Source organism: Onychomys torridus, chromosome 3 (genome assembly GCF_903995425.1).
Source record: "Onychomys torridus chromosome 3, mOncTor1.1, whole genome shotgun sequence".
In the NCBI taxonomy this organism is placed as follows: Eukaryota; Metazoa; Chordata; class Mammalia; order Rodentia; family Cricetidae; genus Onychomys; species Onychomys torridus.
The window spans coordinates 141,033,878-141,085,162 of NC_050445.1; the positions used below are offsets into that span (position 1 = coordinate 141,033,878).

Genomic DNA, 51,285 nt, shown 5'->3' on the forward strand with positions numbered 1-51,285 from the left:
AAGAAACTAAACATTCACGTTTTCATTCATATTAGTATTCATTCATTCTTTCTGTTCATGTCTGGGTCTCTCTTTACTGTCTGCGGGGGTGGGTGGGGGCGGGACTAGGCTAACATTCATGGTCTCCTGCCCCTCTCCCTTAGCCCCCTCTCTCTCTATTCCCGGGAATGAACTAGGGTTTCATACATGGCAGGCAAGGGCTTTGTCACTGAACGACAGGCCCAGCCCCTTTTCTGTTTTTTCCTTTTGAGGCAGTCTCATTGAGTTACCCAGGCTGGCCTTGGAACTCTGCAGTGTACCCCAGGGAGACCTTGAACTTTCAATCTCCCTGCCTCAGCCAACCAAGTAGCTTTGATTGACCGCTTGTGCTACCGGGCCTGGATTGTATACTTTTTAAAGCTCTGCCGGCTGCAAGGAGGTTGTGGCTTGTCTCGTTGCCTAGAGACTGGAATTGGGATGGATTTTGACGGGGGTCAAATGTGAGTGAGGGTACTGACACCAAGACAATCTACTAATGTAGACTGAAGATCGGGAACACGACCTTGCTAACAGGTTTCTGGGTTTGAACTTCATTCCCCCATTGGTACTGAGTTTTCTTGAGTGCCTACCTGGACCTTTACATATTTCCCAACTTTACAAGAAACTGTAGAGATGAGGGCTCCCTGTATGCGTAGGCATCTATCAGCTCTGGACAGATGGTATTGTAGGCCGGGATGTGCACAGAAGTAACTAAACAGAGGGCTTTTTCTTCAGGAACTTTGTATCGGACATTGATAAGGGACTCCTGAGTCAATCGGTCCTTCTTCATTTCTACCTCAAAATTATTGGGACTGCACTTTAGCCTTTAGTTTAGAAAAACCTTGGTTTACAATCCGAAGGACCCGCCATCACAGGTGATTATTTGGAGGTCATTAATAGGAAGGACAGTTCTGGTCACATGGTCCATCCCACTTCACTTTTTCTAAGGGAAGAGTCCAAAGTTGGGAGGATTGAGAGAACTTCCCCAAGGCCAAGGTGACAGAACTGTGAAGACACCGAGGCTCGCTCACCCTTTCTAATGTATAAATTAAAAGCACAAATTGACGTGGCTTTAGAACCTACAACCTAACAGGGACTGTGTTCCTTGCAAGGATGGGGACCAGGGGACAGTGCAGACTGGAGGCCTAGAGGGTTCCAAACCCCAGCTGCGTAAACCTGAACATTTCCTGCTGGGACTGAGTGAAGTCCTTAGTGACAGCAAGAAGTGACCAAGGGTCAGTGGGATCTCTAAAGTTGGAGATGCCACAGCCTGACGAGAAATACAGTAAGGGCTGGAGAGATGGCTCTGTGATTCAGAGTTCGTACCTACTGCTACTTTCCGGAGTTCAGTTCCCACACAGACACAGGATTTTAAAAATCAAGTCTTAGAAGAAGAGATAAAGTCATTATAAAGTAGTGACCAACACAAAAAGAAACTCACTGATCCAAAAATGTTGCCTCTGAGATCCATACAAAGGAACCTTCTAGTCATGGCTCCTGTTATGACCACGAGGCCGGCATCCTCTGATCTAATCATTAAGGCACCTGCAAGAAAAACTCTCAGGTCAAAATATGCAGTTACCCCTTCCTTGAAACATTTTCTGAAAATACATCCCCAAGACACCTCTCTGTTGGGGATGGCATCACACAACTCTCCATGTCTAATTGTTCCTCTCACTTCCCGTGACTCCCAACCCCGACATCAACACTCATGTGCCTCCTGCTTTATTCTCCTTCATGCATGGGGATCTCCCAACAGGCCCACATGTATGCAGCACACCAATTTCCCTGCATCTGGATGCTGCTTCTCTCTTCGCCTGGCTAATATCTTTCAGTGTTTCTACTGCTTACTTCAAGGCCCCAAGGAGGCTGCTCAGACTGGACTTCTAATCCCTCTTCAGAAAGGTCTGTGCCTAGCATGTGGTAGAGCATCATGGGACGGTTTGGTGCCTGAAGCCTCTTTTCTACCCTACATAGGCTCAGAACAAAGACCTTTAAGGGGAGTGAACAGGCAAAGGTCAGGTATCCCCTAATGCCAAAGCCTGGTACATGCTGAAGCGGGCACAATGTGGACAGAGGGCATGTAAGCAGACCTGAGCCCAGGAAGGTGACAGCAGAAGAGGACAATTCATTTAATTCAAGTGTCTCAAAGTTTGGCTGCAGGTTAGCATTCAGGAAAACTGCCAAGTGGGGAGAGGTACCACACGTGTTCTTCAAAAATTGTGTCTGGTTATGTGTCTCGAGTATATAGCTGATTTTATGCAAACTCAGACATGCATAAGAAATACAGAAAAATTTCTGTCCTGAGGGCTTTTTGGTCCAATCAAGGGGGTCGAGGTGAAGAATTACATTTAGTGAGTGGTTTTTTTTTCTCCTTTTCCTTCCTTCCTTCCTTCCTTCCTTCTCTCTCTGTCTCTGTCTCTGTCTCTGTCTCTGTCTCTGTCTCTCTCTGAGTGGGTGCCCTCTTAGGCACTCTATATATTTTAAATTCTCAAAACAACTATTATATTGTTAAAATAAACATCATTATCATATTGGTAGTTGCTGGAGCATCTTGAAGAGACAAAGCAGGATTCTAACTCAGGTCCGTGACATCTTCCTGCCCTGCAGCTGTAGCCTCCAACAGAAAGAGTGATAAAATGCCACTAGGACATCAAATTTCTGTGCCCATGAGGGGTGCTGGTCCCAACCTGGCTCCTTAAGAAACTTGTAGCCACGGGGATTTTGCTGCTGCAGCCCCAGTATCAGATACAGTCTGTGGAGTGCGCACAGCACGGCAGTCCCTGCCTGCTTTCTAGGGTTACCACCGATCTAAGGGGATAATGGTTGCAAAAATGACTTGACAGGTGACCGCTTCCTCACCCTGACACCTTGCCAGCCTGTCTGATGATGGCTGGAGGCTTTGCAGGTAGTGAGCACAGAATCCATGCCCTCACTCTAGGGCCGGCCCTAACAGAAAACACACTGCAGAGTAAGTGAGTGGCTATGGGGTGGGGGGGGGGGGGGGGGGGGGACACACGGGACGGACACCTTTGAGTGAAACCAACTGAAGCTAGCAGAAAAGTTTGCTTGGCCAAGTACATGCTAAGCCACACACCAAAAGAAAAGAATGGGCTACTCAAGCAAGGGTGGTAAGCAACTCTTCCATTTCCAAAAGGGAGCACAAGGGGGGGGCGGGGGGGGAAGCTGGCCTTGTTCATATTAGAAAAAGCTCACCAACCCTGGAGAGGCCCCAATAGCCTTCTGAATTCAGGGGAGCTTGGGCATCTTTGAGGCAGAGCATTCCATCTTGTTAAGACCAATGACCCAAACAAACAGGAGTTGGACACTCCACCACTATTAACCAAGAACTTAATAAAGCAAAACTTTAACATGAGCCAGTTTTGCCTCATTTTGTCATCGTAAAGGTGTAATGAGATGTTCTGACCCCTAGGGGCACCACATGCATGTGGGGCATAGGCGTACATGCAAACAAGACTGTGTACATATGAAATAAAATAGACAAATGGGATCACAATAGAACCAAGCTCTGCTGTAAATATGTAATTAATTGAGGGAAGATTATACTACTAATATGTAAAGATAAGAACAAGATAAAGAAATGCACATGATAACTAAGTAGTGCTTTAGGTTCCATGTCACTTCCCTTCCCCAAAGGCAAAGCTTACACAAGATAAAAATCCCACACAAAAACTAAAGTCAGGTCAATTCATTTTACTGGTCCTCAGCCACATTCATCACATCCACCAGCCCCTTGTCTGTCAGCACCCAGGGAAAGAGGCCTGCCATTCAGACTGCTTTCAAAGCAGGCTGGTCTCACACATCCTCCCTACAGCCGGCCCAGATTGTTCCAGCCTGACTTCTTAGCCTCTGCAGAGAAGCTGCCTTTCAGCAAGGGGATTCTATGATTAGGAATGTTCCATATGAATTCTCTAATTATGAGCAAATTTCCAATCTCTAAAACCTCTAGCATCTTACTTCCTCCCCTGGAGTTCTGGAGGATGCTTGGTATTTGGAGAGAGCCTCTCTCCTCCTCACGTCTCCTGTCAATGTAGCCCTTGGACAGGTATAAGCTGCTGGCTTTGCATGTGACTGTATGTGGCTGCTAAGTTTAAGGTCAAAGCAGAGAGAATGTCATGCATGCAGCAAGGCCAAATCCAGAAACTGGGTTCACCTATTACAACAGCAAAGACATCACAGTCCCCATAGAAAGTTCTTTAGTGAAATGCAAATGCAAATCCTCCTGATGCTCTACATGGCACTGAACCCAGTTGTCTCTTCTGCACACCCTTCCAGTAACTTTTTAGACTTGGGTTTTTACTTCATGTGTATGGCTGTTTTGTCTGCATGGATGTCTGTGCACCACATTTGTGCAATGCCATCAGAGGTCAGAAGAGGGCATTGGATCTCCTGCAACTGGAGCTATGGACCACCGGAAACCACTACTTGGTGCTGTACTGAACCTGGGTCCTCTGCAAGAGCAGCAAGTGCTCTTAGCTGCTGAGCCACCTCTCCAGTCCTACTTAAGAATGCTTTTTACATGCCCGCTGAAATAAAAATAAGTAAGTAAGTAAGTAAGTAAGTAAGTAAATAAATAAATAAATAAATAAATAAAATAGATGTGTTTTCCAATACCCATCTCTCTCATCTCTCTATTTTCTATGTTTTATCCCTTTTGCTGGAAAGGGCTCTCATTTGAATATTTTTAACTGATTGACTGTTATGGCTTGTGGTCCAATTTTCCATAGACTCCATCTTTAAGAATATTCCAGGTGTCTCACAGCACCAGGGAGTTCACAACCAGTTCAGTTTGTTAGCAACTAAACACATTTCAGCTTCTCAGAGGGCCACCGACTCACACAGGGAGCCTCGGAAGCATGCCCAGCATACCTGTTGGGTAGATGCATTCAGTCAGACTTGCCAAGACAACGTATCCTGGTGTCCTGTCTTTAACACATGTTTTGAGACAGAATCTCACTGTGTAGCCCTGACTAGCATGTAGATCACTATGTACACCAGGCTGGCTTTGTATTGTATTAAGGGTGTGCCCGACTCTTGAGAATTTTTACAAAGCCAGATACCAGGATTTGGAGAGTTGAAAAGATTTATTCTAAATCTTGGGATCTGAGAATCTCCCCCACTGTCTGTCCCCCCCATGTCCCCATTAAATATCATCATCTGTGGTTCAGTCTGGGTTATTTTCCTCTTTGAGTCCATCTTTTATCCATTGTCCCTCCAATTCTTGGACAGAAGGAAAGAAAACTGTCTCTTATTATTAGAAATGGCTTATGGTAGTGATTATTCAGGTTGAGAAAAACCTGTAGGTACACACACACACACACACACACAGAGAGAGAGAGAGAGAGAGAGAGAGAGAGAGAGAGAGAGAGAGAGAGAGAGAGATGCACACACGAGGCTGGAAATTTAGGTTCTCCCTCTTATCTAGCCCAAGCCTCCCCAGCACTCCTGGAGGTCAACAACAGGGCGTATCCCCTCTTCCCAACCTGGAGCCAGTACTCACTGTAGATGGTCTGATGGGGTGTGCCATCTACGCGGCCATCCTTGTGGATCTGGAGGTGATAACTGTTCCTGGCTGTAGCCGTGTACAGATGGGTCAAGCTGCCCCAGTTGGAGCCAAGCAGCGGGGAGGTGTCCAGGTAGGCTCTAACAGTGCCCCAGCTGCAGGCGCTCCACAGAGCACCCACCAGGAGTCTGAGGCAGGTCCCCAGCATTGCACTGCTCTGAGTGGCTAATGCTGAGCTTGAAATCTGATACTCCCAGACAGGCCGGGACCTTGCTGGCCTTCCTCTCTTCCTAGGAAGAAACTGAAAACTGGAGGTGGGGAGCCAGAGCTAAATTCCCTCCTTTTTGCCCTGGGACTTTTAAAGGGTAGTGGTATGACATCAAACAGGAAAAACAATGCTGCCACATCCTCTGTGTTGTAATCACCCATTCGAAGAAAAAGCCCAGACTTCTTAGGCTTGCGGAAGGCACGTCGGTTCCAGGCACACACATACACGCACGCACACACCCCTCAGCTTCAAGCCAGTGCTCCCAAAAGTGAAGAAAGCGTGGGCAAAAGTTATCTATGACCGTGGGTCATCCGTTGACCTGTCCCACTTCCATCAGGAAATGTGAAGGCAGCCAACAGCCTTTAAAAAAAAATAGCAACACATCAGTCACCCGCCTCCTCAGCACTGCTCTCCTTCAGTGGTCTCATTTTGGTTTGCTTGGGCCTTTTACCTCCAAGTATGTGTCCAGAGCTACTCCTGGCTGCTGCATTAGGCAGGTGTCCTGATTGATACAGAGATATGTGACACCACCAGACTAAAGAGACCCTCCACACACATCTCAGGAAGGCTGTGTGAGGTAGAGGCAAGAGCTCAGCACCCACCCACCCCATTCCCATTTGCAAAGACTTCAAGACAAGAAGAAAGGAAACAAGGTCTTGAGGTCAGCAAAAATGGCACAGTCTGGCTTCTCAGTTTCCCTCGTTTGGGTGAATGCAAGGAACCAAACCGGCAATTATGGCTTTGCCGATAGGAAGGAGACTCATTCAGAGGATTGGAACAACACCGCTGGCTGAGCAGAGGGGTCAGAGGGCAGGAAGCATCCAGGAGCTGCAGGACAAGGCATCTCCACAGCCAGTGTCTGCACACTGGGACCTTGTTGTGTGAGCGGCTGGATGCCTGAGTGCAGAAACTGCTCTCCGCACACCCTCTGTGGAGGTGCATCTGATGGGGGGCTGTGAGGGAGAGGTTGCTAGGACTAACACATACAGTCCATTGGAGGGCAGGCTGCTGTAACAAACACCACAAAGACATGACCACAAGGGGAGTGCTGCTCACTCAGTGTCTCAGTTTACTGAGTCCCTACCGTGGATAGGTATACCACAAGCCATCAAAGTTGATGTAAGAGAGAGCAACATGGGGGAGCAGGTAAAGACAGGTAGTCATTGTGTAAAGCACTGGTTGAGGCCAGCGGAGATGCCGGTCCCACTTCTAGTTGGGTCCAGGCTTGAGTAGTTTACAGAGCATTTTCTTGTCGGCTAGCTCTCTGAACTTCACTGCAACTTTGTAAGACATGCACACCAGACTATTAGCATGTCTTATATATGTATTTATTATTAATTTCCTTATTTACCAAGACAGAGTCTCGGTACGCAGCTCTGGCTGGCCTCAAACTCACAGAGATCTGCCTGCTTCTATCTTCTGATTGCTAGGATTAAAGACATGCTCACCATAGCTGGCCCTAATTTTTTTTTTTTTAATGTGTAAATGGGTGTGTTGCCGTGTGTGTGTGTGTGCTCATGTGTGTATGTGTGTGCAGCAGCACCCTCAGGGGTGTTCCTTAGGAGCTGGCTACCTGATTGTTTTGAGACAGGGTCTCTGATGGCGACCTAGTATGTGCCAACTACGCTAAGGCCCCCTGATCCTCCTGCTTCTCCTCCTCCAGCAGTGAGATTACAAGCTTGTAAGTGGGTCCTAGGCATCAAGTGAAGGTCCTCATGCTTATGTGCTTTGCCAACAGCGCTATCTTCCCAGCTTTAGTATTTTAATGTTATACATGAAGAAACCAAGAGCTGGGATGTGTCTTTCCGAAGTCACAAAGTAATACCTGGCAAAGTTAGAACAAGGTCTACCAATGCCCCAGATGCTTCTCCAGGAAGAACCACCACTTATGCTCACTGAGAGACCACCAGCCCACTTAATCTCCTGCTTGTTTTTCACTGTACTGGCTCATTTAGTAACCCTGTCAGGAGGCAGCGATTACCTTTATATACATAAGGAAACCAAAGGGAAGGGGCAAAGTCACGTGACCAAATACAGACGGCCAATGCACAAAATGAGCAGTGATGAGCAGGCTGGATCTCCTGAGCAGGCTGGACTCTGGATCTCCTGAGCAAGCTGGAATCTGGATCTCCTGAGCAGGCTGGAATCTGGATCTCCTGAGCAGGCTGGAATCTGGATCTCCTGAGCCCTTTGGACGATGCATTAAACTCCCATAGCCCATAGGGCCAGAGTTATGTGACCTACCCTTGGTGAGAAAGAACAGGTTGGAAGAGATGACTTTTTCTCTAGTAAACCAAGCTTCCTCCCAGGATACGTCTTTAGGGAATATGTGCGTGTCACCCCAAGGTTGATAAAAGTTGCCTGACGTTTATGTCTGAGTCTTTTTTAATAATGACCACAAGAGAGAGTGGAGGCACACATCTGTGTTCCCAGTGTTTTGGAAACAGAGGCAGGAGAATCAGGAGTTGAAGGTCATTGTCAGCTATGTAGAAGTTGGAGGCCAGCCTGGGCTACACGAGATCCTGTCTCAAAAGCCTAGTAAGTGCCTCCAGCTCCTGGCGCTGTCAGACTGGGGTTATTCTTAGAGTTGGTTTCACTCTGCAGTGGGCAGCTGCTGGTGCAGGGACTCACAACTGGTCGACGTGCTGAGAACAAGAGACTGGGTGCTCAGTGCTAACCTGGACATCTATATGAACACCCACACCCACGAAGGCACAGAGACCATCACAGAAGAGAAGGTGGAAAGAACTCAAGAGCTGGAGGGTGGGGAGGAGTGCTGTGAAATGCTGTCTTCTAGACCAGACACAGCTATAACACTCACAAACTCATAGTAACAATGGCTGCCTGTACAAGGTCAAACCAACCAAACCCCCAGCATAGAAGGGATAGATTTCCAGGCCTGCCCCCTTACTGAGGAGCTGTTGGCAGGAAATTGTTGCTGGAGGAAGGAAAGTCATTCTTTTTTTTTGGAGGATGTGGTCACTGATAGGTTTCCCATGTCCAGTGAATGTTCCTACATCTATGCACATAAGGGCAACACTAACTGCACTTGAAGAGTTGTCAAGGGAAAAGATATGCTATTAAGTTGAGAGGTGTTGAGAGAGATAAAGGGAGCTTGAGGGGGATGGTGGAGTAAATATGATCATAACTCATTACATACATGCATGAGATCATCAAAAATAAAGAAAAAATTTAAAAAGAAAACTTCAACAAACATAATAGTAGTAGAAAAATTGTTCATAAATATAGTAGAACGCCTTAGCTAACTAATTCTCTTTCAGACAGAAATGCCAATTTCTCAGAAACATTTGCTGTTTGGCAATCCCATGTTTCCTTTTCCAATTAAGAATGGTAAAGGTCTGTGAAGTTCCTGTGAGCCAGTTCATGGCTACTGAGAGTCTTCTCTGGGAAGAGAGATGAGAAGAGGGAGTCAGGAATAAAGAACAGAACACATATTCTTTAGGGCTTTCGATACTATTGAGAAAGGCTCTGCTCACTCCCAGACTCTGCAGGAGTGCCAAATTAGCAGGATGTGGAAGAAATGCTAAGGGCATTCACACAGGCAAGGCCATCAGAGGAATAGTGCAGTGGTCTAGCTTAGAAGGAAGGGGAGAGTTGAATAAGCTTTGCAGGAGTGACAGAGAAGGCTGTCACCCACCATCGCTGACTGAGTTCCTGGAGAGACCATGGGAACAGAGCTCCTGGTTTTTTTCACTTGTCTTATGAGGGAGTGGTGTCCACAGACTTTCCTGCAGAGAGGCTCTGGACACTTACCAGCAGGGTTCTGAAGGCAGGAGCCTTGTTTAATCTAGCCGACCCTGAACAAGAGGAGTGTCACCAGCTCTTTCTGGGCCCTGCTCCCGCAAGCTGGACTCCAGACCAAGGTCCTTTAGACAGTGCCCTCCAGGGTCCTTACAGCAGCCCCTCTCCTAAAGCTGGAGCCAAGTTCAGCACTTTCTTAAGAGGGAAGTGAGGGACTGGGCTAAGCAGTACCCCTTTAACCTAGCGGCGGCCTTCACCCCCTCGTGCTCCCCTTCCCTTCCAGCATCACTTCAGCCCGGAGAACTGCAGGTTCCGGCAGAGGACTCTGGAGAACGGCTACGACATCTACCTGTCGCCGCAGCATCACTACCTGGTGAGCCTGGGCCGCGCCAAGGGCCCCTTCCAGCCCGGCACCAACCCGCCGCCCTTCTCGCAGTTCCTGGCGCGCAGGAACGAGGTCCCGCTGCTGCGCTTCCACACCGCGCGGCCACGGCGCCACACGCGCAGCGCCGAGGACCCTCCCGAGCGCGACCCCCTGAACGTGCTCAAGCCGCGGCCCCGTGCCACGCCCGTGCCCGTCTCCTGCTCCCGGGAGCTGCCGAGCGCCGAGGAAGGTGGGCCCCGCGGCCAGTGACCCACTGGGCGTACTGCGCAGAGGCCGCGGGGACGCGCGCGGGGGCGCCGGGGGCGCGGACCGCTGCCGCCCCTTTCCCAGGTTCGCCTAGGCCACCAGCCCGGGCGGCCTCAGCCTCCATCCTCTAATCGGCTCAGGCCACGTGCAAGGTTGGAAGGCTTCTCTCCCTTCCTTTTGGGCCTGAGAGTCACCTGCGAAAGTCCCAGCCCGGGCACTACCGTTTGGAATGAGACCCAACAGAGGGAGGTTGGAGAGATGGCTCAGAGGTTAAGAGCCTGTGCTGCTCACGCAGAGGACAGTTCTCAGCACCCACAACTACCTGTAATTCTATCTTCGGGGAAATCTGATGCGTCTAGCCTGTTTGGGCACCTGCACTCACATGCACATACCAAACACACATACACGTAATTTATAACGTTAATCTGTTTTAAAGACCCTAACAGTAAACTAGACACCTGGCTTTTATTTATTTATTTTTTTTAGCTAACAGTTATACTAGACACTTGGTTTTTATTAGCCTGTCTCTTGCCTAGCATTCTTGTCGATCAATTAGCATTAAGAAACAGTGGTTCAGAGTTCACACCTTGATCACAGGGAAGAGGCCATTTCTACAGCTTTTTGTTATTGTTCTGGGACCCACATGGGTTTTTGAGTTTGAGCGCCTTAACGGCTTCACTAGGCAAGTCGAAGAAAACACTGATTTCTTCTTTCTGGAAGAGCTTTCAAAAAAGATTGGCAGGAGGCCGACAAACAGATGCAAACCCGCGGTGAACTGAAACATGTTCCACGAAGCTCAGTCTTCCTGGAGATTGAGCACCCTTTGCCAGATTCGCAGAACTAGTGCTGACCCCGCTCCATTCCCAGCTCTCTGTGATAGGACTTCCTTTTCTGCTGCCCTGGCTTAGCAAAGTCCACCTTGCTAGGGAGGTTTGCAAAATGCAAATGCACGAACTCTTTCTGAAGACGCATTTTAGTGAAAGCCTCCGCCAGCGGCTTGAGTTGTGATGTATTCCAGGTGAATTGTGAAAACGTGCCAGGAAAGGAAGAGTCCTTGAGACTTGGGGCTGCTCTAGGTTAGGTTTTCTGTGGACTGGGTGAGAGGGGATGGGGATGTCTTTTTTTTTTTTCTTAAGTGAAATGGGGTCCAATGGGTCTAGCTAGCAGGAGAAGTCTCCAGCAGGAGCTAACCCAGAAATGGAGGCTACTCTTGGGAACTCTTAGGGCAATAAATGAAGATACTTTTCAGTCATCCCAGAAACCCCAGGGCTGTCCTGGGGCGACACCATGAACAATAAGAAAGCAGGCTTTGAGGCTCTGCTCTCTTCTGAGCCTTAGCTGGTGATAGACTTCAACAAAGGGCCCCCCTTCCTCCCTCTATTTAAATGAGCACCTGAAAAGTAGAATCCTGGCAAAGCCCATTCACACAACTTCGTGGTTTCCACTGTCTTCATGTACACAGACTTAGAAATGAATCCATTGTTTTTTTGCTTATCAGAGGAACATCAGGTAATGTGAAGGACTGGATCCGACTCTGAAATACTAAAACCATCGTCCATAGCAGTAGATAGCATACACCCCAAACCTTTTCTCTGCTGGCCTTCATTTCCTGTTGGGAATATGGGTCTGTACAGTAGCCACCAGAGGCAATTACGTGGAAAAACCCTGAAAGAACTGAGTACCAAACTGGTTGTAAGCTCACACACTCAGCAGCAAGCACTGTGGGGCTTTCTTTTTCACAGAGCCAAGGTAACCCTGTACTTTCTTAGGGCCCTTCACACGTGGCAATATTTATTTATTTATTTGGAAGATTTTTGCCTATCACTCTATATTTATAGTTATTTATAAAATGTAATGCCCACTTCTTTCCTCCTGTTTTAAATAAAAATAACATTTCTTTCAGCTTCCGTTTCTGAAGCCCTCTGTATGACTGCATCCGTGTATGTTGAGATGGAAAATAAAAGGGAGACATTTGGAAGATCTGGAGAGAACACAATGGGGAAAGGCAAAAGATTTTCAGAGTCAAAATTTCTTCCATTTACAAGCATATTCAACAATTTTAATGGATCAAAAATGATGAAATTATATCAATATTGGGTTTCTGATGAACCAAGTGATTCCTTGGAAGATTTTTAGTTTGAAAAAGACACACTGGACCGGGCGGTGGTGGCACATGCCTTTAATCCCAGCACTCGGGAGGCAGAGCCAGGCGGATCTTTGTGAGTTCAAGGCCAGCCTGGTCTCCAAAGCGAGTTCCAGGAAAAAAAAAAAAAAGACACACTGGTATAACCACCCTGAAATCTCATTAACCAGATACTGTATCATATCATATCAGTTTTCCATCACTATTAACTAATATGTAGCATGATCAGTTTACAAAGATAAAAGGCTGGAACCATACTTGGGAAGTTCTAGTCCACAACCCAGAGGACCACTGCCTTTATGTCTATGGTAGACAAGTCAGCACATTGTTGTGGGAGCCCGTGGCAAAGCAAAACCACTTACTTTCAGGCTGGTAAGGGAAAAGAGGCCGAGGCCTGGGGAGTCTGCACATCCCCAGTTACCTAAGGACATCTCATGAAGCTCTGCCCCTTAAATGGCGCCACCTTTCACTAGCACCAGGCCTTCAACACCTGGGGGGAGGGGTTATGTTTAAGCTATAAAATAAACCCCAAGCATATATTCTTAACACAGACAGCTACTGTCCTGTGAGGTGTGACAGTGGGACTGCTGGGCAACACTTCTCCTGGGGAAACGTGAACAAATGTCTATCCACTCCAGTTAGGGAAAGGGAGTTGACAACAGTTCAAAGTCCAGCTTGGTGAACCCATGAGTTTCTTGGGGTTCCTCATAGGAGTAGAAATAACTTAGACAGCTTGTCACCAAAGCCAGCATGGGTGAGGACTCAGGAAAGCTGGAGATCCTCGGTTTGGAGAATGCCTCTTCCAAGCATCTCAGCTGCTCTGGTTTTTGAGCCTGGGGACTTGTTAGAGTGACCTGCTTGGAGATCCTTAATGAGCACAGAGGATGCAGCATCTCATTCAAGTGCCATCCTTACAGTGATGGGCTGTTTTTATGCAATACTTGCATGAAACAGGGAAGGTTGCCGGAGTCTGCTATAGTTTAGATTTCAACATCTCTTGAAGCCCTAGCTGGAGGTGGCAAGACTTTAGGAGGTTTTAGGTCACTGGAGTGGTGTCTTTGAAGGGATGGTGGACTCCAGGGCCTTGCTTTCATGTTTGACTTCTTAGCTTGAGGACAGAAGTTCCACTCTGCCCATTTCCTGCCATGAACTGTTGCCTCACTATAGCCCCAAACTATAGGGCTACCCGGCCATGGATTAAATAGATGAGCCCAAAGGAAGCTTTTTTCTTTCTAAGTTGATTGGTTCGGGTATTCTGTCACATTAACAAAAAACCAGCAGAGTCCTATCCGTTTTTCAGACTGATGAGTGTCCCATCTGTCCTCAATTAAACCTGGGGAGACTCACCTAGGAAGACCCTTCACTTAAGCTATGACTTACATTAACAATGTGGAGAGACACAACAGAGGCATTTAACTTACAGATTTCATCATGTGTACATGTAAATATGCATATGTGCAAATGTACATAATACAAAATATATTAGCCTCTTCTAAAACAAAGACCAAAATATTTTGGACTAACTTGAAAATTACACTTACATTTTAAAATGCACAGGGGGCTGGAGAGATGGCTCAGCAACTAAGAGCACTTGTTCTTAACTGTGCTGGGTTGTTTCCAACACCCACAAGGTGACTAACAACATCCTTAACTCCAGTTCCTGGGGGAGGGGGAGATCTGGAGCCCCCTTCTGGCCTCTGTGAGAACTAGGAACACACACAATACATATACATACATGCAGGCAGACACAGTACATACAAGCATGCAGGCAAACACTCACACACATAAAATAAATCTTTGAAAAAACAAGAGGGGGTGGAAGGCCGCACAGCAGTTAAGAGCACGCACTGCTCTTCTAGAAGACCCAGGTTTGGCTCCCAGCACCCAAATGGTGATTCACAGTTGTCCTTAGCTCCGTTCCAGGGGACATCTTCTAACTTCCACGGACACCAGACATGCACATGGTAGGCATACACACATGAAAGCAAAACACTCACAACAAACTTTTTTTTTTTTTTTTAAAGAAAAAATGCACAGCCAACTCGAAGATTTGTGTGTAACAGGGTCATCAAGTTACTTCTGTAACTCATTGGGACAGTCGAGAAAACCAAGCAGAAACTATAAAGCAGAGGGTCACCATTGAGGGGAATTGTCCATACATGTGTGAGGAAAAAACAAAGTGCGTGGGCTTCTCAGCAGCTGGAGGAATTTATTAGCATGCAACCCTGGTTTTCAGTTGTCGGGTTACTAAAACTAAGGAAGACAGCATCAAGTGTTGGCAAAATGCTGTAATCAAGTGCACTGAACGCTGACAGTGGGATGGGCGAGTAACATGGGTTCAGGGTGTCATTTGGGTCAGACAGGATCTGGAACCCCAAGACCCTGCACAAGAATGATACAGTGAGACTTCCTGGGCAGTGTGGGGGTGCACACCTCTAATTCCAGCATTGGGGAAGGTGAGACAGAAGCATCCTGAGTTTGAGACCAACCTGACATACATCATGAGACTGTCTCACCGGCCCCCTGCAAGACTTCCCTGTGACACTGTGCCTACAGAATACTGAACAGACCTAAACATCCATGATAAACAAAAGGTGTGTTATTTATTCAATAGAATAGTGGTTACAATTAAATAGATCCATACATTCCCAAATAAATAGTGTCCCAAACAATATGGGTCAAATGAAGAATACAGACAATTGGGTATTTGTGTACATTTGAAAGGCATCAGAACAATACTGCTACCTCATTCACACCGAGTAAAGTGGAAAGAGCCAGAGAACTTTGATGTGGTAGCCTGTGCCTGGGCAGCACTGGTGCAGGCTAGGAGGTCTCTACTCACTGACATTGGGCTTCTCTTTCTTAAAGGGCAGGGTCCCACCCACCTGTGTGTTCTTCTTTTCCCAGTGCTGAGGATGGAACCTAGGCCCACTGAGTAACACATGGCACTTCCGAATCCCTTGGGTTTTTATACCACTTTCCTCTAGTGCTCAAATTCATGCCAGGCCCAACACGGGCAGAAAACCTGGGTAGTGCTGGGCACACCCAGGAATGGTGTGAACACTGAACTTGATTGCAAAGCAGATGCCAAAGGGAATGGGAAGGCAGCCTTCACTGGACACTCAGCACCTCTCCTGTGACGTGAGAAGCCACGCAGCCATCTACCCGGTAACTCAAAATTGACATGTAGAACACTTCATTCAGACACAGACTTCTTTACACACACAATGGTAAGACTTTGGTAATAAACTGGATGGAGGATGTGTAGGTTAACTTCCTACTTTTTGCCTGATTTTTCTATAAACCTGAAATTGCTAAAAAAAAAAAAAAAAAAAAAAAAAAAAAAAAAAAAGGAAGAAAAAGAAAAGAATCCTTGTAACAAAACTATATAGCTGAATAGGACTAGATCTTGAGGAACTGGAGGTGGCTAGGACACAGTTCAGCAAGTATCAAGATATGTAATCCATCTCTGGTAGCCTGGGGGTGGGGTGGGGGTGGGGATAAGGACGACCTTGGAAAATAATCCCGTTTTTTAGGTTCTCGGTGTCTTCTCATCTGATTTCAGATCAGAATAACATTTTGATACTGCTTTGGGGTAGCTTATCCACTGTGTATTTTTTCTGTCGATTTTTATAGGTTTTTTTTTTTTAATTATTCCTTTTAGCATGTTCAAGATGTAACACGTTATCTTCTAGACTTAGGGGTGGGAAAATACAGACTGGTAAGATGAAGTTATTTCTGTAACTGTTGGGGGAGCACCAGGGACTCAGGTCAGTCTTGTGTGATCCTGCAGATGCCCAGCCCACCACACTTGCTGTCAGAACTGTTCCCTGAACCACATACCTGACACTGGAGGCTTGAGGCCAAAAACAACAACAGAAATCTCCCCAGGAGTGGGTATAGAACCAAACCCCACAGCCTTGGGCTTGACGTAAGTCTCTTGAGGCAATTCTTGCCCCAAATGCTAAGATGACTTTAAAGCTGAAGTTCTTTGTCCACCAATAGGGTGACATTTTCCTGTACCCTCCTCAATTACTCCTTGAGTTTCTTGGAACAGGGCCACACTCTGGACTCAGGATGTTAGGAATGCTTTTGTTCAGGGTACACACGAATTTGGAGTCCCAAATAAACCCTTAGTTTTTGGTCACCAGTATCTATGGTGTCGGCGCCAGCTCGACAAAGTGTCCAGACGGGGGAGGATCTGGTGCTTTACAATCAGGTTGTGGCAAGCCTTGACTTGCGCATTCCTTTGCAGGTGAACTTTGTTTTTCCTAAGCATCTCATGTTTGATACCTACTGTTCATTAAGCACTCAATCCCACTACCTGTTTCTGGTCAGACTCCTCTACAGCAGGGTTCAGAATTACATTTCCCCACCTAATTCCTCTCCCTGATATTATGACTTGAGCCTTGAATTTTCAGCAGCTAATCATTTCCTCAGATAAGCAAAATCCCTTTCCTAGAGCGCCATCTGGCGGAAAGGAGGCCACTTCATCTGTTCTTTCTGGACACCATTTTTCAGCACCTCTTCTGGGTACTAGTCTGGGTTTACTTTCTTTAGATCATCCCTCAACCGGAAAGTCTGCCCATGCCGAGTGGATGCGAAGCAAGGGATAATTTAAGCTATCTTTTTTTTTTCCTGGTTTGCCTGGAAAGTTGCTTTTGTCTTCTGTCCAGAGGCTCCCTAGTGTGTTCCAATCAAGTGGTGTGTGTGTGTGTGTGTGTGTGTGGTTTTTTTTTTTTTTTTTTTTTTTTTATTGTCTTTATTTGTGTGTGTGTGCTGGTGCTCACAGAGGCCAGGATGGGGCATTGACATCCAGGTGCTGGAGTTATAGGCAATTGTGAGAGCTGCCTGATATGAGTAAAGAGATGGGAACTGGGGTCCTCTGGGAAGACAGGAAGTACTCTTAACCACTTAACCACAAAGTCCTTTATCTTTATTTTGGGCCTTTAAAAATAAAATTTTTAAAAAAAAAGAGCTGATTTCTATGAAAGATGCTTTAGTGTTTTATCATGTCATGTTACACACACTGAAGACAGAAGTGCCAGTTTAAAGGACTCTGGACTCCAACACAGTCTCTGCAAATACACAGTGAATTATACAAACCATTCTTTCCTGCCAGCACTTGATACGCTCCTGAAAAAGCATACAGTTATCTTCAAAAGCCATCATCTAGACATAAAAAAGATCAATGAAATAAAGACTGGGAAGAAGGTTACTAACCCCTAATGTGCAATGCTGAATGTCCCCATGTATGAATAATTAAGAAACATAATGGAACCGAGTGGCAAAAGCACTGCAGAAAATGGCGAGAACACTCAGAAAAACCAACCAGGGTGATTTTGGGTGGATTCGGGTCACTACCATCTGATACAGCCAGGGCCCCAGTGGGGCTTTACCACAAGGGTTCTTAACTGCTTCTACGACAGCAGGAGCAGAGGACGGACACAAACGCAACAGTCCAAGGCTCCCTGCAGAGGCTTCAGAGTACAAGTTAATGCTGTTCCGTCACGCCGTTTAGATGCTCATGGAAGTTCATGCAAATACACTGAATTGCTGGTTCGCATCCTTCCTCACAGTCTACGAAAAAGACACTAATCCCAGTATTGGGAGTGACTGACGAGAGTTCCAATTTGCCTAGTGCTGCTGGCAACGAGCATTTGAGGTCACTCAGAAGGTATCCAAAGAGGCTTCTCATGTAAGCTCCATGGCTCACAACTAAGATGCTGGCTACTAAACCAGGGGCGCTACCATCAGGACACAACTCCAGACTGCCACGTTTTCCTACAGGGAATACCTCCGCCAAACAGCTCTCCAGACGGCTGCCTGGAGCTCCGGGGAAGATGCTTTCTCTTTGGCCTGTCTCGCCCAGGATTAGCTGACAAATACAATTAAAGAAATCCTTTGCACGCGTTTTCACCTACAAGGAAAGAAGTAAAAGAAGAAATAAAGCAAAGTTAATGATGTCCTTAACACAGAAGCCTGAAATACAGCTTGCCACTAAAAACCTAAGGTTTCTATGGGACTCGCAAAAAAGAAAAAAAAAAAGCACTAGTTGCTGAAGACATTAAGAAAAAGAGAAGAGGGCAATGCCTCAGTGGGCAAAGTGCTTGCCACACAGCATGGAGACCAGAACTCCGGGGTCCAGAGGCAGAGCCTGATTCACTGGTGCCCCCACTGCATACACCACCACCTCACGCTAAGTTTTTCTTAGCACCGTTTAAGAGACTGTCTCTATCAGCAGTGATGGCTGCTGGCTCACAGCGGCTCACACAGACAGGGGGACTTGGAAAGGGGGGCTGGGGACAGTTGTCTTCAAAGCTTGCAAACCACTTGGCTATCAGTCACAAACAGCTCGGGTACAAAATCAGTCGGAATTCAGTGACTAGGTCACTGGCAAGTTCACTGACGTGCCAGTGATGCGGCAGCCTAGATGTGGGCTACATACCTGCTCTAATGTCTCTCCTCCGGGTGGAGTAAACATGGGACACTCTTCGCCAGCGGCTTTGGCCATGGCCCGCATCTCACTTAGCGGCTTGCCTTCTACGACCCCATACTTCTACAATAGTCCAGTTAGATAAAGGTGCTGCTTAGATATAACAGTAAAGGCCTGTGAAAATTTAAAACTGTCCAGGAAGAAGCTCAGCTTCCCTCACTTATTTATGATCCCATCTCCTCTGATTTGCTAGTGGGACTGCATCTAGCAGAGGCCCATGCCCTAGAACACAGTAGAATTCTCAAGCTGGGGTACTCTGTCCAAGTGTCTGTGGGGAAGAACTTCTCAAGGCTAGCCCAAGCAGATGGTGGGGCTTTACCAGACAAAATGTGTGCAGGGCAACCCAAGGACCTGCCTACCCACCAGAGTCACACCTGACCACGTTTTTCAGCACCAGTTCTCAGGCACAGAGCAGGACTTTCTTCTGCCAGAACTTGGTATGGATATTGAACCACAGAGAAAGTACATAAGCTGAGAGAGGTAGGTCTTTTAGAATGCTCTCACCATTCTGTTCTGTTTCTACCCAGGATCAGAAGGATCCAGAGCTGAGAGGGATGTTAGTGAGCTTGGAGTCAGTATTGTAGGGCATAAAAAAATACCAACACTCCACGAGACCTGGGTTCAGATCTCAGATTGGAAATCTCCATGTGCCTTGCCCTAAATTTATATCTCCGCGTTACGAAGACTCATTTCTGGTATACAAACTGGGTAGGGGAGAGAGGGAGAACACTGTGCCCGTAAACCTCCCCAGTGTGATCTTCTGTAACTCAGGACACTCACCTCACATAGTTCAATAAGGTGCTCTACGCAATATGCAGCATGACATGACAGCTGGGCAGACGCCCGCTCCCCTACCACCTTCTCCTCGTTCCTCCCCCCGAGAATTAAACCCAGGGCCTCAAACATTCTAGCCAAGTACTCTACCAATGACCTATTATCTCTAGATCTTGGCTTGTTTTTTGGAGATAGGGTCTATGTAGCTCAGGCTGGCCTCAAGTGCATCATCCTCCTGCCTTCACTTTCCAAGTGATGGGATTACAGATGTGTGTTACCATGCCTAGATACACAGATCCTTAACATATATTAGTTGACTCTAAATTCCCATGAAAGAGCTAGAGAGGTAGCTCAGAGGTGAAGAGCACTGGCTGCTCTTCCAGAGGACCCTGGTTCAATTCCCAGCACCCACATGGCAGCTCACAACTCTAGTCCCAGGAGATCCAACATCCTTTTCTAGTCTCCTTGAAAATCAGGCATGCCTGTGTACACAGATATATACATGCAGGTAAAACATCCATACACAAAATATATTAATTAAAAATAATTTAAATTAATTTTTAAAAAATTAATTAAAAATAACTTCCCCAGGGTTGGGGATTTAGCTCAGTGGTAGAGCGCTTGCCTAGCAAGCACAAGGCCCTGGGTTCAGTCCTTAGCTCCGGCAGAAAAAAAAACAACTTCCCAAGAGGACAGCATCTGTGCTGTAGCTCACTGAAATCTGCAGAAGGTGAAACAAGTTACCCTTTCTCGAAGCCTGGAGTCATACTTCACAGTCATGTCTTTGCAAAATCTGCTTTGCTCCAAAATGCCATGTATGGTCTGAAAACCAAAAGAAAAATGTTTCTTTTTTTCTTCTTCTTTTAATAAGAATGGGTCACCGTGAAGTTTCAAAAGCATGCTGTTTAGGTTTTATAAATTACAAGCTATAGTTTTCTTGTGCAAAAATTGTTTCTCTGGCTGCCTAGAGCACCTGCCTAGAACACACTGACACCTGGGTTTTGTGGCTTCTCTTCACATCTGACTCTGGTATTTACTGCTATGTACATCTAGTCCACAGGGCCAATTCAGACTATCACCTGTTTTTATAAATAAAGATTTATTAGAACCCAACCATACGACCATTTCCTGATATACCCTGTGCAACTGTATTGCATATGCAGTTGGGGTCTGAACAGAAATAAACAGCTGTCACAGACACCACAGGGATTGTCAAACCTAGAATCCTTATTACCTGGCTCCTTACAGAAAAGATATGTCCAACTTCATCGTGGCATTTGTGTGTGTTTGTGTGTGTGTGTGATATGCATGCGTGTATACACATTTGGGCTAGTGTGCTCCTGGAGGCCGTGAGTTGACCTGGAGTATGCTCCTGTGCTCCTGGATCACTCTCCACTTTACTTACGGAGTCGGTCTCTTGCTAACACCCCCCCCCCCCCCCCGCCCCGAGTTCACCAGTTCTGACCTAGCTAGTTAGCCAGCTTGCTCCAGCGTTCTCCGTCTCCCAGTTGCTGGGATTGCTGGTGGATGCTGCACATACCCATCGTTTACCTGGCAAGCCTTTGACCCACTGAGCCATCTTCTCACTCCCCACTCCGGTTCGAACTCTCCGTGAAGCTGTCACGGATCCTTTAAGTTCCAGTCTTACTCTGTCAGTTTTCCTGTTTGCACCCATGCCTGTTTATTTGTGCCCAGTTCTCCGCTCTGTCTCTCGGTTCTCTTTCCCCAAGGCACAAGGGAACATTTGATGTTCTATAGCTGATGATGGTCATGGTAACCCAGGCTTGATATCTGAGCACTTAGGGGAGCCGAGGCAGGGGAATGGCAAGTTCAAGGCCAGCCTGGGCTACACAACAATACACTGTTTCAAAACATAAAAATAATGAAGCCTGTATCTGCTAACTCCTGAGGCTGGCTGTGCTGCGTTATTTTGCTCGATTTTGTTCTTTTCCTTTTTTATGTCTTTGATGGACATGAGATAACAGCAATCATTTAAGACCTCCCTCATATGCCTTGTGGTTTTAGTATTTCATTCGTTTTGTGTGAGTGTGTACGGGCATGTGTGCATTGTGGCATGCATGTGGAGGTCAGAGCACAACTTGAAAGAGTCAGTGTGTTCCTTCTGTCTCACGTGGGTCCCAGGAATTGAACTTGAGTCGTCAGCCTTGGTAGCAGGCACCTTTACCCACTGAGCCCTCTCACCTGGCTTTGGAAGCGGGTTTTTGAAGCTCCCTGTCGTTGAGCTTCTGGCCTAGACACTTAGCCTGAACTCACCTGCTTAGTCCTCGTGAGATCACTGGAGAAAGCGTGCGTAAACTGCACGTTGTTCAGAAACCGACCAGTGGTGGCTGCTTGCCTAAACCCGGTCTCGGAAAGGGGCTCGTCTACTCCTTGGCCTGTGGTGGGACAGAACCACAAAACATAGCTAAGTGAAGTCACAGGGAAGAGACAGAAGCTATGGTGATCACTGTGACACAATGTCATTTCCTTGGGTACCAGACCACCCGACTTCTTAGAAAGCAGATTCTAAACACCATGACATGGAGCCATAACTTGACAAAGATGCGCCTACTCATGTTTCCCCAAGGCTGCTGGTGTCACGGGAATTCCCTTGTATTGGGACATCCGGGTACTGAGCCATTCGGGTACTGAGCCACCTGGGCTCCTCCCTCTTTCATGTCTGTCCATTTCTCCACCGGATGTGCTGCACCCAAGCAGGCTGTGCTCCTGCGGGCTGCGTCAGGTGACGGTGTTGCTCCCCGTGTCTAAAGGCTCAGCACTGACATTACTTCTCTTCCTCCTTCCTTCTCTTTGTCTCACCCCTGGGAGGAAATGGTGGAAAACCAGACAGGATGCCTCACACCTACCACCTCAGCATGTGTGAGGCTGAGGCAGGAGGATTGCAGTGAATTAGAGGCTTCCTGGCCTACATAGTAAGCTGCAGGCCAGCCTGGACTACAGGGTAATACTGTCTCAAAAAAGAAAAGCTAAAATAGAATTTAAACAATTTTCAAATTGAAGTCCCACGAAGCTGGGGAAGAAAAGCAGGTGGTGAAGGGCCGTCCTACAGGGAACTGAAGGGCACACGCTGCTCATCGCTGGCCTCCAGGGAGGAGGCTAACAGAGTCTCAGGTCAGGAGAAAAATCAAACACAAACATCCCTTCAAAGAAAATCACTCTCAATAAGGGGTAACAAGCTCTCACTCACTTAAAGCAAACGAAAGGTCAATACAAAGATTCAACATGCTCTCTCTCTCTCTCTCTCTCTCTCTCTCTCACACACACACACACACACACACACACACACACACACACACACCACACACACCACACACACACACACACACACACACACACACACACACACACACACACACACCCCTCATGAATGAAGGCTAGGCGGAACACCCTCTTAAGGGATTTAAAACCACCAAGACTTCAGATGTTAAAATCAGCAGTAGAGATTAGAAAGACAGATTCAGAATAACTGACAAAAAACAATGTAACAGTCTTCTAAAGAATCAAATCTTTCCTTTTTTTAAAGGAGGAAAATCCCTCCCTGGGCAGCAATTTGGCAGAAGGGAGGTGTGAGGACACAAACACAGACATAGAGCTGAAGACATGATTCAGAAGGTAACCCGGGCCCTGGGTGGCGCCGGACCATTCCACAGGTGTGTTGTGGATGTAAAGGAAAAGAGAATTCCCGACATGCATCTCCTAGTTTAAGCTACTATGACAAAGCACCTCGGAAGAGACGGCTTATGAACCGAAGACACCTATTTCTCACTGCTCTGGAGGCCGAAGTTCCATGTCAAGACGCCAGCTGGGGTTCTTTCTAGGGATGTCCTCTGCCAGGGTAAAGTTCAAATTGCAGAAAGAGAACAGGAGAACTCTGGGGTGTCTCTCCTTTGTGAGAGATGTCCCTTGTGACCTAATCACCTCCCAAAGACCCTGGCGGTCAGAATTTCAACACAGGGATTTGGAGGAACACAAGTCTACCACATACGTGTAACTGGAATTCCAGAGGATGACTACAGTGTTTGTGTGGGGGTGGGGGTAGGGTCAAACATGTAGAGACAGAGACAGATTGCTTTCTGAAACTGGGGGAGGGGCAAATCTAGAGATGAGGAAAACACAGTGGACACGAAGCAGGAAAAATGAAAAAGGGAAACTCCTGGGCTGGAGAGATCACTCGGTGGTTAGCACTGGCTGGTGGCCAACAGCTGCCTGCTTTACAGGTCCCGACCGACCGACTCCTTCTTCTGGCTTTCTGGGGCACTGAACACTCGAACATACATGTAGGCAAAACAATTATGCATATGTATAAACAAAAGCAAATAAATCTTTTTAAAAAATCCTTCTAGATACACTGAGGGAAAATGAAGGACAGCAGAATCAATGAGAAGATTTAAACAGTCAGCCTAGCATGAGATGGGAGATGTTGGCCACTTTCCTCAGCTCTGACAAAGCAATTTAAGGGAGGGAGGGAGGGGCTGAGAGATGGCTAAGCAGGTAAGAACACCCTTTGCTCTTCCAGGCAATCATCTGTAACTACAGCTCCAGAGAATCCGATGCCCTCTCTTCTGCTCTCCAAGGGCACTAAAAACATGTGCTTAATAAACCTATGTGTTGGCAAGCCACTCCCACACATAAAATAAAACAATAAAGGGGGGTTACTCTGGCTCAGGGTTCAAGAGGATAGTCCACAACGGTAGGGGAGCCATGTGGAAGGACCAAGGAAGTAGCTGGTTACACAGTGACCAGTAAGAAGTTCAAAGATGATTGCTCCCGTCATCAGGGGACATGGAACGGAGCTGCCTACGTTCGGGGTGGGTCTTCCCAACCAGATAATCCCTTCTAGGCAACCAGGGGTTCCCTGATGGTCATTTCACAATTTTAGATCATGTCAAGATGATGATCCATGTTAACATTCACAACCAACAAAAACCCCCTTTACCGACTGTGCCGATCCTCCAGTGCTGGGAATGAGACCAGGCTCCGGCACCTGCCGGCCTAACAGCCTTCCTTGCTCCTGAGCTATAGCTCAGCTCAACAAGACAAAGCAGAGAGAGGATATCCTCTGGGCGCTGAGGGAACTATCAGTCCAAAGTGTGCGCTGATTGAGACCATCTTTTCCATCCATCGGCCATCTACACACACTACAGGACCTCTCAGAGAACGTGCCTCAGAATGAAGGAAGGTCTGACGTGCTAAAGGAATGAGCACCAAAGAAACTAAACATACACATAAACAGAAACAAACAAATAAATACAATAATGTAAAAAAAAAAAATTAATGAGGTAAAATTAAAGTTACCAGATCACCCTAAGTGCAATGTATTTTTCCAAGATGGAGGTGTTACTAAGACATGAGATGCTAGAAGGGATGCTTCTGTCACTGTAAAGGTGGTCTGTTGAAACCCTAACCCCCAAAGTGATGATGGCAGGATGTTAGGATGGGCCCTGTGATATGGTCCCAGTGATTATGAGATGAGACAAGGTTCCACTCTCTCTCCACTGGACAACACACCCGGAGGACCACTTTTCGAAGTGGGAGGCAGGCTGTCCCAGACAGGATGGAGGCACTGTCTTAGTTAGGTTTCTATCGCTGAGATAAAAACACTGACCAAAAGCAACTTGGGGTGGAGGAAGGGTTTATTTCATCTTACAGCCCCCAGGTTACAGTCTATCACTGAGGAAAATCAGGGCAGGACCTGAAAACAGGAACCTGGAGGAAGGAACAGAATCAGAGACCACAAAAAAAATGCTGCTTCCCAGCTTGCTCAGCTTGCTTCATTACACAGCTCAGGCCCGCCTGGGCCCTCCACATCAATCATTAATCAAGAAAATGCCCCACAGACATGCCCATAGGTCAACCTGAGGGTGGCAATCTTGACTGAGGCTGTCTCTCCCCAGATGACTGGACTCGTGACCTTCAGAAGTGTGTGAAGAAAAAAAAATAAAGAGAGAGAGAGACTGTGTTTTGAGCCACCCAGTCTACAGTAACCTGTTGCAGTAGCCTAGGCTGAACACAGAGGTCAAAAGCACAAAAAATTCAAAGGTCTGTCTGTACGAGAAGATATACAACTTGAGGGTAGGAGAAGGCTAGGGACAAACAAATGGAGTCGGGAAGAAGAAAAAGTAAAGCAAAGAAGACAGACTAGAAAAAGAGGGGGAAGCAGGAGCAAAAGGAAAAACAATAAAAAGTATAAACAGCAGGAAGCAGGGTCAAGGTTCACAGACTGCTGCCAGAGGAAGACTGTGTTTAAAGATTTATTTTTACTATTTTTGTAAATGATGTGGGTCTGTGTGGGGGTATGCACCATGTGACTGCAGTGCCTGTAGAGGCCAGAAGAGGGCGTCAGATCCCCATGGAGCTGGAGTTAAAGGTGGTTGTAAGTCACCCAGTATGGGTGCTGGGAACCAAATTGGAGTTCTCTGAAAAAAGCAATACCCATTCTCAACCACTAAGCTATCTCATCAGCCCCATAAGGACTGTGTGGGGCTTTATTTATTTTTAAAAGAGGGAGGAGGGGGAGAAAACTGAGCATCCAACTCACAAAGTCAAGAGTAGACAGCCAGCCTAAAAGTGAATGTGAGTGCAATCACAGTTATTCATGTTCCAGAGGGGTCAGCTTTGAGCACTGAGCAGCCAGGGTGGCGAGGGTCAGGTTGGTGAGGGACCCAGGCCCAAAGATAAGTCAGGTGGCACACACTGCATTTAGAAGCAAAGACACACAACTAGTTCATCTCCAGAAGGGGAGCCAGACACACTGAGAAGGAAAACCAACTTCTGCACAGCCCAGAAGTTCCAACCCCAAAACTAAACCCAAAAGCTTTTAGAATCAACCATGGCAAAGAAACAGCATCTGCCTAGAAGTTCGCCAAGATGCCCCTTAAAAGGCCAGACTAGCGGATCTTAGCACAGAACACAAGAGCCCAGCACGCAATAAAAAGACAAGGACCACCGCAGAACATAGTGAACTTCACTGTTAGTATAAAAATCAGTGAACTGTTTAGAAACCGTTAATACTACCTTGTAAATGTCATTTCCTAATATGAAATAATTTTTTACAGCCTAAACCAGTCTTGAGCTCCTTATGAAGTCCAGACACTGGCCTCAAACTCACAGAGATCCTCCTTCTTCAGGCACCTACCTACCTGCAGGGATGGCACGCGTCACCAGGCGTTAACCAAGTTAAATCTCAACTGTGGTATTTCAACACGATTTTTCAATCAGTGACTGGGCCCCTTGGAGGTCCGCATAGACTGCTGGAGAACCCCTGCATACCATGTCCACCTACTGTTTTGGTCCAAGTCTGAGGTTACCATGGTACCCTCATCCCTAACCCCAGTCCAGTTTAACCCCTGCCCAGTCCTCCCCTACCAAGTCTGATTAGTCCATACATCACATTAGCACTGAAAGGGAGCTATGTAGGCAACAATCTCAGTAGACTAACCTTGGATGATTTTCTCCTTATTAAATCTTGTTTCGCCACTAAAATAAAAAAGAAAAGAAAATACCATTACTAAATTATTTTTGAAAAGAGGAAAAACAACAACAAATTTTGTAATGATGTTCATAACAAATCTTAAACTTCCAAATCTAAATATTTTCTTTCTAATCATCTATCCCAACTCAGGAATTCCAAGTCAAGACATCCCTTAAAGCAAATGTACATGGATCAGGAGACCAATGTTAAGTGAACTGCTGGAAGAAAAAGCTATTTAAAGGGCAGGTGTGTACACATTAGTTTTAGAAGGTATCCTTGTTAAAAGTAAGTATATTGATTGATCAAGACTACTTCAGGACAGCAGGACTGACTGCCACCAGGATAACAGTCTGTGGGTTGCTGCCCTGAAGGAGCATGTGATTGGGTGTGACAATGGGAAGGAAAAGAAATATAGGACCCTTGTTACCTGCGCAGAACTGACTCAGGCTCTAGAGCTGAGGCAGTCACAATGTGAGGGAGCCAGGGCCACCTTACCTATGGACGGAGCATCCGACTGAGGCATGGCTACACTGTTAGGAATTAAAAACTCCAAACAATCCCAATCTGAAAGCGATCAGAAGACCAACAGGGCTGGAACCACTTCTAGGAAATAACTGGGTAAACTGAGGCTGGAAGAGGGAGGTGAGAGGGAGCCACAGGGCAAGCCTAGATGGCAAGGCAGACTTCAAACAAAAGTCACCAAGTGAGGCTGGGGGTGGCTCGGCTGGCAAAGTGATTAATTACCACACAAGCGTAAGGACTGAGGTGGGATCCTTGCACTACGGAAAAAGTTGGGCGTGGCGACACGTGTACCGGAGAGGTGGAGACAGAGGGATCAGGGGCTTGCTGGCCAAGTCAGCAAGAGACCCTGCCTCAAAAATTAGGGTGGAGGGCAATAGTCGAAGACACCTAATGTCCATCTCTGGCCTCCACATCATGCAGTGACCTTGAGCAAAGTTCATTCCTTACAAACAAACATGTGGTGATATTTTATTTATGTGTTAATAAATAAATAAAGCTTGCCTGGAGATCAGGGGGAAAAGGCCAGCCATTTTAAGTAAACAAGAATTCAGGCAGCACACGCCCTTCATCCCTTAGCAGGCAGATCTCTGTGTGTTCAAGGGTATACCAGGGAATGGAGCCAAGCATAGTGATACACGAGTTTAAGCCCAGTACCAACCATAGAGACCCGGAGGTCTGTACAGACAGACAGACAGTGACAGAGCTGTGTAGGAAGAGGTGGTGAGGTAGCTGGGCTAAAATATAAGATAGCCAGTGAGAGAGCAGAACAGCAAGGCAATAAAGGCGTGGGTAGACAGGAAGTAACTCGCATTAGGAAGCTGCAGAGTTGGTGAGGTAAGGTTGGCTGCTGGCTTTTCCTATTTCCCCTATATTTGGCTCTGTGTTTTTTTATTTAATAAGACCATTTAGAAATTCGTGTTACACAAACACAGAGCATAGATTCTCTGTCTAAAAGACTTCAAGAGGGACTAGAGAGACGGCTCAGTAGACAAAGGGAGTTGATGCTCTTGCAGAGGATCAGGGTTCCATTCCCAGCACCCACATGGTGGCTCTCAAACTCGGTCCCAGAGGGTCCACTACCGTCTCTTCTGACCTCAACAGACATCAGGCACACATGTGATACTTACATATATGCAGGCAAAACATTCACATACATAAAACCCCATAAAACGTGAGTGGGGAGAAAACCTCCACAATAAAGGACTACAGGGCAAAGCTGAAAGAACAGAAATGGGAACTACCTGGGTTCACATAAAGAAACACGGAAAGAATACATTTAAGAAAGTAATAGATCCAGGCAGGTGGTGCACGCCTTTAATCCCAGCACCCCAGGAGGCAGAAGAGGAACTTTGTGAGTTCAAGGCCAGCCTGAACTACATAGTGAGTTCCAGCCAGGGCTATACAGTGAGTCTCTATCTCAAAAATAAAGTTTTGTTTTGCTCTTTAAGCAAAAAGAAAAGCATAAGGGATGTAGCTCAGTGGTAGAATACTTGCTTACCATGCAAGGCCTCGGGTTCAATACCCAGAACTGCAAAATTAATAAGTAACTAAAATATAAATAGGTAAATAAGTGTGGTCTCATATGCATAGAGGAATAAGAACAGAGACAACTGGTTTGGTTCTTAAACATGTAGACAAAAAAAAAAAATGCACGATTACCTAAATGAAATGACTGTGTATAGAACTATTTAGGTCTTGGTTTGTCACTATTGATGGACTACTATTAATAAAGGAGTTCCTAGAGTCCAAGTTCTTGCAGCATCTTAAGAAATGGCCACAGAAAAGGACATCACCCTCTGACATGCTGACAGTTCAGGTGCTCAAAGGCAAGGCTGGGCACGCTGTCATTCCTAATCTAGAAAAAGGAACTGTGGCCTGGGCTCACTTCCTCTCTCAGACTAATAATCCTTCTGAGGTCAAGAAAAACTGCCTCTTAGTGATTCATGCCTTTAGTTCCAGCACTTGAGAGGGTATGAAAAGACTGCTTGAGTTCAAGGCCAGCCTGGGCTACATACTGAATTCCAGGCTATCTCAGGATACAAAGCAAAACTCAAAGAACCAAAAGCTGGGTTCGGTGACACAAGCCTATAATTGGAGGGTCAGGAGCTTGAGGTCATCCAAAGTTACTCATTACCTCTGAGGCCAGCCTGGGCTACAGAAGACCTGTCTCAAAACACTAAAGAAATAAAACAGAACTGCTTTTAAATCGAAGTATCACCTTCCCAATGACTCCCAACATGAGCCAAAACAGCACCCTCACTGTATACATACCTTTAAAATCAAGGATGGGGCAAGGGGGCTGGCTCAGATGATGAGCAAACTGCTCTCCATACAGCAGGAGCGCCTAAGCTCCATACCGGAAGTAAAAAGCTGGGTGGGCCCATAATCCCAGCACTGGGGAGGTGGAGACAGGTAGGTTCCTGGGGCTCCCTGGCCAGCCAGTCTAACACAATCAGAAAACTCCACAATCAATGAAAGACCCTGTCTTAAAAAAATTAGGTGGAGGGGCCAGAGAAGTGGCTCAGTGGTTGAGAGCACTGGCTGCTTTTCCAGAGGACCTACAATGACTCATAACCATCTGTAACTCCAGTTCAGGGGTGGGGGGGTATGCTGCCCTCTTCTGGCCTCTGTGGGAACTGCATGCACATGGTACACAGACATTCAGACACCCACACACATGAAATAAAAGTAAATCTTTGTTTTTTTAAAAAAGATGGAGTGATCTCACACAGAGACAGACAGACAGAGAGAGAGAGGGGGGGAGAGAGGGGGAGAGAGGGAGAGAGGGAGAGAGGGAGAGAGGGAGAGAGGGAGAGAGAGAGAGAGAGAGAGAGGGAGAGAGAGAGAGAGATATGCTAGTTTTGCCACTCCAAAATCTTGCAGGTGGCACCGAGTCTGAGATCTCTCTCTCGTCAGTAGTAGTGACCATTCTTTTGAACACTCACTGAAAAGACTCCCAGTGAGTGACTCGACAGTTTTGCAAAGGCACTGCCCCTCATCTAGTGATTTTTTTTTTTTTTTCAGTAAAAGGAAAAAACAAACAGACGTGATACAGTGATCCACTTCCTTTAGCTGTGGGCTGATCAGATCTCTGCTGGAGCTGGAGAGGTGCTCAGTAGGAAAGAGTGTGTGCTTTGTAAGCAGAAAGAACTTATTTTAGGTCCCCGCACTCACATAAAGGGCAGAGCGTGTGCCTGTAATCCAAGTGCTGGGGGTGGAGGGGGGGGGGACGGGGGGGTGGGACGGGGACGGGGGACAGGAGGACCCCGGAGTCTGCGGGCTGCCAGCTTAGCTCCAGGTTCAGTTACTGGAGTCTCTTCTAGTGTCCCACCTCCAAATGTGCACATCACACACTCTCTCTCTCTCTCTCTCTCTCTCTCTCTCTCTCTCTCTCTCTCTCTCTCTCTCTCACACACACACACACACACACACACACACACACACACACACAGATCCCTTTAAGCTGCTAGACGACAGTTTTGTACTCAAGCCACTTTATAAATATTCAAAGACCAGGTATCCCAAAATAGAATTGCCTCCCCCAAACCTGTGTAAATATTTAGTATTATAGCTTTTTAGCAGCTTTAAAGGCTTTCTATAAATCCTTGAGACAGGTGTTTAAAGTTAGTTTATGAGGTGGGCAAGGCTAAGCAAGCCCTTTGCTAGGGATCCACTTCCCTGACCCGACTTTGGCTTGTGACAGAGAGAAGGCAAAGGCAGCGGAAAGGTCAGAGGGATGTATTTCGAAGGAGTCAGGAGTACAGCACTCATTTTCAACTTCTGCAGGGTGATCCTTTTCTAAAGCAGAACACCTGGCTCCACAGGAGTCTAGACGCTTATGCCAAGAACTGTAGTCTCATGACCAGCCATTTATAGGCCCTGTGGGCAGAGGGGGTGGTGGTGGCATGGGACATGATGGGCGCCACACAAGACACAGGGCAGGCCCCACTTAGGCTCTACCACTTGCTCTTATTTAAAAGTGAGTTCCTTAGCGCAGGTTTTCGTGCTTAATCCCTTGTTAGACCCTTATAAAGGATTCAGATTTAACAGACAGCTGCCAGCTGGCCACACCAGAGAAGCCAATCACTGTGGGAAATTAGCACACACATGGGGTTTTCACAACACCTTTACTCCTACATGTCTGAAAAGGTCAATTACAGCCTCACTTGATGTCACCTGAGGCTCAGTCAGTGACTCGATCCTAACTCCCTTTTACCAATTAATTCATTTACATTTGCAAATACAGATTTGAAGGGCTAGCTTGGGAGGAAAAAATACAAGAAGCAAATTAAATTCAGTTTGTAAAAAGTATTAATAAAAGTTGTAAGAGCTGGCTCAAAACAGAAGTGAAATGGTTTTGCATGTGACTGTCAACACAAATGATGCTGAAGAGAATCAAGGCAGGCTCTGAGGCCATAGTGTAGGAAGACTGACACCAGCCTCCTCGTGCTGCGGTTGCAATGCTCTAACTGACACCAGCCTCCTCGTGCTGCGGTTGCAATGCTCTAACTGACACCAGCCTCCTCGTGCTGCGGTTGCAATGCTCTGACACCAGCCTCCTCGTGCTGGGGTTACAATGCTCTGACTTTCTTGAGAAATTACAGTTCAACACAAATGAGAGATGTGAAGTCTGGAACCCAGGGTGTTCTAGTCCAAAAACAACACACCTCCATTTCTAAATATGAAGAAAATTGGAAGCTGGAGAGATGACTCAGGGCCTAAGAGCACTGGCTGCTCTTCCAGAGGACCCAGGTTCAGTTTCTGGCACCCACATGGCAGGGCTAACTAACAATTGTCCATAATTCCAATTCCAGGGGATCTGATGCTGTCTCCTGGCCTCTGTGGGCTCCAAGTGCACACATGCTACACAGACTTACACAGAGGCCAAACATCTATACACATAAGATAAATTAATTAATAAAAAAATTAAAAACAACAAATTAAGATAAACACATAAAATTTCATGAAGGGTTTGGTTAGTCACAAGGAAATTGCTTTGAATTTCTCTTGCATCATAGCACAGTTCAACATAGTTAGGCAAGTGTACAGCGACTAGCAGTCAAATTCCAAAGCATTGTCTGTTCCTTAACCACGAGGCTTCTAACTGTCACAACTATACCAGAGAGAGGACAGCTGGGATGGCCATGAGAGGAAAGCAGCTAATCACAGCCCTGTCTTTATTCGGACAAGTCCATTTTCCTGTGTCTAAAGGAGAATAAAACTTTGTTTTTCCTTTTTTTGAGACAGGATCTCACTATGTACCTCTGGCTGGCCTGGTGCTGCTATCTAGATAAGTTTGGCCTTGAACACCTCCGCATCCTGACTGCTGGGATTACAGGCATGTACCACCATGACTCAAATAAAACTACTCTTGCCAGCCCTTAAAATTAAATCAGGAGGATAAAAGGTAGCCCCGAAGCTAGTGATATTCAAATGATGATCAAACACCAGGCTTTAATGTAATTGAGAGGCAGAGAACAGCAGTTTAATTTGCTCTGGTTCAAATCTTACCTAGCCAACTTGCCACGTGACTTTAGGCAAATTACTTGGAGTCTGACTCCCCTTACTCACCTGTGAATCACAGATGTCAAAATAAGAAACTCTCAATCACACAGATACTGCCCAGTAAGAGTTTTAAATAGGGGTCACCTTACTTTCTGAGGGTTTCTCCAGCCCAGACTTCCTATGACTTCAAAGGGGCTTCCTCAGGTCGAAAAGAGGGCAAGAGGGCTGAAGTTCCTACAGTGCTCCCAATAAAGCCATTTACCCTAAGAAAGTTAAGAACCTTCCCAGTACATTCTAGAAAACAGACGGTGATACACAAGAGATGGAGGAAGCAGATTTTTGGTTTGGTCACTAAAATCCCTGAATCCTAAAGGCCAGCTGCACATGATGCCCGAGATTATTTCCCTATAAAGGAGGAACCTGGCCGAGAAGGCGTCACTGAAGAAGAGGTAGGCGTTTGACAAGGTTCAGATGCTGTGAGCCTATGAGTCCCAGGAAGGGTAACCCAGTCTCTTGACAAACACAGAGCTCACCCAGAAGACAGTTCTGATAAGCCCGGCCTACACAGGTGAGAATCAACTGCATTTTAGCTGGGCTTTGCTTACAGAGGAACAAGTTATTAATTCTCAGGTATATTTCTTCCTCTCTGCTGCCATGCGCTCCATCTTCTCCATTTAATTCTGGCGGTAACCCAGCGAGATTAGAAAGACTGCAGTCACCAATCTGCTTATCCCGACACAGGTCAGAAAGATTAAATCTGGCCTCAGATGCCTAGGCTACGAGGCTGCTCCTAGCTGGAGCCCCAGTCCCAATCCTAACCAACGTCTCTTTGCCCTGAAAATTCCCTCCCGTTATCCACCAGGAATGCTCCTCCCATCTTCACGGGGCAAACACGTGCGGAGAAGGAAAACGGTAAGTGACCTAAAGCCAGATTCTGTTCCATGTAATCTGTCAAGATTAAAAAAAAAAACCGATTGTTCAGGGTGCTGCAGTCGACTGAGAGGTGGACTGGGCCCACTCTTCTCTCTCAGAACTGTAACCTTCGAAGGGAAGTAAATTTCAAAAGTATCCCCGATGCGAAGAGAAACAGGGGTGAGGTGGGGAAGAAGGCCACCAGCATCGGAAAGATGAGGCGTGGCCCAGCAATTCTGCAAACTCTGAGACCTATTAAGGAGCAGAAAGGTCATGCATGCTGAGAAGTCGGTAGACGGAGGTCCTGTCCTCACCCGGTGGCTGGGAACCTCGATCATGTACTTCTCTGGAAAACGCAGGGCTGCTGACATTTAAGACCTGCCTTCCTCACTCAGGGTGGTGCGGAGAAAAGGAAGGGACGTGGACCTGAGAGGACGCAAAGAAAACTCCATGGGAAGCCCACCCACCCGGGCTTGGAGCACGCAGGGACCAGAAGAGACCCAGGTCAAGAAGCTCCTGGGGACTGCGATACTCACTGGCGGATGATGGTCAAGGCGAAGCGCGGCATCTTGGCTGGGAACCCACGGCGCGGGAGCCCCAACCCGGCTCTGCTGCGCGGCTCTGCGCCGGCACTGCGGGGCCACCGTGCCCGCACGACTTCCGTCTGCCCTGCGGACCGGCTCCGAAGCCATTGGTGGAACCAGTCACTAACGTCATCACAAGGCTACCAATAGGAGCGGAGATTGGAACCCGAAGAGACCCCGCCCAGGCCAGTGGCGCTTGCGCCCCTGCAAGCCTGCACGTGATTGGCGCCTGGCAGGTGCGCGGGGCCCCGCCCTAGGATAACGCCCTGGGAGTGCTGCCAGCTCTAGACCGCCGCCTGCGCCAGGGGCAGATAAGGACTGCTTTGATTTTTTTTTTTTTTTTTTTTTCTACAACTGATTTGAGGAAGGCGTGCAAGGTGTATAGGGATTATAGCGTGCCAAAGCGATGACTGTCTCACGGTGTACAGAGCCAGGGGTTGTATCCTATGAGGGTTAGCTGTAATCCTTTACCTGGCAAGAAAGATCAGGTTGCATGTGTAGATTTAGATCATCCCCGCAACCCAGTTTCGCTCTCAACTTCTTGACCCAAAACTTTAGTGAGGCCGCTTTCTTGCCTTCTGCTTTGCTGAGTCTGATCTTACCAAGCCAGTTAATCGCTAATGCTGCTACCATTCATAATGAAGCCACCCTTCCATCCTGTCCTCCAGAGGTCACCGCTGATATCCATTGTAATAAGAGTTGAATTCAGCTACTCCTGCAGTGACTAGAATAAAGTCCTTTCCTTACAAACAGATGCAGCTACATAGATTTTGTATTAAAACCTCCAAGAGCGGCTGGAGACATGACTCAGCCGGTTAGAGCACTGATTGCTCATCTAGAGCATCCAAGTTCGATTCTCAGTACCCACGTGGAGGCTACCGAGCCGCTGCAACTCCAATTCCAAGGTGTCTGGCGTCCTCTTCTGGCCTCCTGCTCATATTATACACAGACATACATGCAGGCAAAACACCTATACACACAAAATAAAAATAAATCTTAAAAAAAAAAAGTTTTCAAAACCCTGAGACTGAATCTACAGTCTTCAGCCAAGTGATAGAAAAATGAGGATAACGGTGTGACCCGAGTTGAGGGTTAGAGTCTGTGCCCCAAACAACCAGGTTTGGCCACCTATCCTCCATACACCAATGGAAAGAGCCAAATAAATAGAAAGGCAGAAAAATGAGATATTCAATGCAGCCACCTTCCTCACCTCAGTCCATCTGTGGGATCCTAAAATTTCCCATTAAACAGAAGTTAAGAGATAAGTACAACCAAGCCATACAGCCAAGACCAGTCACCCCCAGAGAATTGTCTCAGCTCTGAGTGTCTCTAATAAGTAATTTTCCTCCCAGAGAAAGTTCCTCCCTAGACCGCCTTCTTTTCCTCCAGCAGGAGATTCCCAATTTTCTTGGGATCTATTGTTTCAACCATCTCATAACCAAAGAGAAGGGCACAGAGTCTCTCTAGAATATATTCATTCTTGCCAAGTATGGAGGCACACAACATTAACTCCAGCACTCAGGAGACAGAGGCAGGAGAATCTTCTGAGTTTGAGGACAGCCTGGTCTACACTGGGGCTACACAGTTATCCCCTGCCTCAAAGTAATAATAATAAATAATAATGGATAATAATAATGTAGTGGGGAGTTTTATGTCAACTTGACACAAAGTTATTGTTATCTGAAAGGAGAGGACATCAGTTGAGAAAATACCTCCATAAGATCTGGCTTTATGGCATTTTCTTAATTAGTGGTTGATGGAGGAGGGCCCAGCCTATCAGAGGGGTGGTGCTATCCTGGGGCTGAGCAAGCCATGATGAGCAAGCCTGTAAGCAGCACCCCTCCATGGCCTCTGCCTCAGCTCCTGCCTTTGGGTTCCTTCCCTGTTTGAGTTCCTGCTCTGACTTCCTTCGACGATGGACTAAGATGTGGAAGTGAAAGCCAAATAAAACCTTTCCTCCCCAATTTGCTTTTGGTCATGGTGTTTCATCACAGCAATAGAAACCCTAACTGAGACTAATAATGGTAATAATAATCTACTTATTTTTGCCAGGCAGGTTGGTTAACTATAGGTGCAAACATGTCACAGGTCAATGTTAATGCTGGGTTGTGTTGTCTTCTTGCATTCTTAGCTAAATCTTTGCATTTGACAGTCCAGGTGTTGTGGTGATTCCCCAGTTATATTTTAGATAATAAATGTATGAGAATGATTCAAAACTGCATCCCGTGTATCATTCCTTTGACCTTGGAGCACCTGGGAAGAAGACAGGACAGGTAGGCTTCCCGATCTTCAGTACAGAGATAGAAATGTGGCTTCACAAGGAGCTAAAGAGGTTTGTCCAGGCTCATAGAGATAGTCATCACAGAACCAGTTCAGACCCTCAAACTTCATTCCCTGTGGATCCCCCTGAGGCCTTTCCAATGCCAGGCTGGGCTCCAGGAAACTAAATCCAGCTGAACCTGTGAGAGAAAGCTCGAGGCACTAGTGTTTGTTATATCTCATTATTTGGGGTCCCGAGAGCTAGCTGTTTGAAACCCTTCTTCTTCCAACACGTTTCTTCTCTTACTTTCATGACCCTCCATTTTATTTATTGACTTATTTTTAGGGTTTTTTGTTTTGTTTTGTTTTTTTTTTTGTTTGTTTGTTTGTTTTTGTTTTTTTTGTTTTTGTTTTTGTTCTTTTTTTTGAGACAGGGTTTCTCTGTGTAGCCCTGTCCTGGAACTCGCTCTGTAGATCAGGCTGGCCTCAAACTTAGAAATCCGCCTCTGGAGTGCTGGAATAAAGCATAAGCCACCACACCTGCCCCTCTGCTTTGTTTGTTTCTCTGTAGTGGATAGCTGTTCCAGCTTTGACCTTGAAGTACTACCCCCATTGAGGCTTCGGTAACTGTCACACCTACAAGTCGGGACCGAGACAGGACCCCTGAAGACCCAAGATTCCGATGTGTTGGCTTTCGTGGTTCCTGGACCCTGGATGCTGAAGGTAGATAAAGCAGAGTTATCCAGAGAAAATGGCTGGACTGCGCTACACCTTTCCCAGACCCTGTAAGTTACCCTTTACTTGTAAGTTACCCCGCAAAATAAACCTCCCTTTTAACTACGTGGAGTGGCCTTAGTACTTTCACCAATATTTCTCAGTGAACTGGTTCATCCAGACTGGCTGGCCCCAGGCCCCAGGATCCCTGTCTCCACCCGCACTCCCCAGCCCTGGGATTCACATCACGTCAGTGGCTTTTCACATAGGTGCTAGGGACCAAACTTGGGAACTCATGTTTGTATGGCAAGCACTTCACAGCTTTTTTTTTTTTTTCCAAGACAGGGTTTCTGTGTAGCTTTGCGCCTGTCCTGGAACTCACTTTGGAGACAACGCTGGCCTTGAACTCACAGAGATCCGCCTGCCTATGCCTCCCAAGTGCTGGACTAAAGGCGTGCGCCACCATTGCCCGGCCACTTCACAGCTTTTAAATGAAGTCATTTTATTAATCCAAACAAAGACTTACTGAAGATTCACTGAAACATGTAGACTCTAATTTGATGGATAGAAATACAAATTGCAGGCTAATTATCATGATCTGTCCTTACACAGGGAATGAAGACAGCATTATTACCCCATAAATATGTGCAGGTTTGTTTTTGTTGTTGTCTTGGGGGAGTGTTTTTGTTTTTATTTTTTCGAGACAAGGTTTCTCTATGTAACAGCCCTAGCTGTCCTGGAACTCACTCTGTAGACTAGGCTGGCCTCGAACTCACAGAGATCCACCTGCCTCTGCCTCCTGAGTGCTGAGATTAAAGGCATGTGCCACCACACCTGGAATTCTGTGTAGTTTTTATATACCAATTATAAAACAATCTGTTACATTAAAAGACTCATCCCAGTCCAAGCAGGATTGAAAAAGACAAAGCTGGGCACAGTGGCACCCACAGATAATCCTAGTGTTCCAGAGTGTGAGGTGGTGAGTTTCAGATTGGAGACCAACCCGGGGCATACAGGTGAATTCAGAATTCCAGGCCTGGGGTAGCTAGGAAGACACTCTCCAAAACAAAAAGCAAAAAGAACAGGCAATTGACATTCAAGTATGGAGTGGAGGTTTTCGGGGGCCAGAGAACTGTGGTTCTGTGATAGGGCAAGCATCTTCGACTGTGTTGCATTGCTCCATCTTTTCAGGGTTTTGAAGTTGAAGGTTGCAGTGGTTTATTCCAGCATAATAAAGAGGGATGCTGGGATTTACTGGTGGGAACCTTCTTGCTCCATCGCTGTCATAACTGATTGCATGCTGGACCCTGAGGGAAGAATAAGATCCTGAAACCAACGGAGAATCAGGACTACACGGTAAACCATCTGTTTTATCCAGCCATTGGGAAATAATAATGCGACCAACGATCCAAGCATGAGGGGCCTGCCAGGCCCACTGTGCCCAGCTCTCCATCAGCTTGGTATCTGGGGGTGGAGGAAGATTGGTTTTGGCAGTCAGTCTGCCAACACCTGACATCTGTCACCAGGAGCTCCCAGTGATGCTCCTGAGTGCCAGCCTTTTCACCGACAGACACTCGAAGGACGCCTTCTCAGCCTGACATGCTTCTGGGGACCTCACTATTATTTGAAGACACGCATCCGGTAATCCCTTTTCATGCCTTGCCACTTAGCCTGTCGATTCCTGGGGGAAAGAACTCTCTCCGAAGCCAAGTTCACTGCTGTCTGGAAGAATGGCAGCCACATGAAAGGATGTCATGAAAGTTATAGTGCTGAGGCGGGGGATGGGGGGGCTGACGTTATCAGGAGTTTCTGCCAAAGGGCCTCAGAAACATCTTCTTCACTCTCCACCTGGCCTTATCTTTGGGGAAAAAAACACTTGTGTTTATGACACTGTTGAAGAAAAGTAAGCCCATGCTTCACGGGTTTATTTATGTTCAAGATTAACTGAGTCTTTTTTTTTCCCCCTGAGACAGAGAGTTTCTCTGTGTAACAGCTCTGGCGGTCCTAGAACTCTTTCTTATGTAGATCAGGCTGGCCTTGAACTCACAGAGATCTGCCTGCTTCTGCCTCCTGAGTAGTGGAATTAAATGCGTGTGATAGCATATCTGGATTCCTGGGGAAGTTTTTTATGTCCCCAGCTTTAGAAAGATTACCTCCTTTAATTCTCCTGATAATCCAGCAAGTTCTCCTACCTTAAAAGGCACAAGAAGAAATTCAAAGCTCAAACAGTGTGTGTTAGCCGTGGGCCCCAACCCGGCTCTTACAGCTTAAGCATAACCCTGGTCTCCTTACAATGCCTGACAACAAATGGAAATGTGTGTAGACCCAGAGCTCACTTCTTAGTGCCACCTACATTGCTGGGTGGTTGTAACACAGTCACCGTCACCAGTCCTTAGCCCGGTGTGTCCATTAGAGAAGACGATGTTCCCTACATTTGGGACCTTCATCTCCGTGTTTGATTTGCAGGCAGGGAAAGGAGGACAAAAGATTCAGGAAAAGAATCAGTCTTCCTGCTGCCTGTTGGAGATAAGAAGGAACCCTAGCCTGGCAGTGGTGGCACATGCCTTTGATCCCAGCTCTCGGGAGGCAGAGGCAGGTGGATCTCTGAGTTCAAGGCCAGCCTGGGCTACAGAGTGAGTTCCAGGACAGCCAGAGCTATGTAGAGAGACCCTGTCTCGAGAAAAAAAAAGTGGGGGGGATGACAGAATCTGGGTCTAGAGACTCAGTGAGGAGTCTGTGAGAGTCCCCAGGCTAAGTGAGAGAGGAGGAGAATGCTGGAGGAAAGAGGAAAACAGCATGTACGTCAGTGGGTCACTGAGGAACAGGAACAAAGTGGGAGTGTGACTTGCTGTGTATGGGCAGGTGTGTGTGTATGTACATGTGAGAGCATGCATGTGGTGGCCAGGTCAACCCTGTGTGTCATTTCCCAGGAGCCTTTTGCCTGTTTTAAAAAAAAATCATTATTTTATTTTAAGTATATGTTTGCCTGTAGATGTGTCTGTGCATCATTTTTGTACCTGGTACCTGAAGAGGATGGAAAAGGGTGTCAGACCCCCTGGACCTGGAGTTACAGATGGTCTTCCAGAAGAGCAGCCAATGCTCTTAACCACTGAGCCACCTCTCCAGACTCTTGTTTGATTTTGAGATAGGGCAGGTCCCTGGCCTAGAGCTCATCAACTAGACTAGGTTGGCTGGCCAGTGAGCTCTAAAGCCTCTGCCTCCGCAACACGTGGATTACAAATGTGTACCACTATGCCCAGCTTTTTTTTTTTTTTTTTTTAATGTGGGATCCATGGATCAAACTCAGGTCCTTATGGTTGGGGAGCAATCACTTTACTAACTGAGGCACATTTCCAGCTCAGAGATGTGAGGGTTTTTTTTTTTAATAATTAATTGACTGATTGATTTTATTTTTTGAGGCAGAATCTCACTATGTAACCCTGGGCTGGCAGGAAACTCAGGGAGATCTACCTGCCTTTGTCTCTGAGCACTAAGATTAATGGTGTTTGCCACCATACTCATTTTCCACATGTTTACATGAGCATATGCTACACATGTGTAGTGGCCAGAAGAAGCCAGAAGAGTACACTGGATCCCCTGGAGCTGGAGTTAGAGGCAGTTGAGAACTGCCATGTAGATGCTTGGGATTGAACTTGGGTCCTCTGAAGGAGCAGAACCCCAGAACCATCTCTCTAACCCCAAGATGTAACCTTTCAAAGGCAACAAAATTGGGGTGTTTGGGAGTAAAGCAATAACCATTGCTTTTCCCCAGGCAGAGCCCTGGGAGTCAGCAAGATTCTAGAAATGTGTGACAGTGCAGGATACTTGGGGCTTGGGCCAGCAGTTTGATCCCTAGCTCCCAAGCAGTGTTGGGGGTGGTGGAATGTTTCTTTTGCATTCAAGAGTAGCAACAGGGTCACAGAGAGAGCTGCAGTCCCAAGGGCTGCAGTTTTCTCAGAAGGCATTTTTACCATGTTCAGCATCAGTGTGGGTATGATACAGATATCGACAAATTAGCATACAGGTTCCACAAGCAGTGAGTCTTGATCAGCTCTGCTTATCAGCTAGGCGGGTGGCTTCCACAATCCACATTCATTTCTCACAGTTCAGGAGGGTGCACGTCTGAGATTAAGGAGTCAGCACTGGTGGGATTCTAGGAAGGTCAGTTTCTGACTGAAGTTTCACATGGATGAAAAGGGGCAGGAAGGATGCAGCAGAACCTTCTCATTGAGACCACCAGCTTGCGAATAATGACATGGAGACTTATTATTAATTATACAAGCCTGGCCTTAGCTTAGGCTTGTTTCTAACTAGTTCTTATAACTTACATTAACCCATATTTTTTAATCTATGCTCTCCCATGAGGTTCATGACCTCATCTCCTTCCTGCCCATCCTGCTTCCTCCTCATCTGGCTGGTGACTCCACCTTTCTTCCTCCCAGAGTTCCCTCTCTGTCTGGAAGTCCCACCTGTGCTCTCCTGCCTAGCTATTGACAGTTCGGCTTTTTATTACACCAATCACAGCAATACATCTTCACATAGTGTACAGATATCCCACAACAGAAGGACTCTCTGGGGTCCCCAAATGAAGGCCCTGATCCTACTCATGAGGCTGCTACCCTCTTAACCCAACTACCATTTAAAGGTCTTACACTAAATGCAAAGATCTCAATGTAAGAGTTTTGGAAGGGGGACACAACATACTCCATTCAAAAGTGCACAGTCTAGGAAGCCAGGCATGGTTGTGGTGTGTACCTGTAATCCCACTTGAGAGGCTGAGGCAAGGCAATCATGAACTCAAGGCTAGCCTGGGCTACATAGTTCCAGGCTAGCCTGGGCTACACAGCAGTAGCCTATCTCAGAGCAAAACAACAAAGAAGGAAAGAACAAGAAGATGCATTGTCTCCCATAGTCAACTGATTTTCAACTGGAGGCTACAGTCCACACAGATAGTGTCAGCTGTATCTTGGTCAGTAATTAATGCCTTATTAACTGTTACCTTTGTTTTCTTTTGTTTTTGTTTTTTGAGGTAATGTCTCTGTATAGCCCTGGTTGTCCTAGAACTCACTCTGTAGACCAGGCTGGCCTCGAACTCAGAAGTCTGCCTGCCTTTGCCTCCTGAATGCTGGGATTAAAGACGTGTGCCACTATGCCCTGCTTATTAGCTTATATCTTAAATATCTGAAAATCAGAGTTTTCTTGAGGATAGTGATTGGCCTCATTGAAAGGTGGGTATGTTGTCTCACTTGGCAGCTTTGGGACAAGTCTTACTCTTGAGGGACCAGAATGAAGAAGGTGAGCAGACTGTGGCTTGTGTCACTTGGGCTGAGTCTGCGGGCTGTGTTTTAGTCCTGCTGACAAGTCTAAACCTTCTTTCCCATACATGGCCACAGGATCAGCTTCTGGATGGTTGTTGCTTACTGTGGCAGGAAGACAGTGTTGCCTGGGAACATCTGTCTGAAAGAGGGGAGCTTTTTGGCAAGGTGTTACTGGATGCAGAGCATTCAATGACCCAGGCTCCCAGACAGATCACACATTGTGCTTTGGCTCTGCTGTGTCTCCACAGGTGTCCTGCAGACCTTAGTTCAAGGTTTGCTTTCTAAGTAAGCTGATGCCCAGGCTGGAGAAGAGTGGCCAAATCCATCGGTGTTAATAACTCTTATATTTGGGCTGTGAGCCTAGCCTTTAACGGCGGAGTCATCTCTCCAGCCCACATGTTAGCATCTCTAGTGGCTAAAAATATCAGCCAAAAGAATTAAAGAATTTTCCTATGCCAATAAGGTATGTAAATGTCTTTGATCCTATAGGGATTCTGTAGACATCGAGTGGATTCCTACGGCCTCCATTCCCACCCTGGGCCATCGTCCCCACCCAGATTGCCAGAGCTGAGCAAGCCTGAATTGGAAAAGGAGGATAGAATTGAATGAGCAGAAAGGCAGCTTCCCCAGGCCAAAAGGTAATGTTTGAGGAAAAGAACAGATTATTGCAAAGCTAGGCCAAGTTAATAAATTTGGGAGCATGGTGGCCACACATTTGCAAACCATATATTCTGGAGGAACCTAAAGAGAATCGCAGTGACAATGAACTGGGGTGCAAGGCACACATGCTGGGAAAGGCTACTGCTTCTTAAGAATCTTCTTGAAGGTGTTTTCAATTGGAAGGTTCTTTCTTTGTTCTTAGGCGTCATCCTAGTGAAAGGCAATGTTTATCTACCTAAGACTTCAGCAGGGAGTATTATCCTATTGAATCCACTGCACTAAAATTCTCACTCCTCTCAATCCTCAGGCAGAATCTAAATCAAGTAGCCTGCACAGTGCAGCATGTGTGACATTTGAAGTTGGCCACATCTGTTTTTCTGACTCCTTTCTCCAAGCAGAGACTGTCATAGCTAAATTTAAAATGTCCCCTACAAGTTCATGTGTCTGAAGACTGGGTCCCCAGCTGGTGATGCTCTTTGGGCAATTATGGAACTTTTGGTAAATGTGCCCTAGCTAGCAGAAGGGGTTGTCGGGGATGGGCCTTGAAGGAGTTCCCTGATTCACCAAGCTATATATAAACCACCCATACTTTGCAGGCTGCTCCTGGCCCTGATGGCGCCCTCACCACAAGCCCCAATAAAATCCCTCTTCCATGGTGTGACAAGGATAGTGGCTAGTAGGGACTCCATTATATCTAGGTGAGTGAGCAATATGGCTCTTAATTTAGCTCCAAAAAGAAGTCGAATTTGAGGTTGGGTGTAGCTAGAATTTTCCTGCCTGGCCCACAGTCAGGACAAATCTCTCTCACCCGCCAGGGCCATAGTTGCTCAGAACCAATGAAGTAAACACACAGAAACTTATATTGCTTACAAACTGTATGGCCGTGGCAGGCTTTTTGTTATCTACTTCTTCTATCTTAAATTAACCCATTTCTATTAATCTATACTTTGCCACATGGCTTGTGGCTTACTGGTGTCTTTACATGTTGCTTCTCATGGCAGTGGCTGACAGTGTCTCTCCGCCTCAGCCTTTACTTTCCAGAATTCTCTTTTCTCTTGTCCCGCCTATACTTCCTGCCTGGCCACTGGCCAAACAGCATTTTATTTATACAGAGCGATATCCACAGCACTTCCCCTTTTCTTTTCTTTTCTTTTTTTTTTTTTAAGGAAGGTTTTAACTTTTACATAGTAAAATTACTTATAACAAAACAACTATCAAGCAAGAATTACAGTTACAATATTAAAGAAGATATTCTATCTATCTTATATTTGTGAGTCTAAGGTTTTCTATCTAACTTATCTTTTATCATAACTGAGGAAATTATAACTATCTAGTCTTTAACCACATCAAAGACCTCAGAAGGATATAATATTACCTGAGAAATGGGAGAAGGATGCAAGCAACTTTCGGGAGTCTTGTAGGGTAGACAGAGACAGCTGGCAGCCTGGACAGTCACCTAATGTTCCTTTGTAAAGTCGGGGCATTTGTCTTCAGCCCACAGGGCTAGAGTCTCTTGGTCACTTTTTTCAGTGTCCTGTAGAATGTCTGGCAGTTTCCTCTGCGAAGCAGGAACCTAAAGGACCATTTTGTCAAGCAAAGTTCAGTGGTCACCTTTTTATGGGTCCTGCATGTCCAGTTGATCAAGCAGTCCAGGCAAGAACAGTTTCTTGCCCAAATGTCTATTTTTGCCAAGGTGAAGATAAATTCCATATGAAGTGTCTTCAATGCCCATCCTCCTCTCTGAAGTAAATCTGGTGTTGGCAGGAGCAGACATGTCTCACTGTCCAGAAAGGCTGAATTTTAAAAATATTTTAAATGTCATATTTTATAGGTCATTGAAGTATTTGAAGATTACCTATCTATCTGAAATATCTCTGTGTATACCTAGAAGACTTAACTAACATGGCTATGAGTATGATTATCATAGATGATTAATTATTAATCTATTTTTAATTATCCATTACAATTTTAAATGAGCTGTACAAACATAATATCTTAAACAAGAGTAGAAATATACACATAGTATAACAAAATTAACTTTAAGTTTGTATCAATAGACTAAAATCTACACCAATGTAAAACATTTTAAACAAGCTGTTCTTTAGAAGTAAATTTCTTAATCTACCCTTTTTTTATTATATTTATATCATATCACCTTTTCTTCTTTAGAAAGAGATCACATTTATAATTAACCTGTTTTAAATAAAAATATTGGTTTTTCTTTGTCCCACATCAGAGGACTCTTCTGATTTGGGACACAAGAATCTCTTAACCTTTCTTTTTAGTAATATGTCTGGGTTTAGAGAAGGAGTGAGCCAATTTCATCTCCAAAGCCAGCTTGATAATTTTGGGAAATTGGGCATAGTTTTTCTTATTACTTCCTGCTGGAGGGGGGCGCTGTATCTTATGGGGACACAAAGAAAATTTTAGGATTATGGAGTAGTCCGTGAGGGTAAGCCTCTGAGCCAGTTGCCTTGAAACCACTCTGGATGTTGGATCATCTGGGCCATGGTGTCATCAGAGACCTTTCAGGTGGTCTTGGCTGATCAAACCTGATGTATCTTAGTCTGGAACAAATCCACAGCCTCTGGCTTTCTGTGGAAACAAAAGCAGAGACTCTTTTCCAAAGCAACATATCCTTATATCCAAATTTTGAAGTTAAGGTACCTTTAAAATTTATATATTTGTTTAACTCAACAGTTTTTACAATCAAATCTTTTTTTGTAGTTAAAAATCCCAGAGACAAGACAAACCAGATTCTCTGTGTAATATCCATCTTTGTGAGGCTGAAACGGAAAAGAAAGTTGGTGGTTAGACATTACAATTGAACTTGTAGTCATATTAGGTGTGTTTTCACGATCAAACAGATATATTTTAGATAGACAGGTCATTTTCAAACCCTTCAGAGATCTACAGAATATGCATTTAAAATGTTTTAATAACTTAGGATTTTTTCTTTTTTGCTATGACTATGAGACATGTCGGCTCCTGGAAGTACCAATCTACTTCAAAAAAAAAAAATATGGGCATTAAAGAAACTGCATATGGAGTTAACTTTCATTGTGGCAAAAGTTAGCCACTGGACAACGAAGTATCCTCAAATCAACTGCTGACAAACAGGACAGACAGGACATGAAACAAAGGACTACTGATTCTTACCAAAACAAGTGTGGTTGTGGCTTTATCAAAAGGCATCTTCTGAAGCCAGGGCAATATGGCACCATCCCTGAAGTGAGTGGCCTTTGCAATCTGGAAAAGGTACTGTGCCCTTTTCTTTGAAGGCAGCTGAACAGGGAGTGGGCCGATGGCTTCTGATGTGCAGTGGAACAACAGATGAAACAGTTATTCTTGAAGAATAACTAAGCTCACCCCTCTCAATAGTAGACTGGCATTCTATAGAGGGATGTGGAGAAGAACGGGATGCCGAGATGAAGCCACATATACACAGCCAAGAAAAATGGACAGCTGAATTGAAAAAACATCAATAATTTCCAGAATTTAAAATCCTGACATGACACTAATGGAATTCAGGTGTTTCTGGTACATGGACTGCTCTCACCAAATGTGGGATCGAACTGTTGACCTTGTATATATCCTAGTTCACAAAAGAGTCTATCAGATACACTAAGCCTATAGGCTGAAGATGATGCCCCAACACTGTGGAGAAACCTCAGATGACTGTTCAGGCAGCTGGCTGTTTCTGTCAACTCACATTTTTTTTTTTTTTTTTGGAAGCTGCTTGCATGCACTTCCTGTTTTTATTTTTTTATTAGGTGGTATTATTTCCTTCTTGGGTCTCTGAGGGAGTTGAAGATCAGTTAGTTATAGTTATAATTATCTTTGTTAAGGATTTCAAAAAAACTCACTAAGAGCTGTAAATGTATAAATTTAAAAGACGTTATAAGACAGTTCCATTAGCAATATAAGTTAAGATAAAAAGAGAATCAGGTATGTTTTGGACTTACCAAAATAGGATAGATAACAGAATTATTTTCTTTGAATTTGTCAAATACAAATGGACTAGACATTGTTTAGGTATGTATGGTTTGTATATATGGTATATATAGTTATTGTACTTTTGTATATAGTTTTCCTTATATTAGTTATAACTTTTTTCTTTTTATTAAAATAGAAAAGGTGAAATATAGTGATATTTTATTTATATTGAAATGTGATTTTATTTGTATGTTAATAAAGTTGCCTTGAGGTCAGAGCAAGCTAGAGCAGAAGCTGGGCGGTAGTGGTGCATGCCTTTAATCCTAGCACTTGGGAGGCAGAGCTAGGTAGATCTCTGTGTGTTCAAGCACACAGCCAGCATGGCAGACACACGCCTTTAATCTCAATACCAACCATAGAAGACCTGGAGGTCTGTACAGACAGTGACAAGGAGGTCATTACAACCAATGAGAAAACAGAACAGAAAGTCTATAAATAGACAGGACACACAGAAGTAGGTCTCTTGCGGAGAGGAAGGACAGCAGAAGCAGTGAAGGGTAAGGTTTTCCCGCTCTTGCTCTGACCTAGTGGTTTTTAACTCTGCAATTGGTTCTGTGTTTCTTATTTAACAAGCCAGTTACATCTACATTTGGGGATTTAGCTCAGTGGTAGAGTGCTTGCCTAGCAAGCGCAAGGCCCTGGATTCGGTCCTCAGCTCCAGATTTTAAAGAAAAAAAAAAAAAGGAAAAAAAAAAAAAGAAGTCGAATTCACCAAAAGAATCTTAGGACTGTGAACAGGGTAATTCCTCCTTCTTTGTTTCTGAGATAGGGTTTTTCTGTGTAGCCCTGGCTGGCCTGAAACTCACTATGTAGACCAATCTGGCCTTGAATTCACAGAGACTTTCCTGCCTCTGACTTCAAAGTCTGGGGATTAAAGGTGCCACCATGCCAACCTTCTCTGTTAAGTGGTGGGGCTGGAACCCGGAGCCTTGTGTACACCAAGCATGTGCTCTACCACTGAGCTGCTCTACCACTAAGCTGCACTTTCCACTTGTGAAAGTTCCTTTAAGTCCTCAAGACACTCAGCTAGTGATTGTCTCAAAGTCCCTTATCTTAGTGACATGTGTGGGAAACATAAGTACCTCTCTATGAAATGACCTTCTTTTTCTATTTATTATTTTATATCCCATCCGAAGTTTTGACTCTCTCCTCTCCTCCCAGTCCCCTGCCCCCATATCCACCCCTCAACCCACTCCTCCTCTGTTTCTGTTCAGGAAAGGGGCAGGTCTCCCATGGATATCAACAAAGCATGGCATAGCAAATTGTAGTAAGACTGAGCACCTCCCCATGTATTAAGACTGGGCAAGGCAACCCAGTATGAGGAGCAGGGTCCCAAAAGCCAGCAAAAGAGTTGGAGACAGCCCCTGCTGTGGTGATATATTGTGTGCCCCAATAAACTTATCTGGGGATCAGAGGACAGAGCCGCCACTAGATTAGACATAGAGGCCAGACAGTGGTGTCCCACACCTTTAATCCTATCAATTGTCTGGATCTCTGTGAGTTCAAGGCCACACTGGGAAGACAGACCAGCAGTGGTGACACTCACCTTTAATCCCAGCACTTGAGATCTTATGTCTTTGCTTGGGAAGCACACACACCTTTAATCCCAGGAAGTGACATGGCTGGATGGAGAACCGTCTATAAGGTGTGAGGAGACAGGAACTAAGCAGCAGTTCAACTGAGACCCTCAGGGTGAGGACGCAGAGGCTTTCAGCCTGAGGATTCGTGGAAACAGGAGTTGGCGAGGTGAGGCTGGCTGGCTTGCTCTCTGATCTTTTAGCTTTCATTCCAATACCTGGCTCCAGGTTTTTGTTTTTGTCTTTTTTTATAAGGCCTTTTACACCCTGCTCCCACCATTAGGAGCTGCCCAAGAGGACCAAGCTACACAGTTATAACACCTGCAGAGTGCCTAGGTCAGTCCCCAAATGATCTTTGTTAAAAAGACTGCCTTAGTTGGCTTATTTTGCATGCTGTTCTAGCCTAGGGTGATAGCAAACATGTCTCACATGCTGGCTGGGCAGGCCCTAAGCTTTACAGTGAGTCAACCCCATTCCGACCATACTCTTCGAGGAAGGCACTGTTATTATGGAGCTTAGTTTCACAGGTTGAAAAAAAAAAGTGAGTGGAGTTTACTGCGAATTACCACACATCTGTCCCCATGGTTCCCTGGCTGGTGGAGGACTGGCAGGGATTTCAGGGCAGGCAGCATACTGGAGCTTATGTGTCTCTACCAACACAGTTGGCCTGTGACTTCCCATCTGGCTCTGCCACTAGCCAACAAAGACCAAAGTATATAGGGACCTGGTCACTGGCAAAGCAGCCACCAATCACGCACTTGTGGATGGAGGGATTTCCTGCCAATCCCTTACTGTAACTAGCCCTCATCTGTGCAGTGGACCAGCAGTACCAAGAAAGACCTCTGTGAAAAGGCTTGGAGAGTCATGGTTTGATGCTGAACCATCTCAACAGCCAAACGGCCTTTTTATTATTTTTATTATTTATTTGTTTGTTTATCTATTCATTCATCTATTCATTCATTCATTCGTTTGTTTGTTTGTTTGTTTGTTTGTTTATAGTCAGAATCTCACTATTCAGCCCTGGCTAGCCTAGAGCTCCCTATGAAGATCAGGTTGGCCTCTAACTTACAGGGATCAGCCTGCTTCTGCCTCCGTAAGCCACCATACCCAGCAGATTTGCAGTCAAAACAAAGCAAACAAACAAAACCTAAAAATCTTATACATAAAAGGAAAATGACCTTCAAGGCCCTGAGGAGTTGGCTCAGAGGTTAAGAGTATTTGCTGCTCTTGCAGAGGACCTGAGTTAAATTCCCAGGACCTACTTGGTGGCTCACAACCATCTGTAACTCCAGTCCCAGGGGATCTGATGGCCTCTTCTTACCTCCTCGGGCACCAGGCACACATGTGGTGCACATACATACATGCAGACAAAGCCCTCATACACAGAAAATTAAAATGACCCTCCCCCACCAAATCAAAATGGGAAAAGCTCATGCTTAATGCACATTGGCTAGGCTTGCCCTGCTCTCGGCATGAGGTCTGCAAAGAATTTCAAAACTCTGGCCCTGCTCCTGGGTTATTTGATGACTAAGATCCAAGGGCAGAAAGAAGGTGACCAAAGCTTCATCCAGAGGCCTCTTGTCTTCTGGGGAGGAGAGCTGGGTGCTGGACGTGGGGAGGTACTAGAAGGGTGTTCCGAGAAGGCTTCAGAACGCTTCATCAGACCTTGAGCCGCAATGCTGCACATCCACAGGAAGGGCAGAGCCTAGGCTACAGAGGTGGGGTGGGGGGGGTAAGAGGAGGGAGAAGGGGCTGAGCAGACTCCTCACTACAGCGCTGCTTGCCTTGTAGGCCTGTGGTCTCCAAGACCTAGATTTCCAATGAGTGGCTAAGACTTTCACCAGAGAGATCTTTCTTCTTATTTTAGTGACTGTGGGAGTCAGTCTCACTATGTGTGCAGGCTGGATTTGGTCTGTCAGGTTGCCACCTCTGGCCTAGGCACTGAAGAGCATGACAATCTGGGTCCCAGCTGGTCGAAAGGGAGAGATTGGTCCATGGGCCTGTGAGGCCCTGTGTGTGGGACAGGCCTGAGGTTGGTCTCTGCAGGCTGCCCTCTCCTGGACCAGGAGCTAAAAGCCCAGTCTCTATATAGACCCATGCTGGGTGGCTTTGTAAATTGGTTCTACCTGT

At 46.0% G+C, this 51,285-nt stretch overlaps 2 protein-coding genes across 2 annotated transcripts; one reads left to right on the plus strand and one right to left on the minus strand.

Annotated features, from left to right (window-relative positions):
- The first annotated feature begins 5,552 nt into the window (after window positions 1-5,552).
- Fgf23 (fibroblast growth factor 23) lies at window positions 5,553-10,297 on the plus strand. Its single transcript, XM_036181956.1, is given in 3 exon segments — window positions 5,553-5,675; window positions 9,856-10,188; window positions 10,190-10,297. Coding segments are annotated over 3 exon segments (564 nt in total).
- Window positions 10,298-17,147: 6,850 nt separating this feature from the next.
- On the minus strand, window positions 17,148-34,731 carry Tigar (TP53 induced glycolysis regulatory phosphatase). Its single transcript, XM_036180209.1, has 6 exons — window positions 34,584-34,731; window positions 27,076-27,113; window positions 21,891-22,012; window positions 20,361-20,438; window positions 18,795-18,905; window positions 17,148-18,266 (listed from the first exon to the last, which is right to left on the minus strand). The coding sequence occupies exons 1-6, from the start codon at window positions 34,613-34,615 to the stop codon at window positions 17,841-17,843; spliced, it is 807 nt and encodes a 268-aa protein (XP_036036102.1). The 5' UTR covers window positions 34,616-34,731; the 3' UTR covers window positions 17,148-17,840.
- Between the last annotated feature and the right edge of the window lie 16,554 nt (window positions 34,732-51,285).

Coding starts and splice junctions, on each gene's coding strand:
- Tigar (XM_036180209.1), bottom strand. CDS start 34,615: ATGCCGCGCTTCGCCTTGACCATCATCCGCCA. Junction 22,013..27,075: donor TAAGGAGAAAATCATCCAAG/GTTAGTCTACTG, acceptor GTCCCACCACAG/GCCAAGGAGTAGACGAGCCC. Junction 18,906..20,360: donor ACTCCAGGCTTCGAGAAAGG/GTAACTTGTTTC, acceptor GGACTATTGTAG/AAGTATGGGGTCGTAGAAGG.